The sequence below is a fragment of the Mustela putorius genome, unplaced genomic scaffold, assembly GCF_011764305.1.
Source record: "Mustela putorius furo isolate JIRA1106 unplaced genomic scaffold, ASM1176430v1.1 tig00000698_pilon_pilon_pilon, whole genome shotgun sequence".
Lineage (NCBI taxonomy): Eukaryota > Metazoa > Chordata > Mammalia > Carnivora > Mustelidae > Mustela > Mustela putorius.
In genome coordinates this window covers 7369218-7441306 of record NW_025421449.1, presented here as the reverse complement: position 1 = coordinate 7441306, position 72089 = coordinate 7369218, and the positions used below count along the sequence as shown (strand labels likewise).

Here is a 72089-nt window from a genome sequence, read left to right as displayed (position 1 = left end):
AGATACATGTCCAAAATCCAGCCCATGTGATCAGGCCCATGCAGGAAACTTGGTGGGAGCCCTCCCTTAAAGGCCTCCCCAAGGCGACCTTTTTAAGCTCCTTGGCACTCTTGGCACCATCACCATTTAATGTCATTTTATTTGGATATTTTGTGGTGTTTGTTTGTATGCTTGGGGCTGTTTATCCTTGGTTCAAAAGCTTTTTGGAAGTAGGCTTTAGATTCTTTTTAGAGGGTAGGAAGTTCTGTCCTTCAAGTGGAGGTGTTGAAAGGTCTTGTTTATCTAAGGAGTACCTTCTACAAGAGAAGGAAAGCATACCAAAACTTGAGTTTTTCTTTAGGCATGGGGTGGTTGGGGAAAAATGCTTATTCTGGGTCTAACTTTGGAGTCAGTCTTTCAACATTTGCTCATTTGACTTGAATCTATTAAACACATACCCTGATGTTTGGCATTGTACTAGGTACCGACCTATTGGCTAGAAAGGAAAATTAGGTTCCTATTCCTGGGGAGATTCCAGAAAAGTTACAGAAGCAAAATTTTCTCCCTAGAAACAGCAGGAAGAAAAGAGAAATGACGGCTGCTCTATGCATGGGTTCTTTATGTATAATCCAGGAATTCCAAGGTCCATGAACAGGATTCCGTGTGTGATAGTTCGTGCATGTGTGTGTGTGTGTGTGGGGGGGGTTATGAGAGAGAAAGGGAGAGAGAGAGAGATACTTTCGTGTATGGATGTATAGACATATATATATACCTTCCCCCCCTCCCCGGGGAGAAGGATCTGTAATTTACTGAAATCCTAGTTTTATGACAAACACTAACAAATAAAAATAATTAACATCGATTGAGAACTTAATACATACTGGCTACTGTTTAAAGTGCTTCACACGAATTAAATGATTTCATTTCATATCAACCCTCTGGGGGTACATATAGTTGTTATTCCCAGTTTACAGATGTGGAAACTGAGTTTCTGAGAGGAGGAGGAACTTGCCCAAAGTCATCCCAATGACAGACCTCCAACCGTCTTATTCCACAGGCCACGCGATACCTCTCAGAATGTTTGTATTAGCTTGGGAAGGGAGGAAGGGTAGTCCTGAGGACTGTTTTCCAACAGATAAGGCCAGTACCTCTGCAGCACAGTCCCTTCTGAGACCTTCCCTTTCTCTCTGAGGTCCTCAGAACCCTGCCTGGGTTCATGACAGACACTCCCCAGCTCAGCAATGCTGGGCCCTGACTCTTGGTGTTTCACACACAGAACCCTCATGAAGCCCACCTCTGCCTCCAAAACCAAGGTCTTTCCTCTGCTTCTGATGGCACAGTGTACCTTAGCTGAAAGGATGTCTCTATTCTCCTCCTCCATTCTCCCTGAAAATTCTCCATTAAGGAAGAAAAAATGCAAATATACTTCTCCTCTAGCAATCCCATTACACAAAGTGGGGAATGCTTATCAGACATTAAGCTCCCCAAAATATGTATTCCTTCAAACAGCAGATATTTTTAAAAAATAAACCATACTCATTTTTTGGTAAATGCCAGAAGTCTTCCTTATAAACTATTAGTTAATATTTACTAGTCCAGTCATTCTTTATAGGAAAATGCTTTTTGAGTCTTTTATTTTATATATGAGCAGAATTTTCTCCCCAAAGAGAACAAACTATGCAAACTTAACAGCTCCTTTATTCGTAATTTAAAGATGAGTCTTTTTTCTGAACATGTATAATTTATGTTTGTGCATTAATTCTGTAATTAATGGTTATAAAATACATCAAATATGTAAAGTGCTGCATAAGTGCTTAATTAAAATAAAAACAAAAAAATGATGATAATTAATTGTTCATCCCAAAGGCAAGACAGTATTATGGTTCACAGTGACTATCAATTAATATTCTTATTGTTAATAATAAGCTCAACTTTTTGTGTAAAATAGAACACGTTAAATTTTCCTGATTAAACCCTGAGTCAAAAGAAAAAAAGTTCTTAAAAAATATTTTCATCATATAAAGCTTCTGTGGGAAAACAGCTTTCAAGTTTTGCATTTCAAATCCTTCTTTGAATTTAGCTTCACTATAAATTTTTTGACTCGGAATTATACTATTACAATCCCACAGTTTTCAAGTTCCTTATCTTCTCTGAGGAATTCTGAAAATACAGCAAAGCCCAAGCAGAGTGATCTTAGTTATAAATACAGGTTCATTAGTGTTGAAATAGCTAATATGCAGTAAGATGCCTCCTGCATGGAAGGAACTGTTCCAAGAGCTTTAGAGAGTATTTTTTTTTGTTCATTTGACCAACGTGAGTACCCACTGTGCGCTAGACACTGTGGTACGTTCTAGAAATACAACAAGGAGCAAAAGCAGGTGCAGCAGGTTCCACCTTCCGAGACGCTCACGATCCAGGGGCAGACGCTGACATAAAAGAATGGCAAGCATGATGACTGCCAGAAGGAGGAAGCATTCCCACCTTGAGTTCTGGCTTTGTAGATCAGGCAGTTTCCCGTGTAAGATGGAGCGGGCGTTGGTGGTATAGTGGCGAGCATAGCTGCCTCCCATGTAAGATGGTAAACAACAGAATGTTGTCACTTAGGCTTTCCTACTTTGTTTTTCTAAATCAGTTTGTTGAGGTTTCCTGCTTTTAAAAATGACATCTTCATAAATAATCCATCTGTTTTGACTTAATTAACCAAGAAAAGATGAATAAATCAAATGGATGTTATTTTACTTACTGCACTCGGAAGGTCAATTCACTGAAAATAGACAAACGAATGTGCGTTTATGGGAAGCTATTCATTCGCCAGGGATCCTTACAAGTGCATTGGAATAACGCAAGCTTCCTTTGGCAGCCACGCTGGGCAGCGTCACTGGCAGATGGGCAAGGCCCATGTTTTCCTTGCTCGGTGGGGGGGTTAAGGTGGAGGCAATGTTTCTTAAAAACCAGCTCTGCAGGCTCAACTGCCTCTCCCTGCTTATGTCCTCTCCAGAAGCAGTAGGCCATTAAAAAGAGACAAATAATCTTATTTTGAAAAGTGAAATATAACTTCCTGTCACTATGCTAATGAAGCAATAAAGTTGGAATTCATAAAGTACCGTATTTAATGAAAATATTGCCGAGAGGATTTCAGTGTGGTGCATTCTAGACCAGCCACCCCCACAGAGCTCTTTCTTCTAAACATGCTTGGGCACTGGATCTTCTACTTGTTGATCTCAAGCCTTTTAATCCTGTGATAGAAAAATTTCTGCTCTTAATGGATTAACACATCTCATACTCAGAGGACACTCCCGGATTCGCATGTGGGCAGGTGTCCTTCTCTCCACAATAGAAATACAGTGTTAACCCGTTCAGCCATCTTGACCCTCTTAGCCAGGAATTTGCAATTTGAAGTCATGGATAAACCTCAAAGGAGTAATAAACCCAGAGACTTAAATACCATGGATTTGTCTTAGGAGAGGGTGCATTCTTTTTTTATTTGAGTCTCAAAATGATCTATTGATTTATTACAAAAAAGAAAAAAAAAAGTTTGGAAAGTATTGCTTTTTCTAGGTTCCTGTGGTAGATTCCATTAATGATTCAAATGTTTCACCTTTCCCCCATCCGTATTTTGACCACAGAATTTTGCAGTTGTTGCTGCTAAAGAAATGATATCTATGTCCTTATTCCTTAAATCTGGGCTCAGCCCCTGAACTTGCTTTTGCTGATATAATGAGGAAGAGATTTCATGTGTAAGTTCCAAGTTTAGGCTTTTAGAGACCTTGTGTGTTCAGCATGTTCTCTTTTAGCTTCTGTCATCATCATTGGCAAGACAGGCCTGGGCTAGCCTGCTAATTCCAAGAAGATAAAGAATCCTGAACTGACCCAACCAAGATATCTTACTGAGCCCAGCTCAGAGCAAAGCTCCCCGCTCCACAACAACCTTTACAAATATGAGTAAGCCCAAATGAAATGAAGCAAACCTAGTCCTCATCAGGAGTAACCAGCTGACTCATGAATATTCAACCTATACTAATAAATGATAGTTATTTTAAGCCACTGAATCTGGGATAGTTAGTTACATAGCAATAGCTAACTGACCCAAATCCCAGTACTTAAGAAGAAGTTCCTGTCCTGCTCTAAATTCTCTGGAAAGATCCTTGGGATCTGATACTCATCAATGCTTCAAGTCCAATCTTGATAACTTCTCTCTTTGTCTGTGCCTTGCACATAAATCTACGAAAAAACTCCATAAATCTTTCCTCCAGAATTGTTCCGTAAGTGTCCTGTGGTGAGCTCAACTGACCCACTCTGTCCCATGTGCAAAGATTACTGTTCATAAATTATTGTAGACAAGATACATGAGGGGAAGGAAAGACTTCTTTTAACTCAGGTTAATATCAGAAGAGGACATTAGCAGAATCAAAGTGAGACGATAACAGAATATAAATGCTATTGAACTGCTAAGGCCAAAAAGAGGGGCAGGAACACTGGTTATGGTGTAATGGGACAGTAAATGCTTTGATATCTATCTGTTTTCTGTTTCAGTTCTCTTTAGGATCTTCGCTGTAGGAAAAGCAAACTGTCTGGCCACATTGTCCTTTGGACACAATTAATCATGCAATTCCTCTACCTATGGGCTCAATTTTCTCCTCCTTTCTATAGAAGAGATACCTGAGGGAGGAAGGTCAGCTCAACACCCCCATTGTTCACTGGCCTTCTAGACTATAGTTCAATTTAAACAATGAATTCCGTGCATCCAAAACACCCCCAGTAAGGACATCGCCTCCCCTCCCCTCCCACCTCCAGTATTCTCTCCTATTGTAGCTATGTGATCTTGAACAAGTCCCATCATGTTTCTGAGCCTTGGTTTCCACGTGTGCAAGCCTTGGGGACTGGATCATTTGATGATCTTTATAGCTTGTAATCAAGTAGTTTTGTGATTATCTAACCTACTCAACCAGATTCACAGAATCATCAGTTTTTAACTTCAGAAAGAACTTTCACAATTATCCAGCCCCAACACTTTAATTTATAAAAGAGAAAATGAGCCCCAGACAAAGTGAATTCCTTGAGTCCCCCCAGCAAGTTAACAGCAGAGCTAAGAACTGGTTCCTCTTTCTTTTTCAACATTGTCTCTCATTTAATGTCCTTGAGGATGGGGCTGATTTCAAATTCATCTTTTTCGTTTTCAGCCACACAGTCCAAGAATTGTAACCAACACTCAATAAATCTCAATAAATATTTGTTGACTTGAACTGGGAATGAGTAAGCATTGGTTGTTCATCCAAAAACCAAATTTCTGAGACTGTGCAGCCAAGAAAACATGACTGCTACATTCCCTGGAGGTCTTCCTATCTCATGTGGGGTGAAAGTATGATTGTGCGTAACTCGTTTAAGTTACATTTTGATCAAAGAGCCAAAACAGCCCCTTATCCAGCACTCGGTTGACATCACTAGGTCTTCAAACACCAGCACTGCTCACCATGAAGGTGTGGTGGCAATTTACACATAATTTCTCACTCACAGTTTAGGTTTTGAGATGAGATAGGTTTTGGGCAAGGACGTGATGGATTGGATTTAGGCAGACAGCCACTAAAAGTGATTATTGTTTTAGAGTGAACTAATGTTTCTCTGAATAGAGAATAATTTATACACACAAGGAAGGTAAAGCAAAGGAATGAAAAGTATTGAGGACAATCAGGCTTGGATTATTTATCATAGTCCCAAATAGTCGCTTCTCCCATTTTGAAAAGGGACATTTTGAATATGTCCCTTCCTGGGTGGCTTGCTATTGAAGTGAGGAGGCATAAAAACCACACATTATCCCAGCCTACTGTCTTGGGAAACTACGTTAATAAAGTTCAGCTTATTCTCAAATCCAGCGCTTAAAGCATTCCAAGGGCACTAGTTTGGCATGTTAATGAAGGTCCCCCAGAAAGAATGTCCTGTCCTCAAACATGTTTGGGAATTTCTTGGTTAAATGATTTTTTAAAAGTTTAGTTACTTTGTCTTTAAAAATTAAGTGAAAAATGTCATATTTAATACACAAAAAGAATATATGGCATATGTAAGTTATGAAACTTAATGGTAAAATAAATATCCATGTATTCCCCCAATCAACTTAAAAACATAAACAGTGCCAATATCTCTGAATCTACTTGTGAATTCTTCCCTGCTTCCTTCAACTGACCCCCTACATATTATCTGTATATATACCTATATATATATATATATATATGTACACATGTGTGTATTAGACATTTAATTTTGATTTTTGGTAACTTTGTAAAAATTGAATCATACTATACATAATCTTGAATGACTATGTTTTTTTCATTCATCATTATATGTCTGAGATTCATCCATGCTGTTGTATATAAGTGTAGATCATGGAAATGTTAGTGGTGGAATAAATAGCCTTATAAATGACTCTTACAACAAATATGCAAGAAATTGTCTAGTATACACATGTAGAACTAAGTCACAAGTAATGTACATGTTTAACTTGACAAGATAAAAGCCAATTGTTTTTCAAAGTGATTATATTGATGCATTCTTTTCAGCATCTCATATACACATCTTACATACACATTATTTACAGCAGTATATAAGATAGTATTGCCTTGGGACGCCTGGGTGGCTCAGTCAGTTAAGTGTTTGCCTTCAGCTGAGGTTATGATCCCAGGGTCCCAAGATTGAGTCCCATGTTGGGCTCCTTGCTCAGCCAGGAGTCTGCTTTTCCCTCCAGCCTGCTGCTCCCCCTGTTTGTGCTCTCTCTCTCTCTGACCAAAAAAAAAAAAAAAAAAAAAGGTATTGTCTTTATTCCTAGGCAAGAAGTCTTGCCCTGGCCTTTATTACTGGGGATTGTGCACTTTGGACTGCCTTTCTGAAAATTTTCTAACTTCTATAGTGCTTAAGACTGGCTTGAACCAAGAATGCTGTCTGGGTAAGAGGGCATTCCAAGTTTTAATTCACTTCTTTAAGGTGTTCTCTGCCTCTTTAACCCCCATTCCAACATACCTGCCCATCTGCACAGAAGGAGTTCCCAGACTGCTATCTCTGCGACTATCCTGGGGCCCCAAGGTGGGCTCTCCATTTCAAGGGTTGGCCTGATCAGCACATTGCTTCTGCCGACTGAAACAGTGTTTCATTTTCAGGATTGAATGAGGCCGAGTTGCCCGATTAGTGGTGACTAATTGATAATGGATTGATCTAATTGTTTACATAGACAGAGTCCCTGACATATGGATTTGCTTAGAAGCCCACACACTTAAGGAGTGGTCAATGTATAACAGTTCCCAGTATCCCACAATCCCATCACCACTTAGTACCTTCAAACTTCCCAATTTTTGCAACCTAGCAAATCCCTGATTACTAGTTAATTTGATCTTTAAACATATTTTTATTTGCCATTATAATTTATAAATTATATAATTATTTGCCATTTTAATAACTTTTCTGTGAAGGGCTTTTTGAAGTCCTTCAATCATTTCTAAAAATTGTGGCAAAATACATGTAGCGTAATATTTACTATCTTAAATATTTTAAAATATTTATTTATTTATTCATTTTAGAGAGAGAGCATGAGTTGGGGGAGCAAAAAGAGAAGGTGGGGAGACAGAGAGGGAGCCAAGCAGACTCCCTGCTGAGCACAGTGCCCCACAGGCGCTCAGTCTCTTAACCCTGCGATCATGACCTGAGGCAAAATTAAGAATCAGATGCTTAAATGTCTGGGCCACCCAGACCCCCCTATGTTAAATATTTTAAAATATTTAATTCAGTGCTGTCAATTATATACATATACTTGCTGTGCAACCAATCTCCAGAAATTTTTCATCTTGCAAAACAAAATTATATCCATTTAACAATGTGTCTTCATTTTTCCCTTTGTCTAGCTCCTAGTAGACACCATTCTACTATCTGTTAATATGAATTTGACTATGCTACCTATCTTATATAATACAGTATTTGTCTTCTTGTGTTAGCTTATTTTATTTAGCATAATGACCTCCAGGTTCACCCATACTATAACATGCATCAGAATTTCCTTCCTTTGAAAGGCTGAATAATATTCCATTGTATGGATGTACCACATTTGGTTATCCTTTCATCTGTAGAGATGTTTTGTAGCTTCCCATTTTGACTGCTATAAATAATGCTGTTAGAACATGGGTGTACAAATATCTTTTCAAGACTTTTCTTTTGATGCATGTGTGTGTGTGTGTGTATCCAGAAGTGGAATTGCTGGGATATATAGTAATTCCACTTTTAATTTTGCAGGAATGACCATATTATTTTCCATAGGGGCTGCAGCATTTTATATTTCTGCCAGTGGAGCGTGTGAGTTCCAATTTATACCAACTTATTTCATTGTTTAATAATAGTCATCTTAATAGCTATAAAATGTTATCTCTTTATGGTTTGATTTGAATTACCTTGATTGTTAGTGATAGTGAGTATCTTTTTACATGCTTACTGGCTATTTGTATATCTTCTTTGAAGAAATACATATCAAATCCTTTGCATTTCTAAATCCAGTTATTTTGTTGTTAAACTTCACATGTTTTGAATATTAACCCCTTCCCAGATACATAATAATATTTTCTCCCATCCTGTAGGTTGTTTTTTTCACTCTCTTGATTGTGTTCTTTGATACACAGAAGGCTTTTCATGGTATAACCAAGAAATCACTGCTAAATCAAATGTCATGAAGCTCTTCTCTGTATTCTTCTAGGAGTTTTATAGTTTTGGATCTTTCTTTGATCCATTTTAGCTGATTGTTGTTGATGGTGTGCAGTAAGGGTTTAACTTCATTCTTTTGCATGTTTATATCCAGTTTTCTTAACTGGATTTATTTAAAAGACCAACAATTGTATTGAAAACCAATGTGTTGAAAAAAGACTGCTTTTTCTGCACTGAATGGTCTTGGCACCCTTGCTGAAAAGCATTTGACCATATAGATGCAAAGTTTATCTGTGGGCTTTTTACTATACTCAGTTGGTCTATATGTCCATCTTTATGCAAGAACCACATTTTGCTGGTTACTGTAGCTTTTTAATCAGTATTGAAATGAGGAAGCATGGTGCCCAACTTTGTTCTTTTTCAAGATTGCTATTTGGAGTCTTTTGAGATACCATCTGAATGTTAAGCTGGGTTTTTCTATTTCTTTTTTTAAAAATAATTTTTTTTAAGATTTTATTTATTTATTTGACAGACAGAGATCAAAAGTAGACAGAGAGGCAGGCAGAGGGAGAGAGGGAAGCAGGCTTTCTGCTGAGCAGAGAACCCAATGTGGGGCTCGATCCCAGGACCCTGGCATCATGACCTGAGCCAAAGGCAGAGGCTTTAACCCACTCAGCCACCCAGGTGCCCCCCCCTTTTTAAATAATTTTATTTTTTAAAAGATTTTATTTATTTATTTGACAGACAGGATTTTTCTATTTCTGAAAAAATGCCAGTGGGGTTTTGATAATGATTACGTTAAATCTGTAGATCCACTTTGAGTAACATTGACATAAAATATTAAGCCTTCCAACCCATGAATGTGATGTCTTTATATTTATTTCTATTGTCTTAATTTCTTTCAGTGATATATTGTAGCTGTCAGTGTACAAGTCTTTTGCCTCCATTGTTAAGTTCATTCCTAAGTATTTTATTCTATTTGATGCTATTGTAAATGTAATGTCTTCTTCATTTCCTATTCAATTGTTTACATTAGTGTATAGAAACACAACCAATTTTCTGCATATTGATTTTGTATCCTGCAACTTTGATGAATTTGCTTGTTAGTTCTAATAATCTTTTCATGGAAACTTTAGGGTTTCCTCTAACTATTTAAAAATGTGTTTTCTTTTTTCTTTTCTTTTTTTTTCTTAATTTGGAGAAGTTCATTATATTTTTCAGATACTAATCCTTTCGTGGTGACACTTTTCCCGGTATTATGGTTTGTCTTTTATTTATTGTTTTTCTTGTGTCCTTGGAGGAACAAAAATACTCATTTTAACTCTTGTGGTTAGCACTTTTTTTTAAGTTTTAAGAAACAGTTTTCCATCTCAATTTCATCATGAAACTATTCCCTTATATATGATTCCAAATTTTAATAGTTTAGTATTTATAATTAATTATATAATTTATCTAGAATCAATTATGTGGTATGAGGTATGAATATATAATTTTATTTAATTTTTTTCATAATTTTTTCAAGTACAGACATCTCTCCCTTTACCAAGTATTTACTAGTTCCTCAGTGATGTGACATGTTTCCTCTGGCATTTATCATTTATTCATTCATGTGCAGAATTCTGTCTGGACTCTACTTTGTTCCAAAGGAACTTTCTTTACACAATACTGACAGTACCTTAATTATTTAGCTTTAAAATAAGTCCTGATACCTTGTAGGGAATGTCCCCTCATCCTATTCATATTTAGGAGTGTCTTGGTTATTTGTAACTTTCATAAATATTTTAGAAACAGTTCATCACGTCTTTTTAAAACTTCATTTGGGATTTTTATTGGAATTGCATGAAATCTATAAGTCAATTTAGAAGAACTGACATCGTTGGGATTTTAAGCTTTTCAATTCATAAACAAGGAATATTCTTTCTTTATTTAAGCTATCTTAATGTCTTTCAGTGTATATTTTTAACATTTCTACATCAAGAAGTTGCAAGTCTTTTGTGAAAGTTATTTCTATGTATTTATTTTTATGATAAATGTACTTTTATTTAAGTTACATCTTTTAAATGTTTGTTTTTCTTATAATGAGATGCAATTGCCTTTTTTTATATTGATATTATATCCAGCCACCTTGGAAGGCTCTCTTAATTTTTGTAATTTATCTTCAGTTTCTTTCTTCTTTTTAATGTAGTCAATTATATCGTCTTGTCAATATTATTTTCTCATTTCCATCCTTCTACTTACTACTTCTTACCCTTTTCCTACTGTGCCAGCTTGGATCTCCATTACAATATTTAGTAGAAATAGTAATACCAGGATTCTTTTTCCCTAACCCCTCACTTTTTAGGGAATAACTCTAACATCCCTATTTAGAATTCTATTTATATGTTTTTTTTTTTGGTTAAACATCTTTTATAAAGTGAAGGAAGGACATGTTTATTCGTAAGACTTTTTGTTTGTTCATTGTGTTCTGTTTCCTTTTTGTTAATAGTTGCTTAATTTTATCAAATGATTTTCCTGCAACTGTTTTAATAATCAAGTATTTTTATTTAATAATATAATTATATATTTGATAGTTACATATTTTATAATTGTATATTTAGTTCAATGATTTTATATTCAATCTCCTTTAATGTAATTCACAGATATCAGAACATAGTATATGCTACTAAGTAGCAGAAAATTTGCACCTGAACACATAACAATAACAGTAATAATTAACAATATAATAAGAGTGTATTACACTAAAAACAGAAAGACTTAAAAACAGCAACAGAGAAAAATCAGACACTTAAAAAAGATATGAGACAAAAGCAGTAGTGATAATCAAAGCCAAAGTATGATAGATAATAGATATAAATGCTGAGCTATGTACCAGAAAAACCATCCTACCAGAAAAACCATCTTTCTAGAATGAAAATGAAGCAGAGATTTCTAGATAATTTCCATCAATGCAAACTACTTCAAAGGACTCTCAAAGAGTCAAAAACAGAGTTACCAAAAACAGAGTTACCAAATGGGAATTCTATTCCCAGTTGTGTATCTATCCCAAAAAATTGAAAATAGGTACTTGAACAAATACTTGTATTGAATGTTCTTAGTAGCACTATTCATAATAACTAAAAGGTGGAAACCACCCAAATGTCCATCAATGGACTAATGATTAAACAGAAACAAAATGCATAGAGGAAAAACGTGAATGAATGATTCTACATGCTACAGGGTAGATGAAACTAAAAAACATTACGCATAGAGGAAAAACGTGAATGAATGAATCTACATGCTACAGCGTAGATGGAACTAAAAAACATTATGCAAAGTGAAAGAAGCCAGACAGAAAAGGTCTTACAATTCAATTCATATGAAAAATCCAAAATAGTTAAATCCACAGGGACAGAAAGAAAATTGGTGATTGCCAGGGGTTGTGGGAGGGAAGAATAAGGAATGAATACTTAATGAGAACAGGATTTTCTTTGGAGCTGATGAAAATTTGGAACCAGATAAAGGTAGCGGACGCACAACATTGGGAATGGGCTAAAGGTCACTGAATTGTACTATAAACTGTTTACTTTTATGTAATGTGAATTTCAACTCAATAAAAAATTATTTACAGTAATTTTCCAGGTTCTAGGTGTGTTTTATCAGGGGAATTTGTCAGAGTACCTGTTCCATGTTGCACTGGAATTAAAAGTAGCATTTTGTTTTTTTAACTGCAGAATTCCTCAGCTATTTTAATATGCTAATGTACACTGGCACCTTCCAAGTAAGAGAGAGAATAAACAGCACTTTGAAGGGTGGGGAGTGATATTGGGAAGTCCAACTTTAAAGAGAGCCACAGCTGGTGGTTGTAGTAGTAACAGCAGTAGAAGTCATATCGTAGAAGCTGTTGTAGTAATGGCTAACATTAGTGTTTCATAATCTGGGCCCTTTAGATCTGTTAACACCCATAATCCTCAGACCATCTCTGTGAGGTAGAGTGGATTATTTATTATCCCCATAGACAGATAAGGAAACTGAGTCCCAGTTCTTTAATAGTAGATACAGGTTCAGTCTAGCACTTGGATCTGCCCATCGACAGATACTGACACTTCCAAGTGCTCTTAAGGTGAACATTTCCTGCCCTGGACAGAGGTAAGCAGACAGAAAAGTAGTCCAAGAGAAAAACCAGCTGAGACACCATGGGAGAATTCCCATCCAAAATCTGGAGGACAGTTATGAATCTAGGTAGTAGGTTTCTGGTCTCTGTGTTTTTCTATAAGCACTCACTTTTCCTCCGGCCCTTGTCTAGAGCCCGCCTTCTATTTTGCTCCTCACAGCCCCGGTTTCATCCAGTGGACTTCTCCTACCTCTTAATTATAGCTACACGTAAATAACCTACGGTCTGTGCATGAGCTCCGAGTTCACACTCCCTTGGGGAAAATGCATACTTCTGTGTTTCTTTAAGGTTGTAGGACTCGTGTCACAGTACTAATTCAGTATGGGCATTGGTACCAGGAAGGGAGATAGACTTGGGATTGACTGATTTTCCTCCTGTTCATACCCGGAGCCTGCTCCTCAGCTTCCCTCTCCATGGGCTCCCATCACCCTCGGTGCCATCCATCACCGCTGCAGCTCAGCCCGGTGATGTATTACACTAACATATCATTAGTGCAACGGCAGAGCAAGGAGCTTTGATGATGTATTGGGGCCATACATCATCAGAATGAGTCACTCTGATGATGTATAACTCAAAAGATGGTACTATCCAGGGAAATGTGGACATACCATAAATCAGGGACAATGTTAAAGCAGAAAACCCGGGATGGCCTCGAAGGAAAATAAAAGTTCAGGGGTCTCACGCAGTAGGGGTTGAGAGACAAAACTAGTAAATTCTTAACGGCTCACATTGAAGCTTTCTGTTAGCTGTGGCATTCTTAATGACTAAACCAGATCATCGGCATCCCAGGGTGACACTTGGGTTTCCTTTCCATCTGGAATTCAGTTTGGCTTCTGCTTTCCTGCGAAGCCCCCTTGTCCTGAGGGAGATCCAGAGTCCATCAGATCAAACGCAAAACACCCCAGGTCTGTGCTCTATCCGGGTCCTCTTGGATTCGTCAAGCATAGGATGGATTGTGGGGGCTTTTCAGTCTATGATGGTTCAAGCTTACATTCTTTCAGAAGTTCTCTGCCTGAAGCCTTATTGCTGAAATTCCTCAGACTCGTGAGGGGGTGCGAATTTGAAATTAGATTGTAAAAATAGAGCCAAGGGAGCTTGGCTGTAGGAGTTAGAAACTTCTAGCACGTAGTTGAGGATTTCTATTTGTCAACAGGCTAGATCTTGCTGAAAGTTTCTTTGCTTTTCTTTCTACAAAATAGTAACAGAAAAGGGAGGAGCCTCTGTAACATTGAGTTCAAGACAGAAAACTCCTGAATTAGAATTTTATGCTGTCAATTCCTCAGTTGGAGTAGAAATGTCGACACTTGGGTATGGGACCTCCAGTAAAGTCCCTTACCTTCTGTCCTCTTTTCTTTTCCAGCTTTGCCTCCTCCACAGGAAGATAAATTACGGAAAGCATCAGCCTTCCTTCGGTATCCTTGGATTGGAGGAGGCTAATGACATTCTCATAGTTAAGAGCATAAACCTCTTTGTAATTTTTAAAATTAGTAGATAAAGAAAGTCTTAAGGAAAGGGAGTTGAGAGCCATAAAGCAGAAGGAGGAGGTAAGACCACACGCAAGCACACTGGAAAAAAAAACCTTAATGTTTGCGTTTAATGCTTTATTTAATGCCAAACTGTCAACTAGAGATCTGAGGCCCAAGCATACTGATTCTATCCCTCCACCCATCCAAAATAAAATAAAAATCAAAGCCTAGGTGCTTCAGGACTGGAGAATATCAGAACTCAGCCCTTGGCATATGGGATCCATTAGAGGCAAGAAGTCTTCCTCTGGGAGTTCCTTCCACCATCCCCACCCACACTCTCACAGGGGGAGAGCCACGAGCAAAGGCACTTCCAGTCAACCCTGTTCTTGTTGCTGTGACTCACCGCCTTTGTTTACTGCAAACTCTGCTGCGGGCTCTGTCCTGGAGGGCAGCACACTTGAAGACCCTCCAGGAGAGTGTAGGAGAAGGGCCTGAGCCAACCATAAAACACAACCACCCTTCCCCCTCCTCACCCTGTGGAAAGAACTAGTGGGGGGCTTTACCACCTGAGCAGCAGTTAAGAAACAAAATGCCTTTTTTTTTTTTTTTGTTCTCAAATAGCTGTGCCTTCAAAGGCCTTTAAAAGTTGAAATAAAACAGATCTTGCTTCTGCTTTTTATTTATTTTTTTGGCGGGGGTGGGGTAAGGGGAAGAGAACGAGGAAGCTGATAAAGCCAGTACATTCCTTGGGAGTTGTTTATAAAGCAGCAGGAACCGAAAGCATCCCATGATGCTGTAGAGACCCTCTTGCTGTTGAATGGGATGGCGTGGCAGTCACCTGTGCCTGTGTGCATGGCCTCTCTCTGCCTGTGCAGAGAACTGGAGGCACAGGGCATGGGGCCCCAGGGCATGCGTGTCCAGATGGGAAATCCAAGGGAATGGCTAGAAACAACGCCAAGAGGTGTGTTGAGGGAGGTTGGGATCCACAAGACACTATGACTCAGTGGTCAACGTGGGGACATGGGAGAACACAGAGCATTTGCCAGAAGAAATAGTTTTGGCTGTTAGTGCCATTTGCCTTTACTCAAGAGTGACTTGAGTCAAGCTGTTTGTGGTATGGCCATCGACTGCACCCTAGATTTGGCCCCCTGGGACTGCAGCATGGGTCAGTGCTGCGCATTGGCTCATCAGACCTGCTAGATCCTGAGAATGTCAACAGTAACAGCAGCAGCAGCAACAGGTACCCTGCCATCACGCACTTATTGTGTATCAGTACTGTGTTAAGCACTTAACTTACAGTATATCTCACTTAATCGCCACAATAGCTTGAAGGGGTAGTTTTACACACGCCTTTTTCACGTGGTCACATGACTAGGAAGTGGCAAAGTAAGATTTCAACTCTCAATTTCCTTCGGCTCCGAAGCTTTTACTTGTCAGTACCTTGTAATGTCTCCGCAGGGGCAGGCCTGCAATGTCCCCCAACTAGCTCTCAGTTTCTCCATCACTTCAGCTTCTTCTCAAGCTTCTGGCCTTCGGGGACATCTCGGGCTTCCATTCTAGAAGCCTAGACTTCTCTAAACTTGAAACAGAGTTATCGTGTCTTAAAGCTCCTGTTATGCTGTGCATGAATTCAAGAGCAGAGAAATGGTCCTAAAACATCAAAGGCCACTTACCCAGAAGCACAGAGTAAAGGAAGGAAAGTCCTGGGCTGGAGGGGTCTGCCTGGGGAGCTGCTCTTGGCTTGCCAGAAAGCTTGTGGCCTATTTCATACTTGCGTTTCCATCATTGCCTCTGGAACATGTCTCAAAACTGTGGCCTGACCATTTGATAACATGTCTACCCCTCCTCTGCTTTTGGAGCGATAGCATGCCCAGAGTCTGTAGGGCAACAGAACCACCCAGAGATAAAACAATTAAACTTTCCCTTAATTATCTAAATCTCCAGAATAAATAATAATAATGATGATGATGATGATGATAATAAATACGACCCTTGCTATGTTATTTTATGCCCCCCCAACTTTAACATAATAATGCATGGTTTTACAAGATGGAGGTGCAAGAACTAATAAAATATATGGTTTAATTAACTAAACTTATGCTGTAGTCCACATTAGAAGGCCATGATTTAGCATGCACTCTCATCCTCAGGACAGAATAATGCAAACAGCATAATTAAAAGTTGATGAGAAGTATATTTATTGGGCACACAGAAAGAAGGGACACCCAGATTTATGATACATAAAGTAAACCTTTAGTTTACAATATAATTAATATTTTAAAAACCGCTCCGTGCATATAATGCAGTCGAAGAGTCCGCCCCCGCGGAAGGATAATTTCTTTGGTGCTGATCTTGGCCCCGTTTAATAGTAAATTATGTTCCTGAGCATATACAAATGTAACATGATCTATTATGATCTGGAGATGATGCTCATTGAGATGTCTGCGGCTGTGATAGATCGTGGTTGCGCGTCTCCAAAGACACGGAAGATGGCTGAAGGGCCAATTATTTATCTGTGGCATGAATTCCGTGGCTATTAGTCACACACATGGTGACGCAAAATGAGGGTATGCCACTACATTTTAATCAATTCCCGCTGAAGAAAACCCCTCGTTAGCACAAAGCTGAGGACATGTGGAGTTTGCAGAGGAAGAGAGGGACAGGCTCAGAGCGAGAGGGAGCACCCAAACAGTGCTCCACAGTGGCTCTGACGACCCACCAGCATTTATGGTCTTGGGTCACAGGTTTACGCTCATGCAACGCTCATCACTACCCTGTGTGATAGGTACCGTTTTCATCGTGCCTCTGTGCAGACAAGGAAACTGAGGCCCGGAGAAATTAGCATGCGGGTAAAGGCTGAGCGCCCGGATTTCCAGCTCGGGTGGGCGGCTCATCTGCTCCACTCAGGACTTCCATGAAAGACCCTGAGAGACCCGAGTCCAGTCCACACTTCTGCTTAGAGGCCGGAAGCGCAGGGTCCTCCTCCCACACAGATTCCTGTCTCCATTCAGACCTGCTCCCAAATTGCCTTGCTTGGAGGCAAATATCGGGCACCTCCGTTCCCTGTCCTTTCATGTTCATTCCAGAGATGCTGGTAATCCTGCAGTCTGAACAGTCTCCAGGAACCTTGCCCTGATCCCAGCCTCAAGGCTATTCCAAATAGGGTCATGGTTGATGTCATTCAGCTGATGTGTTTTCCTTTATAAAAAGTTCTAAAATATAACAAAATCTGTGTATTACCTTCTTTGCCTTCCTTTTAATCTCCCTTTCTTCCTTCTTCCCTTCCTTAATCTATTTTCCACCTAAAGATTGGGATAAACAAATATACTTTGTTTTCTTTTTACAGAAATCCAATATGCTTTGAGTGCGGATTACAGTCAGAATAGGAAGTGTGAGTGTGGCCCAGGCTGGACTGGACTTCTCTTTGTCTGAGGTTTTGATACTTGGACGAGAGAGCCAAACTATGACGAGACTGAAGCAATGGGGTCCAGAGCCCTAAGTCCAGGTACTTGGAGATCCTATGAGTTTTGCTGTGTGGCTAAGCGTCATTTGCCTCTTCTCTATAAGATGAGCAAGATTATTCCAGAGCCTGTGAAGCATATGGATTGGGTAGGGGAAATTAGCCATGTATTCCTCCTCACAGTCTTCTGGGACTTCCTGTAGTAACAGTCCGGGTGATGGGACATGCAGAGTGAACAGATAAATGGAAGAGTATGGTTCTAAAGACACCGTCTCCATTCCTTACAGTGAAGTAGACTAATTGGCCTAGGGAACTTCGACAGGATAGCTACTGGAGACTGTGTGCTCAAAATGGAAATCAGCATGGCTTCCTTAGCCCCAGGAGGGACCCATTTGATTTGAGACGTGAGAGGAAATTCACTAGAGCCCGAGAGACACCAGATCCCAAAAGGGGGTGCCAGGCCCTGGGCATGAGCTTTAAAACCTTGTCCCGGGTGGTTTAGACAGGAGTCCATCCACCTTTCAAATAAGAATTTTTACCAGGTTTCAGTGGAACAAAATGAAACATTTACCTACAATCCTAATGTTGTTGGAAACACTCTCAGGGAAGATGCATGCAAAGGAAACACACAAAATAAATTAAGTACAAAGTAGATAAAGAAAATAATATGAGTTCTTCTTCATTATCTGGTTCATTACACTTTTTAGTGCTTATTAAATTTGTTGTTAAATGATTTAATTTTGTTTTGGAAAAAAAAAAGTGGATGAGGAAGGGAATAAGAGATTAAGGAGATAAACTGCTGAGGTTTCCATTTTGGAACTGGTTACAGAACAAGGATACGAGGAGAAAATTAATTTGTAGGTCTCTCTAGGGGAGTAGTCAACACCAGGCACCACAACATACACTATTTGCCTTATTTTTTGCTTAATTGGCATGGCCTTCTCTGGGGAGAGCTCAGCCTAAGCCAAGTAAGAGGATAAATCACCTTTAGTATGGCCCCTTCTGGGTCATGGATAATTTTTCTGACAGCCATGTCAGATCAAGATGCTAATGTATCAGCTAGCTCCTCTGTATCCCAGCACTGAGAGTGTAATTTCCTTCCTATTAGCACACATACACACCAACACGCTCCCGAGGGTGGTTTAGAGAAGGTGCCTAGTACTGACTTAGGGAAGAAGAACATTTGAAAGGTGGTAAGATGCTCGAGGCCAGGACAAGAGCAACTCTGCTTCCAGAGCCACCACTCTACCCCCTTCGAGAGGGCTTCCTTCATTTGAACATGGACTTAGTATTTTCTAGATGCTGCCGATGCCCTGAGATGCCTGACTGTGTCTCCTTTAGGTTTGTGGTGGTGGCAGTTGTCCTGGAAAGGTCTGAGGGTTTCTTGACAGATAGCATCAGCATATATTACCTTTACCTGCTAAACTATTTGGACTATAATATATGCCTTTAGTTTAACACTGTGCCTGAATCCACATGGGTACAACCAATGAGTTTTAAGATAAGCTCTTAGAAAAGTATTTCAAAGTTAAACTCATAGCATTTCAGGAAAGAAGAAACTTTGTGTGCTCTTCAAAATGCAGTATGTAGAGCACAGAGAACCCCCTCAAAATCTATTAATGATAGCATGGATGCCCTCAGGGTTGGCTCTATTTGCCTTCTAAGGCCCAAGTTCGGTCTCATGAAGAAGGAGTAGATCCTCTTGACCCTTTAGAACTGGATCACAGGGTATTAATGTGCAACTCTAGGCAAGGACCTAAATATGCCCTTGACTTCCTGGCCTTGGCCTATTTTCCAGTCTCACCTCAGCTGGAACCACCCTTTTGTCTGAATAGTAAACTCTTCAACATTCCCTTTATGCAGTTTGATTCTTCTGCCCTTCCACTCCCTGAGTCAGAGAAAATTCCTTCTTCCCTACTTGTCCTCTTATTTATCACAGCGTTCATACCAATGAATGAGCACTACTTATTCATGGGATAGCCTCCCTCACCAGGCTGTGAGCTCTTTGAGGGAAGGAACCACTGTTTTATGTGCTGATAAGCAGGTGTTGTGGATATCATAGGGTCTGGCACACAGTAGGTCCTCCACAAATGCCAAGAGGCTTGAATGTGGCATGATGAAATCTTAACCTCAAAGGAAAATAAAGAAGATAGGAGATTATGCCAATAGTTCTAAGGCAAAATAGAATATATCCAGGCATTTGACAGAGGTGGCTGTCTTAAAGGCCATAGCAGTTAATTTTTATTTATTTATTTTTAAAGATTTTATTTATTTATTTGACAGAAAGAGTGACAACAAGAGAGAGAACACAAGCAGGGGGAGTGGGAGAGAGAGAAGCAGGCTTCCCACTGAGCAGGGAGCTGATCCCGGGACCCTGGGATCATGTCCTGAGCCAAAGGCAGACACTTAATGACCAAGCCACCCAGGTGCCAAAGATCATAGCAGTTTACTGAGGAGAGAACTGAGAAGAGCTCTCTGTTAACAAGGGCTTCCCTTGGCTCCAAGCGTGTGCGATTCTGACATGTAGGGATGCTGATACCATAGAGGCATGGCATGGGCCAGAATGGTGCTGAAGGCAGCTTGGTGGGCCCTACATAAGGGCTCACAAATGAAGTTCTGGGGTATAAAGCATCTTCTTTTTGAATTTAAAAGTTGTTTTTGGTTTTGGGGTTTTTTTTTTTTGCCTTTCCTGTCCCAAACCTGCCTTTCCAACAAGATTAGTCTTCTAAATCAAGCCCTTTCTTCCCCAGTCCATGCTGATGGGAAGACATTTAAGACCTCAGCCATTGGACAGAGGGTCTCCCATCAGACAACCATGAGTGCTGAGGCTGTGATGATGTCTCCTAAGGGAGAAAAGAGTGGTCCTTCTGCTGCCTCTGACGGTGGAGAGCACCTGGGCAGACAGGCTGGAGGCCTGGAAGTTCCTTGGCAGTGGGGTCTCAACATTATGCCCATACAGCATCCATCCCACTCTCACTGACCGTCCATACTCGGTGTGGGAAATTCACCACACCCCCTGCTAGAGATGAACTGTACTGTTCTTCTCATCTTTTTTGTTGCCCAGAGACTTCCACCCTCTGCTCCGTGTGAGCAACATCATTAATTGGAGAGACAAGAGGGAGAGAGCTGGCACTGACCAGCCGCAGAGCTGGAGGAAGGGCTGGCCTGGGCAGGTGCCAGGGATGAGCCAAGCAAAATCTTTCTTTTATCCTGGTGCTTCCCTTCCCAGGAGCCCTCGGTCTCCATTACTAAATCCTCCGCAAACTGCAGTGAGGGCAAAAAGCAAGCCTGTGCCTTTCATAATGGATTTGGGCATAAATGAGGATTGTTCCTAGGTAACTCACCCTGCCCTACTTTCTCCCACCAGCTTTCTAACAAAGTCAACCAGAGAGCAAACAGAGTTGGGTTTTCAAAGCCTGAGATTTAAAACAGAAAAATCCTCTTTTTCACAGCGCCTGTACTTACAAATATGTATTCTGTATTTATACAGCATATTAAAACCCAAAACCTACAGTAATGCAACATTAAAGTCAAGAAATGCAAAAGTGAAGTGTTTATGGCATTGTTAGCTTGCCCACATTGTGCATTCTGCATAATGAACCTCACCTTGAAATTCAAGCCATATACCATGCGGCAGAGTTCATCCCACCAGGCAAACCTTAAACCTTTTCATTTTGTGAATTTCATTACCTCAAATTGCAATATTAATAACTGAAATGTGCAGCCAAGAAAATGCTAATTTTCTGCTTTTCCTTTCATTTATTTTTCTTTCATCTATTTTACCCTCTAATTAAAAAAGTGGGGAAGGTAAAGAAATAAGGAGAAAGGTGGAGGGGGGGAACCAACGAGCAGAAAACTTACCACACAAATTCACGGTATTAGACAATTTTATGGGAGGAGAAACTGAGGCCCAGAGGGGGATGCCCATGATTACTCAGTTTAGTGGGGCTCTCACAGTAAGTTTCCCACTGTAAACTCTCTTTGGCGGTGTTTCCCAGCCCATTGTTTGATGAAGCCCCAAACCAAATGGGAAATGGATCCCCTAGCAAATAAAGGAAAGGCAAAAGCCAAAATTTCTGTAAGCAGTCGGAGCTACTTTTCTTCTATTTACACTATCTGGTTTACACCATCTCAAGGGGTACAGAATGACTTTAAATTACTGGCATTTAAAGAAGACTCCCATTTCAAATAAGAGAAAGAATATATTCTCTCTTTGATTATTTAATTCCCAAGGAGAACACACTTAAGTAGGCAGCATGGACAGCATCCCAGGGGCCACACACATTATAATCGGCACCATTCCTTTCAACCCAATGAGCTGGCATCCTTGCAGGAACGGTTGCTCCCCATTTCACGGAGTCTGAGATGGAAAGCCTGTTGACAGCCCTGGCTTCCTCTCCATCAGCCTGTTGTCTGGGCAGGTTGGCATCATCTGGAAATGAGAAAGGGTCAGTGTGACCTCAAGTCCAACTTCTCAATGAATCTGCAACTAAAGTTGCTTTGGCACCTGGGGTGCTTACAGAATCAGCAAAAAATGGTATGGATAGGTTTTTATTCCCAGAAACTTGAACATAGACCATGCCTTTGTCTGTTTCTTGGCTAGAATATATCCAAAGACGATGCCAACTGGGCAAATGTTCGCTCTGTTATAAGAAAGAGGAGAGAGAGGAAAGCAAATGCACACTTACAACCCCAGGAAGAGATGCACCTAGATGTCAAACATCAACATCTAGGACTTTCTTGAAAACACTGAGGGTTTCCCTTCAAGGGGAATGTCGCAATGGAGACCTCACTGTTTCACACACCTTGTGGATATGGGGGTCAGATTTCTGTTTTGTGAAATTAGAATTGCAGTGATATATTCTGTGCTGGAAGGCTGGAGATTCTTCTGCCTGGGACCTCCCTCTGCAGAGACGTTTATGAGGAGCGTAGCAACTTCAAGGCAGTGTTCCAGCTCCTATCTCTGCCTGCAAGGCAATAAGAACCAAATGCTATAACTGAGGGGAGAGGGGCAGGAGAGGAGTGTTCACAAGAGGGTTTTGCTGAGTTAGAGGACTCCTTTACAAATGGCCCAGAAATGCAATGAGTACAGTGGAAACATTTAATAAGGGAAGAGGTGGGGAAAGAAGAAACACCTAAGAGTGGCAGATCAAAGTTAGAAACTGATGCCCAGAAGACGGGAGATAGGAGGAAAAGGAGTTTTTCTTTCTCCATCAATCCTGCCCAGAAGTGGCCTACCTTTTGTCAGTCAGTTTATTGAATCCAAAAGATGCTTACCCTGGCCAGCAACAGCCAGCTCTCCCTTCTCCCACCTCTCTCCTCAAGTCCCTGCTGCTCTCCTCCTAACAGATGGTAGCACACACGAGCATTTTTTTTCCTTGCTTCTGATGCTAAGCATGATTTACAGGCTTGAGTTATTATTTATCATTATTCATTTTCTGTCAGCAGTGCATTGAAGGTTAATAGAAATGCCAGCATGCTCACTGATTTACTTAGTAAAATATTTGTTCCAAGGTTTAGGTCATATGATTGGTGTCTGAGTGAGTTTCAGGTTTATGCATTATGAAAAGCAAGATGACTTGACCTTCAGCCACCAACACTAGCACCATATATTACTTTAGTGAGTGACCTTCAGAGACCTAAGAGGCAGTAGATGTATTCAACACATGTTAGCCTCCTCCATATTGCTGGCATTGTATACATACCAGCTGAGTCTATGCAATGTAAGCTGAGCCCCTGAGCCCATCTCATGAATGGGAGGCAGAGGAGATGTAAACTCAGGCTAAACCAGATCCTTTCTTAAGATAATAAACCGGCATTGCAGTCCAGCTGTGCTGAGGCTGTGTGTACACATGGGGACTAATCGCTTCACACGACCTCCTGGGCTCCATGCAGCTTGTCAGAGAGGAGGCAGACAAAAGGACAATTCTGAAGGAAGCTGGTCTTGGATAAGCAATTAGTCAGGGTCCCAAGGGGGACAGTGGGCTTGCTGGCGTCATGGTGTTATGGTTGCCGGCTGGAGGTTAGCGAGGAGGGAGGTAGCAAAGAACGGTCAGGAGCCTTCGTTTCTCCATCTTGGGGCCAGGTTGGCAGAGGAGATCTAAATAGCATTAAGGTGATACAGAAGTAAATAGTGTATCAAAAGCGAGCATCATTTCTTCTTCTTCTTTTTTTTTAAATTAAATTTATTTATTTTCAGCATAACAGTATTCATTATTTTTGCACCACACCCAGTGCTCCATGCAATCTGTGCCCTCTATAATACCCACCACCTGGTACCCCAACCTCCCACCTCCCCCCACCACTTCATTGCCCTCAGGTTGTTTTTCAGAGTCCATAGTCTCTCATGGTTCACCTCCCCTTCCAATTTCCCCCAACTCCCTTCTCCTCTCTAACACCCCTTGTCCTCCATGATATTTGTTATGCTCCACAAGTAAGTGAAACCATATGATAATTGACTCTCTCTGCTTGACTTATTTCACTCAGCATAATCTTTTCCAGTCCCATCCATGTTGCTACAAAAGTTGGGTATTCATCCTTTCTGATGGAGGCATAATACTCCATAGTGTATATGGATCACATTTTCCTTATCCATTCATCTGTTGAAGGGCAGAAAGATTCCCTTCTTTTTTTTTAATAAACATATATTTTTATCCCCGGGGGTACAGGTCTGTGAATCACCAGGTTTACACACTTCACAGCATCATTTCTAAAGGGCCATTATGTTAACTGTAATGTAGTATAGGATAGTGGGTTCAAGGCATAGCCTCGGATTCAACATTCAGGGGTCTCCGTCCTAGCCCTGATGGGCAAGTTGGCTTAACCTCTTTAAGATTCAACTTTCTTATTTTTAATAGGTGTAGCTCCCTCTTGAGACTGTTGAGAGGGTCAACTGAGATAATTTAAGGAATGTACCTAGCATAGGGACTGGTGGTCTCTCTGAATGCTTGCCATCATTTCAAGTTCTGTGACTAGATGGAAAAGGTATTGCTGAGAACAGCCGGCAAACCTTCATGTTTGAGAAGAGACTTGCGGTGAAAGTTAAAAGAGGAAAACAAATAATGTAGGTTGGTGGAGAAAATGGGGATCCTGAAGGAACAGAAAGCCTGCTGGCTGCCGGAGACACGTCACAAGCCTAGAGCTAGACATGAAAGTCAGGATGGCTGAGAGCCTAACTTGCTTTCTAATTCCAACCTGTGCTTCTCCCCTAAACTTCTTCAAAGAGAAGTCCCTTTGGACTATCAATGTCTCTTTATTGATAGTACACTAAATATCATTTACTTTGAAATCTATAGATGTCTCTTTAGATTTGCCTCAGACATGGTTTTAAGAGTCAATGATCAGCTGATGTTCTCCAAGGAGCCTCGCCATTTACTTCTCTAATTTGTCCTTTGCTACCCATCTTACAAGTAACACATGATATGTGGAAGATCATTCACTTGGATTTAAGTGAACAGGCTTATTCCAACTTTTCATGCCAGCAGGTGGGGGCAGGTCTTTTGTCCCTTAGAATAGTGCCTTTGGCATTCTGCACAGGTAGTTTTAATAACCCTAAGCCCCATTCACTTCTGAAAGTGGCATGAACCCTCTTTTGCACATGTAATATTAAGGAAATAACCCTTACTAGGGAAGGATCAGGGAGGATAGCTTAACATCCAGTGGGAATCCCGTAACAAGGAACTAAACACAAGGCAGCTTTCTTTAGAGAAAGCAAATATTGGAAATAGATCCAGAGGTTTCCCACGCATCGGCCTCAAGTATAGACAATATTGAGTTTGAAGTAGGAAAAATTATCTGTCACTAAGAACACTGCAGTGAATTAGATCAAATCCATAAAGAATGGAACATTGTCCTTATATAAAGTTTTCTGGGGAAGGGGAACAAAAACAGAGATCCTATATCCAGGGCACTCACTCTGTCCAGTAGCTAAACTCCTCAGAGTCAAGGCCATGATACTGGGACTCCACTCTTCATATCAATGGTTTATAATAGAATAACAGAGTCTTAGCACTAGGCAAGATCTGAGAGGTCATTGAATCTGACATTTTCCCTTTGCCACTGAGAATTCTGAAGCCTGGAATTGTTGACCTGGGATTGATAGGATCAGGGGTAGGCCTGGAACAGAGATCATCCTGGCTCCTGGTGGTGCTCTTAGCCCTTCTCCACATTTGCTTCTGTTCCAAAGAACTCTTTTCTGAAATTGGCCATGGTGAGAAGCTGATGATTGGATTCCAGCTGACCAGACGCAGGCCCATTCTCAGGAGAGCCACCTTTCCTTGTCTTGAACAAAGGTGGGAATGCCAAGAAAGCCATGGTGTGTCAGAAATGTTGATGGCTAAATATTGCAATGTAATAACAAAGGCAACCTTCAGAGGACTAGGGAAACAAAGCAATTTAAATCTCATTTAAATAATTTTCCCTTCTTCCCCCTATCTTCACCCTCGACTATTCAATGAGCCCATCTGAATTCTGAGGGCATGTTCATCCTCCCACAATGGGGCTGAGTGCTGGAAATGTCCTTTCATTTAATTTCCAGTACTAGCTAAATTATCTATTGCCACGATCTGTGATTGATTTAGCTTTTATTGCTCTTGGCTGCGACAATCTATAAGGACCCAGCTGATTTCCCCTTTTTGGGTTTTAGGCTTTATTGCTGTCATTTTAATGACAGATATTAAACATAGGGAATTCTCATCTGTATTTCCTCCAATAGGCTGAGCTGTATGTTGTATCTGAATGCGAAATGATATCAAGAACCAGTTCTTCCAAAGTCTCTTTCTCCTACTTGCTCCAAGCAATCACTCCAGAAATCTGTGACTATTCTGAAAAAGATCATGTATGTCTTCAGGCTAAATTCATTACCATGATACCAAGTATATAGTAAATATCTATTAAATATCTGAAATATAAATTAACGAGTGAAAACTGCATTAACCCTTGACATGTGGACTTTTCCATGAATCTACCATTAATCCTCATTTCCAAATGCTAAGTGAACATCTATTATATGCAAGGAAATTATGTTACGTGTAATTCAAAGAAGTATATAATCTTATTTTCCATGAACTTGCAACTTATGGATAGAAACCAAGTGTACACATTTAAAAAATCAGTAGTATAAAGGATGGTGATAAATGAGGTTGCAGATTTCCTAAGGGTATAAAAGAATGAGACATTGTCTTGAGTTGAGCAAAGAAAGAGAAATGAAGTAGGAAAGATGATCGAAGTTACAGAGAAAAGGGAGCTATTTGATATTATATTAGGTTGTTTTCAGCTACAAGAGACACTCAGTTCAAGTCCATTTATTGGCTCACATAATTGGCTTCCAACACTGCTGGGTTAAGGGCCCTTCTGATTCATGAGAAATCTAGAACGTCTGTCCCCTACGAGATCAGAAGAAAGAGTATTCTGTTCTACCCTATGTGTACCCTCCTTTTCATATCATTTCCAGTTAAAAGCTTCTTTGCTCTTCAAACCTGGACACAATTTGTTCTATATATGAAATAGAAAATTTCTAAATTTAAATTTTCAAATGTTCTCTTAATTCTTGAAAATAAGTCATCAAGTCAGGCTGAAATTCATAAGCAGCAGCATAGTCAAGTCAAGTAATAAATTGGCAGGTAAACTGTTTGAAAGCCCAGATTTCAACTCTGTATTCCGTTTATCACTGATAGGCTCAAAATGGGGTTGTCTCTCCTCTTCACCATGACAGGTTCATGAGATGCATTATACAATGATATCCTACCTCCTGTTCCTGGGTGCTGCTTCTAATATCTTAATTTGCTAAAAAATTCAAGTATCAACTCTAGGTTGTCCATTCAGAGAGATGGCATTGTAGAAGCTGACTCTATTAGAAGAGAAATTATTTATGCTTGATTATTATGAGATTATTTATGGATAGTGATGGTAAAGAGGGAAAATTACTATTTAAAACAATAACAGTTGGGGTAAATGGGTGGCTCAGCGTGTTAAAGCTTCTGCTTTTGGCTCAGGTCATGATCCCAGGGTCCTAGGATCGAATCCCACATCAGGCTCTCTGCTCAGCAGGGAGCCTGCTTCCCTTCCTCTCTGCCTGCCTCTCTGCCTACTTGTGATCTCTGTCTGTCAAATAAATAAATAAAATCTTAAAAAAAAATAAAAAATAAAAGAACAACAATAGCCCCATAGATTTGGATTTTTGCTTTCTTGGGAAACACAGAAAATATGTGTAGGTAGGAGTCAATGTTTATATTTAACATAATTATATGTATAAGTAATATATTATAGGTGATACAAAAAAACTTTCCAAAATGCTTTTGTTGATATTCTTCTTTTTGAAGACTTGAATGATCGCAATGAAGACATACTTATTAAATCTACAGATGGCACAAAGTTTTGACGAAAAAATCTATATTCAAAGAGAGCTCTACAATGCTTTTTCCATTCGTCCTTAAAATCCAAAATACATACTACATACAGTGTGAAAACAGGTTTCAAAACAACAAAAAGGAAATGGAACATTAAGCTCTCCCTTTTTCTCCCCTTTCTATCCCTCCAAAAAAAGGAGTTTTAATCAGCTACCTGAAACCAGAGCTTATAGCAAGGCCAACAGGGAGAAACACTTGAATTGCTTCTGGTAAGAATAGAGGTTAGTGACTTAAATTAGATGTTAGAGAATTAAATATAACTTAAAATTTTAGAGGGTGTGTTTATTTTCATATGGAAAAGTTGGGTTTCCTCATCCCAAGAGAAGATCTTCAAACACGGGAAATTGCAAAGTGTTCTAGCTAACTCAAAATCTTTCATTCACTCAAAAAATATTTGCTGAATGGTTTCTATGCTCTGTTCACTTGGGAACATACCAAAATGCACCCACCCTTACTGGCTGGGGGATTAAGGAGAAACAGACCTGCAAAATGAGTAAAATGAGAGATACTGGCTGGGATTGAGGTGAGAGTCGTCTCTGGAGACTTCCTGAATTACACAGAAAATAGAACAAATTGAAAAGTTTAGTAAATGTCCAATACTTGACAGTGTATCTGATCCCAGGCCTGGAGTTTCATACTTACCTCTTTGCATCTTCAGCAGCACCACAATCAACATCTCCAACAAACCCATTTCCCAATCTTCTAAGCAGAGAGAACCTGAAGTTGGCAGTGGTGTTGAAACTCTGTCTAACTCCCTGGAAGGGCCCTGGGAGGAAGAAGAGCCAACAGAGGATCCAGATGTCTCAAATGAATCCAAAATTCAGTCATAGGACCTAGTACTGGTATCCAAATCAAATAATAAGTAAACCAATAGTCTTAGATTATTGGGCTCCAGATGCTTTGTGCTTGTTCTATAATGTTTTCAAAAGAGGATTTAAAGTCAGAAAATGGGTTGGCATTCTAGCTCACATCATTTTTTAGCTGTGACTTTAATAAGAGTGTAAAACATAGTATCTTCTACAACCATTACTATTATTACTACTATTCTACAATTCTAACTTCTGTAACTGCTATCATGATTACCCTGTTGGATGTTATATAATTCACCATAAAACCTTACAAAGTGTGTATTATTAAATGCAGCATACCAAGAAAAACAAACAAGGAAGAAAAAAGAAAAGAAAAAGCAGAACTAAGATCTATCAGCTTGTCCCAAGTTTTATAGCAAAGAGGTAATGGGACTAGAATTTGAATCCAAGTTTGTTTGACTCCAAAACCTTTGTGCTTATCCAATAACCCTTCATACCTATAGGGTGGACAAGAATTTAGCTCCCTGAGAGCCAAGGAAAAGAAAGAATGTGGAATGGTTGCTTAAGATCCTAAACTATATATAGAAAAAAAAATCTTAGCAAAGCAAGAGGGACCACAGGGAGCATGACTCTGGAACCATTTCAGACACCATCTAAAAAGACTAACCCTGTCCCAAAGGCCGCTCATATGTCATATGCCATTGTTGGCTTAATCACAAATCTTGCCTTGACCTTCCCTGTGCAAGTCAACTTTTGCTCAGTACAGATGACCATTGGACCATCCTCCCCATTCTGCTGTGGAGATGCATATTTCCAGTGAAGCCAAATTGTCTAAGATGGCTATCATTTAAAATATGGGGTCCTCCTCTTTTATAAGTCACTGAAATATTCTGGAAATTCTGATTTTTATGTGTCCAAACAGTCCCGGGCTGACTCTTACAAGTAGTTGAAATAAATTGATTAGGGTTATTATTATTTTTTTTAATTTTATTTATTTATCAGAGGGGGGGGAGAGAGCGAGCACAGGCAGACAGAATGGCAGGCAGAGGCAGAGGGAGAAGCAGGCTCCCCGCTGAGCAAGGAGCCCGATGTGGGACTCCATCCCAGGATGCTGGGATCATGACCTGAGCCGAAGGCAGCTGCTTAACCAACTTAGCCACCCAGGCGTCCCAATTAGGATTATTTTTAATTTGGAAGAAACAGGTGACAGAGCAGAACCCATCTCCAGTTCAGCTCATTAGCACTTGTTGCTGTTGACCTTGCAGAAGGGACATGTTGCTGCTAGAGCCAAAACAAGGAACTCAGAGCCCAACATTTTGAAGACGGAAATAGCCACATCCAGAATGATTCTCGGAGTACCACAAATATTACCAATAAGGAAGTACATTATATTTATATTTCACTTGACATCAGATTCTCACAAACTCCTTGTGAGAAAGGCCGGGTGTCTTATAGATGACAAAGGGGATACACAAAGGAAGAGGCAGCGATTTAATATCTAGCGGGTCATTTACCTGAGCGAGCTCGTTTACTCCTCCCATAGCATTAGTAGGTGAAGGTAAGTTATTTTCTCTCATTTATAAGTGAAGGTATTCAGGCTCAAATAGTTGAAGTAGTCTGCCCAGGGTCAGCACATAGTCACCTGGAACAAGGCTTCCAGGTCTTTCCACAGGTCCACACTGCATTACTCTCCCAGCCCCCAAGGTGCTATGACCCCATTCCCAACAGCCCACCTTAAGAGAGGTAAAATTTGTATAGCCCATGAGGGCCTCCATATTTAGGAGAATGTTTTAAATCTGGACTATATTGTGAAGTTCCCATCCAAAAGGCTAGTGTGAAGTCTCAGCCTGAATTAAGCCCATGCTTCTATCTGCAGAGTCAGTGAGGGAGCAAATGTGAGAACTAATTCACACCACTTTACCCAATACAAACATCTCTTCAAGTCTTGGATCAGGAGAGTACCCAGGCTTCCTTACTTAATCACAGCTGTCTCTCCCATGCGGAGACAATTTGGGCTTGAGCGTCCTCTCCTGTGGAGAAATCAACTCAAACACCGTTGCCAGTTTCGGGCAAATGAACTTTTGTAATCATAAGGAGTTTTACCATTTTATCAAATGCTTCCTACGTTTTTATCTGTCATTTTCTCAAACTTTTCCTGTATGCTCAATGCTTTAAATATATGCATTTATTTTATTCTTATAACACCCCTATTGGCTAGTCTTTTTTCATTTTAGAGTTACCTGAAATCAGGCTTTAAACCCAGGTGTTTCTGATTCTTCAGCCTCGCTCTTGAAGCAGAGACTCCCTTACTGAGGTTTCGGCAGCAGCTCAGGTATTACTGACCCTGTCTTTAGGCACTCGCCACCTTTCTATTTGGGATAGAAGGTGAGGGACATCAACAACCTCATCCCTTGAAGGGGTGGTTTGGGTTTATCGGACTGGAATTTGAGGTCACCTACCTTCCTACTGCCAATCACTTGCCCCAAAAAGCAGGAAATATACCTGGTGTTAGTGCCAGGTACCAGATGAAGAGGATAATAGAGAGAGTTTACCAGTGTCGGCCCAGAGCGGAAGGAGAGAGGTGCTTCCGGCATGGTGTTATTGATCATGCTCCGCAGCCCTCTCCACCATTCAAAACAGCGATATGGCGTTCTGCACGTCCAAGGGGCAGGAGCAGGAGTGCAGAACAGGAGCCTCATAACCTCAGCCGGATCCTTTTCCAAGTGGTTTGCAGAACCCATTCAGGACCAACTGCAAAGCACCAGGTACCCAGTCAAACTCCCCCAAATGCAAAGACCCTTTGTTCTCTTGAAAACCTGTCTTTGTTGGTGAGGTTGCTATTGTTGTGGTCTTGGGAGGGAGGAAAATGCCGACATCTCCAGTTTTTAATATGGTAAATGTCAGTGTTTATGCCTGCGCGGGCTGGCCTAATTATCCTGTGTCCTCTAAAATCTTCCACTGTAATTACCACTCACCGCAGTGACACCTACTGCTAAAGGGAGAGCCATAAGCTGCAGGAAGCTCAAAGCCAGAGCACACTCAGCAAACTGCAAGCAACACCGGCAGCTGTTTCTGGTTTCGAAGCGGTGGGAGCTTCCTGAGCCATTTTCCCTGGTCCCTCCGGAGTAAATGTCACCATGGTTGAGAAGTTGGAAATGTTTGTCAGGCCCGGTACAAAGCTGTGAATGAATACTACAGTAATTTGCTTCCCTACAATCTTTTCCTTTCTCTAACCCAGCCATGGAAGCAACTGATGGGGCTAGAGCAAAAGAGGGGAAAAGAAAAGACTATTAGCACCAGTGGTATCTGGTATGTCGTTGCTATTATGTGTATAATAGCCTTTGTGTTATCTACATATGTACTGCAATGCATAGAGAAAGAGCTACAGAGTTGAGACAGCTCAAGAGAATAGCTTTTAAGCAAAACGCTATGCTAAAGAGACTGATTGTCCTTCTAAAAAAAAAATGCCCATTAGCACACATGGGCAGTATTGAATTGCGTTTCCAGTGTAGAGGGAATAGTTTGGCCTGGCTTCTACGCTTGCACCCGTACAGAAAGGGCGGGTGGGGGGGGGGAGAAGAAGGAGAAGAAAAAGAAGAAGGAAAGGGGGGGGGAATCAATAAATTCAGTGTAAGCAAAGTCACAGCAACCTTTAAAATAATAAGACAAATCCATTTATTTCACAAATGTCTTCATTTCCAAATGCCATTGTTTGGGGCACTCCGCTGTCATTGTCCGTGACATTTTCGAACACTTGGCTCTTAATCATTTAGGTGTAGCCGGAGTTCTCCAGCCACAGCCAAGTTAAAGGATTATACATTCACCCCACTGCTTTCACAGCCTTGTGCTGTGGGGTTAAGGAGGGAGGCCGGCAGTGGGGGAAGAGACGAGGCTTAAATATGGACAGAAAAGCTCAGCTGTATTGCTATATACAATGAAAAGTAATTACAGAGAAAAATGAAAGCTGTTTCTTGCTGTTAGCAGGAAGAATAAGAGAATTCTGTACCTTTTTAAAGCTCTGAGTCCATTTTGATGTAATTGGTTCTGGAATTATTTATGACATTAATTGCTGCGCTATCGACTGCCTGTCAGTGGCTCTGGCAGTTAGTCCATCTTTCTTAGCAGAGACAGCCTGCTCAGCCCAAACTAGACTGACAAGCTAATTATACCCATCTTCCCCTTCAATGACAAATGCTGCTCATCGGAAACCTTTCTAGAAATAAGCTCTCATTCTTTTCCCTTTTTCCTGAGCCAGACATAACGGATATCTCAAGGTGCAGATCGCAGCTAAAACTCAGCTCACAGGGCTATTAGCTCTGAACATCTCACTTGAGCCAAAAAACCTAAGCATCTTATGTTATCAAACTGTATGTCATTCCCTGATGCTAGTTTTCAGGGATGAGCAGGGGCCCGGCCTGTCAGTCAGAGCCAGGCAGCAAGAGCCAGGCTGACTGAATTAGCCCAGCTCTTCTTAACCGTCAACTGCATCCAACTCAGGTGATGATATGGCTGCTGGGGAAATGCCTTCTGTGCTTTGTACAGCTGCTGTGGGGGTCGTTTTGGGATGCTCAGGGCAAGGGCGCATTTTAGGAAGACAAGGTCCACAGTTTCCCTGGCTACCTCTTATCCAAGATCACTTTGTGATTTAATTGTGTAAATTATTCTTGCCTTCAAGGTTTATTTTGCATGCAGGTTTAGTAGGACACGTTGGAGGCAGGACACCCACTCTGTGGAGCTTTGCTTTGAAGAGTGGGTACCCCTGTATGTGGCCTACTTAGAGAAGGCCCAAGAAGAGAAATAAAGGGGCCCTCTTGCTTTAGGAACATGCAGGCTAGTTGGGAAGACAAGGCACGCACATAGACCAGCATAAAGAGCTTTTTCTCAAAGCATTCAGTAAACACAGGAAGTCCTATATTTATGAGAAGGCTGGACAGCGTTGACAAAAAGAAGCAACTCTCCTTTGGAAATACCACCTGGTTTATTTTCTGCCACAGGTATTTTTGCTCTATTTTGTGCTGGCCAAAATAAATCTGCAAAATTAATTCTCTTTTTAAAAGCTAAAGTATTGCAGAAAAGAAAGGCCCCTGTGTGTACTGTTATTCAGTTGTGAGGAAAGTCAAGGTGGCTAGAATTGGGCCTTAGGCAAGACACACGCTCTCTGCAACATGAACTGAATAACCCCAGTCTGTCTCCCAGTCAAGCCTTGAAAGGGATAAATCTAGAAAAATTATAAAAACACTGAATGAACAAGAATGCTGTTTGATTGTTGCAAAAGGACTGTGATAAGAACAGGATGAACCATGGGTTTTGGAACAGGAAAGTCACTGGAGACAGCTTGCTTTGAGAAAGATCTTAGAAGGCCTTGAGACTTTGGGATCCCTAGGACAGTATTAGGTGCACTGCGATCTTTCACTGAATTTTGATATTGTCTTTCTTCACAGCCGAAAAGACCATTTATGGAAGCCAAGTCTAGAAGCCATGAGCTGCAGGGGAATTGTATTATATTAGCTGAGCTAAACTGCACATTTCCTAGAATTCCCTTCCGTGCATGGTTCCAAGTTAATGCCACATGAGATATTTTGTATGAGATTTAGAAGGGGGCAGTAGAGGTGTGACCATATTCTTTTATTCTCCAGAGGTCAGTAGAGGCAGTCATACATTGCCACTTATCTGCCAGCTTACCTGATTGGCCTGGAACAGGGTCACAGCTCCTCCAGCTGCTGGATCATCCGCTTCAGCTTTTCCAACACCTGGAAGAGGTGCTGGCAGGCACCAGCCTAGGTGAAAGGTCTAATGGTGAACCAAGTAGATATTGATTCTTACCTTTGTGGGGCTTTCAGTCTATGGGAGAGTCAGACATTACACAAAACACAACTCCCCAAAATGAGTAATTTTTTTTTAAATTAACATATAATGTATTATTTGTTTCGGGAGTACAGGTCTGTGATTCATCAGTCTTAGACAGTTCACAACACTCACCATAGTATGTGCCCTTCCCAATGCCCATGCCCCAGCCTCCCTATCCCTCCCACCGCCCGAATCTCAAAAAATGAGTACTATGAGAGAAAATAATTGAGTGCCCTCAGAGAAAATTTGGGAAGAGATCTAATTTAGATTGGGTAATCAGAGAGAGGTTCTCTGAAGTGCCACTGAGAATGAATCCTGAAGGATAAGAAGTAGCCAGCGGGACAAAAAGGTGGACAGAGTACAGCCCACACACAGGGGAAGAACAGGGCTCAGGGAATGGATCTTGGAAGAGGAAGGACTTAAATTGGGTCTTGAAGAATAGGTGAGTTTTCTTTTTTCTTCTTTTCAGACTTTTTTTTTTTTTTTCAGAGAGAGAGAAAGTGCAAGCATGAGCAGGGGGTGGGAAAGAGGGAAAAATAGATACCCCACTGAGCAGGGAGCCTCACACGTGGGACTCCATCCCAGACCCTGGGATCATGACCTGAGCTGAAGGCTGATCTCTAACCAACTGAGCCACCAAGTTGCCCCCAGAATAGGTGAGTTTTTAATAGACACAGAGAAATAATTCCTATTGTGGGCCTTTCTGCATCTTTATTGACCTTGGGAAAATCATTTTCATTTCTAGGCCTTAATTTCCTCTTCCATGAAATATTGGGTTCAATTGGGTGATCCCTATGGAAGAATTATGTTAATATAATTGAATATGCCCAAAAAGATGAACACTGAAGAATCAAAAGCCACTTGCCATTAACCATGGCCAAACACAAATATCCCACAGAAGCTGGAGAAAAAGCGCAGGTTCCTCATGTTGCTATAGTCACTGCCCATTAATTGAACGGACTAAGAGCTTCCCTTAGTGAAGATTTACTCAGATGTGAATAGATGATGGGGTGCAAATTAGGCCTGCCGAGGAGAAGTCTCATGGATGTCTTGGCTTCTTAAGAAGGAATTTGTGCTTCTTATTTTCAGTGAATTATTTCAGTGGGTCAGAGAAAAGGAGTTTCCCATTTAGGAAGTCCTTCTCCACTAGAAGGAAAGGGACAATTGCAGGTCTAATCTGTGGACACATCATACATATTTTTTTCTCTTGGTAAATTCCTTGGAAATATCCACATAAATTTAACATGATGGTCTAAAAATTGGAACCTTTAAAAATTTCACTCTGTGCTTATAAATTGTGGGACTCTGAGGGTAGGTTTCTTAAGGTCATTCCTTCCCCCCACCCACTAATTGTATAGATCCGCTGAAATAGGTGGCTCAGGAGAAAGGTTTCATGTAAGTCCTCTCCCATCGACCTTACCATCCCCCAGGCAGCTATGGGTTCATTTCTCTGTGTGTCCTTCAATATTGCCAGAAAAGGAGGAAATTAGGACTTCTCTGAAGACCTTCATCTAAACCAGTGAATCCCATGAAGACAGAAGAATCTCCTGGGTCCCCAACTCAGGGCCCAGAGTGGGACCTCAGGAACTGTCAGTTAGTTGAATGGACAAATTAACTTCAAGCCAAGATCTGCTTTGATCTTATCTAGCTCGTGTGGAAACTGAAGAACAGCAAGGAGATTGGAGAATCATTTAGAGAAAGAGCAGCATCCTGACACTTGGCAAGAAAAATAGACTCTTGGTCAAGCTGTAGAGGGGAGTTCCCTCCTGGGGCCCTTACCAAGGTGACCTTGACCCAGGTGACTGTTCTCTAATCTGAGCTCTGCAGGTAAAAATTTCTTTCCTAGCTTGAAAAATGTCCTTAAAAAAATAGTGAACTTGGCAGTCTTTCAAATTCTGTAGCTTAGACTTTCAAATAAACATTTTACAATGACATAGGATGGTTTAAACTTAGTCCTGATAAAGAGAGAAATCATCTCGCAATTACAATGCTAATAGCAATAGTATCTTAAAGTTAGTAAAGAGATCATGAACTCCAAAGGCCTTTTACATACACTACCCCATTCAGAATGGCACAACTACAACTTCATCTCCCATATGGGCAGGGACTGGGTATTTCTTGTTTGTCACTGTATTCTCCTCACTTGGGTAAATAGTTGTTAAGAGATCTTTGTTGAATAGATAATCGGATGCTGGCTTAGAAATGCCATATCATTTTCCCAATGTCAAATAGTTAAAAAATAGCAGAGTAGTTTCATTTCAGTACCGGTAGTTAAAAATGGTTTCCAAATGGGCTCATAACTCAGCCTCTTGCCACACCCACAATGGCGGGTAGAATCCCCCTTGAGTTTCACTGATACAGGTAGTGTTCAAGCTGAAGAAAGGAAAAATGTTTAGATCATAAAGGAAAATGTGGAAAAACAACAACAGCCATCCAATGTAGATTGTTTTATAGAAATTAGCTCACAAATCCCAACCTTTATTATAACTTTTTGTTATATTATGGCTTATCATGTCATATGGATTTGTATTTTAAGGTCAGTGTATTATTTTTTAAAGCTCATGAAAATGCCCAAGTAATATTTCTCTTTCTAAAATTCCTTTGATTTTTCTGTAAAAATATACTTTGACCAAAATTTAACAATCATGCAACTGATATGCATATGCCTTTCATCTTTAAGAGCAATATTGTTTAGTACTCTATTCATGGCTTCTAGAAATTATCCTTTGGGTGCTTCTAAAATGCTTCTTGCAGAGGAAATCCTGTATCCAACAATTTACCAGTCTTTGGGATGGCAGGGTAAATGAAACATTTACATTCAGCCAAACGCAGAAAGTCTGTAGTATGTAACTCCAGGAAAAGTGCTATATTCAGTAGTACTTTCTCTTTTTAATTTCTGGATTTAAGGCTGCATTTGGAAAGAAGAGAAAGATGGGCAGCCCCCTTTTCTTTCTGGTCGATAAGCTCACATCAGCTTGCCCAGAACTCACAGACATTATCTTCACTCAGGACAGGTGGCGGAAAGGGTGGTTTGCTCCCTCCTCACCCTGTCCTTTTAGGTTTCCGACATTTTTAAGACACGTGTAGAATTTTTTTCAGGTGAATGCCACAAGAGATTTAATAGAAGATGCATTTGTTTTTGACTTCTAATTAATCAAGATAACATCTCTCTCAACCATTAGACAGTAAAATCAATACCTCAGGCAGCTGTACCACCAGTTAGACTTACACACCAATACCTATTATTGGCAAATCAGTGATGTATTTAACCATGTTGTACTTTATCATTTTATAATATGAGACCAACGTGACTATGTTGAGGGTGTAGAGAGCAAGATACTTTTGCCTCTGGACCTAGTAATGGGATTTCTTCTGCAGGCCCCAGCCCTGGCCCAATCCCTCCCTCACCCCAAACGGGGGTCATGATTCATTTCCCAGACTCTGATTTGCACGAAACCATATATTCACCATGAAGGATATCAGAATTCCAGAATATGAGAAACAGAGGTAGAGCAAAGATCCCGGATGAAAAGGCAGGACAACAGCCATGAGAGATATGGGTATGTCGTGAGCTCCTTCCATCAACAGGCAGTGGTGGTCTGGGGTGGGAAGGATCCTGGCTATTTTGAGGCCCTGTTTTCTGGAAATAGCATGTGGAGGATGTCTTAGGTCTGTCTGAGGGAGTAATGAATCTCTGGGGAATCTCTGGGGATCCACTGTAGAATTTGCATTAGTGGCACTCACCCTATTCACTATAAATATTCTTTGAGGCAAAACCCACCAAGTCAAGAGCTCCATGGTAGGGGGAGGACTTTGACTTTGAGGCAACTTATGGCCTCTTGCTGACCCAGAGCTAGAGCACTGAGTCCATGTTATGTTATTGGCTTGGTATCAAGGCACTGTGTGACCGAGAAAGGCTGCATGGCAGGTGGCTCTCTCCTGGACCCTAAACACAGTCTTGACCACTCACTCAAGTCCTGCATTACTACTGCTCTTTACTAGAGTGCTCTAAGTTTCAGTTATCCCAACTTTTCATCTAGTTTGTAAGTATTCTGTGAGCAAGACTCTTGAAGGCATGACAGATTCTAGGTGACCTAAGACTTAAAGAAGATAGTCTGACTCAGGGAAGAAAGAGCCCGGGAGGGGCTGAGTAAAGGTACCCGATGGGATACAGAGGTGCAGTAGAGCTAGTGCTAACCTTTAAGACAGGCACGCTCTTCTGACTGATCATTTTCCAGAAAACATTCTCTGTCCCCCTCAGGCTTCCCCTTCCATACCCTGGCTATCCTTGGAACCCCCTCTCTACCACATGTCACAGTAAGAGATCTGTTTCCTTCCCCCTCCCTGAGTGCCTGTGAGCCCCAGGAGTCTTGTTCATCTCCATTCCTCCAGGGCTAAGCACAGACTTGGTCCAAAGGGGACATTCTGTCAAGGGTAACTATTTTCCTGTGGAAATTCAGATGTAAGCACCACTGAACCGTGAAGGTAGGACACCACAAGTCAGTCTGAGTGTGAAAAGGTTAAGAAATACTGACTCAATCCCATTAGCCAGGATACCTGATGAGGGGAGGAACACACTTCTAGAACACCTATATTATAGGCAAGATGGTAGGGAGAGTAATAACGACAACCATAACCATATCTGTTGTAATTATGAAGATAAGTGCATGGCATTGTGTGTGTTTCTCTGAGGCTAGTTTTAATACCCTGTCATATTGAAGAGAAAGCTGACTCTGAGAGGTCAAATCTTACACCCAAGGTTATACAGCATTTGAACTTGAGCAGGTCTGAATGTAAAACCTGGGCTCCTTCCACAATGCTAAATTACCTCCCACTGAAAACTCTAAAGCGATTTTCTTCAGTTTTTCACTGAGACATTTCCCCTTTTTCCTCAACATTCAATTTCTTCCCCAGAGCTCGTGATGTTCTCAGCCTCGTGTTCCTCTCATTGGAAAGCTTGGAATGTCCACATATACAGAAAAGTAAATTTTTAGGAACATGGTTATGCTTCCAGAATCTATTCTTTTGGCACCAAGATAATGATTCAGTGGATCATAGGCAATGCCCTGGAGGCTTACACACACAAGCACCCTACAAGGGGTGAACTTTCATGCTTTGTGTGCTGGATATAAAGGATGGATTTCTGCTGACATGGTTTCTAATTGAAAGGCTTCAATTAGGTGCCCAGTAATGTGAGCCATGAACTCAATAAGAGATTCCTTCTTCATTCTTTGCTTTGTATTCAAACTTAGAGTAGCTAGGAGTTTATATCGTCCATGAGCTCAGTTAAATTTTTCATTAAAATATTTTTCTTTAACATATCCTTGGGTGGGAGGCTGAAGCTGTAATTTGTAGCACAAGTATGGGTGAAATGATACATAGTGTCTCTGGACTTAGACTTCAAGTCACTTCCCTCTTAATGAGATTTTTACACTCGCACCTCATATTGTCTTGCACTATATGGTCTGCCGCATTTGAATAGAAAGTCCTGGATCAGCCACAATATGCAGTCCAATGCACTGCTCACAGGTTGGTACAAAGGAATCAGAGTTGTGATTAATTACCTGGTCTTAGCCTTGATGTTAAATCTTACCCTTAATGCATTGCCATGTGAACATGCATTATGGATTATGAAACCCTTCACCCACAAAGGAAGTTGTTCGGCTGACATTTAATTTTACCACTTGTCAGCACCATGATAGGAGAGAGGAGCCATTTTTTGACAGAAAGTGTTCTGAATTCTACTAGAGTGTGTTGGGCATGCACTAACCTCTGTAGGGCATCTCATGATTGTTCTTCCAGTCTCCATTCATGTTTCAAACTCTATTGCTTTAAGTCCCTCAGTATTAGTCAGCAAAATCAAAGGTGGTTGGTCTCATAAAACATAGGCTTGTCCAGTATGTCTTTGACTCACACTGTCTTGTGGTAGCCCATTCACTATCCTCTCTTCCTCTATAGTTCTGGGGGCTTCAAGTGAGCTATAAACACAGGCTCCTCCTTCCTTGGTCTGGGGCACACTCAGACTCACTGCTCTACTCCCATGTCAGACATGTCTACTTTCTTGCATCGATTCATTATTTTTGTATTCATTCAGGTATTCATTCATTTAATAAATATTGGTTGAATACCTACCATGTGCCAGGCACTCTGCTAGATGCTAGGGATAAAATGATGATTTTGATTGGCATAGTTCTTTTACTCGAGTTTATTGGAGGAGATGGTAATACAGTATGCAATTATGCATCATCATAAACACTAGGAAGGAAAATAATAGCATACAATAAAAAAATAAAAGATAACACAGGACCTACTTGAGATGGGCTGGTGGGAGTTAGCCTGTAATTTCCTTACTTCCTGACAACCCTCCTCCTCTACACTTGTGTAATTGCCCTTAACTGAAAAGACTTTCCCCATCCAAAGAAACACACCCTTCCTGGAGCACTTGTATCCAATGACTGGTCCATAAGAGGACACTAAGTTCTGGCTACCTCACCTCGGGCAGGACAGTTCTGAAGCTCCACAGCCCATTGTGGAATCTGCTGGGGCCACTGGGAAAGCTGCATGATGTTCAACTTCTCTCTCAGAACAATCCTGCTCCCCTCACTCTTTCAGGACTTGTTCCAGAGGGCTGTTTCCAATAAACCTGCGTGAAAATCTCAGTTTCCCAAGAACCTGATCTGTGGTGCAGCCCATCCCACAGGTGGCATTTATATCTGAGACTAGCAGCAGGAAGAATGGGGAGACATCCCTCCAGGCAGAGGGAACAGCATGTACAAAGGCCAGGAAGGAGAAGCACTGGGAAGTAATTATAGGTCGGTAGTTGTAGGGGCTGCTGTACTCTGGAAGTCCTCACACAGATATGTTCCAATGTCTGTGATCTATTTCTCCACCCAAACTGTACTACAAGTTAGACCAGCTTCCTTCCTGCTTCTGAGGCTTTGACTATGGACTTCCTCTAGCCTGCACTGCCTTTCTCCTCTCTTATCAACAGCTATCTTCATTAACTTTATTTTTGAAAACTTGATTTCAAGCTTACTATTTTTTTCCTCTCAATTTAGTGCTTAGTTATTAATGATTCTCCTTTTATTTGGGTTTTAAAAAAAATGTTCTACTTGTGGAACCTTTATAGCCCTGATGAGACCAAAAGATGTTTCATAGAAAGAATGGTTCAGGAACTTCTATGGAATTCTCTGTGGCCCAGAGAGAGTGCTGAGGGAGAGATGAAACAGAGAACCATTGAAAGTTCTTAGAGAATTTATTTTATTTTATTTTATTTTATTTTATTTTATTTTACACAGAGAGACAGAGTAGGAACATGAGCAGGGGGAGTGGGAGAGGGAAAGCAGGCTTTCTGTTGAGCAAAGAGCCCAATGTGGGGCTCCATCCCAGGACCCTGGGATCATAATCTGAGCCAAAGGCAGATGCTTAACGGAGCCACCCAGGCACCCCCGGGTTCTTAGTTATGGACAGCAGGACCTAGTCTGGCTAGTTCAAGAAGGAAGCTTCTTAGAGAATATTATATGACTCACAGAGTATCTGGGAGAGCTAGAGAACCAGGTTTGGAGGTTCTTCAGAGAAACATAGCCTCCTTTATCAGGGGCTATGTCAGTGGGGACATCACTGCCCCTTGGCCCAGGCTGTAGCTCATACCCAGCCCCGATGCTGAGTCAGGATATGCCACTAGTGTCTCAGTGACTGCTATCTCTGGGACATCTCTCCTTCCATCTCTTCAGAGTGGGGTCTGGCTGGCATCTGATTAAGTGAGTCCCTAGGTTCTGAATCAGAGTCTCACACAGAAACACCTGACCAGGGGAGCCAAGTCACATGCCTGCACTGCCAGAAAACTGGCAAACCAAGTTTCGGGCATCTTCTGTAGGGTAGTGATTCATAGGTGGAAACATTGGAAGCTTTGGAAAGGTGTTCAAATGTGATGGACAGCCAAAAACACTGACTAGCGAGTACTACATTTGGATGGGAGGGGGAGTGGAGATAGAGCCTGAAAGGCTTCTATTACCAGTCTATGAAGTCAGCCTATATCCAGGGGCCCTCATCCCCCCACCGCCTTCACATTTCATCCCTGAGAAAGACTTTGTGATTTACTTCTTAAGCATCTCTTAAAACCATATGTCTCCCTTACCATCATCCTTATTCAGGGTTAGCAAACGTTGGTCTGCGGGCCAAATCAAACCTACCTCCTGTTTTTATAAATCGAGTTTTATTGGACCACAGACAGACCCATTTGTTAATAGGTTGTCTGTGGCTCTTTAGAGTGGAGTAGTTTTGCTAGAGACCATATGGTTGACAAAGCCTCAAAGATTTACCACCCCGTCCTTTACAGAAAAGTTTTGCTGACCCTTGTCCTTGTCTATGTCAGCACCACCTGTTACTGGAGTTCTGGAAGAACTTCCTAAAGAACCCTACATTTCTTATCAGTGAGTATGTCTGATAGCCAGGGTGCTCATGGCAAAACATAAATACAGTCATGTCAGTGTAAGATAAACTTATTCAATAAACTCTCATTATACTTAATATAAAGAGCAACATCCTCAAAACAACAGTAAGATCCTGCAAAATTTGACCTGAGTCTGCATGCCTGCTTGGCCAGAGGGACGATAATACTGAGTGAAAGACATCAGCAGACATGGTTAGAGTATGTGATGTTTCTTTGATGATCAAGGTAATATTCTGACAAAGCGTGAGAGAACTTGCCCCCAGGTACGGGATACAGGGAGAGGCTTCCACTCTTCCCAAGCCCCTCACAAAACAAACAAACAAACACCAGCTGCTGTGGATAATACTCCATGGAATGAGGATTCAACCAGCAGCAAGAATCTTGATTTTGTCATTCTCTTATTTCTAAAAATACCATCTTGGCTCCCTCTCCTCTTACCCATCTGTCTGATGTGAAGGCTCGGACTGCTTGCTTTTCGGCTGCAAGTGATAAATGCTTTAAATACCAGTACATTGCTCTTTATTGCAGGACTACATAAATTAATGATTAATTTTCCAGGTATGGTGAACTCAACTAGGACCATGTCTCAAACATGTATAAGGTCTATTCCTGAAATGAGCCTTCTGGTCTAAGATTAAATATCCCCACACTATCATTTCAGCAGGTTTAGCTTTTTTTGTTTGGTTCATTCAGGTTTTTTGTTTTTATCTTGTTTTATCTTTCTGAACTTCTATTTTATTATGCATAGTATACAATTATCACTTGACTATCTAATAAAGGGGAAATATAGGAGCCATCAAATGAATCAAATCATCATTTGAATAATTTTGTCCATTTTGTGAGTATACTTTATGTTTGTCCCTTTTTTTTTTTTTTAAAGATTTATCTATTTGACAGAGAGAAATCACAAGTAGCCAGAGAGGCAGCCAGAGAGAGAGAGAGAAGCAGGCTCCCTGCTGAGCAGAGAGCCCGATGCGGGACTCGATCCCAGGACCCTGAGATCATGACCCGAGCCGAAGGCAGCAGCTTAACCCACTGAGCCACCCAGGCGCCCCATGTTTGTCCCTTTTGAGGTTAACAAGTTTTAATAATTACAATAACATTTTTAAAAGTTTATTTTTAACTTTTTTTAAAGTTTTAATTTTAGTTACAGTAACTTAGCATGCAATGTTGTATTAGTTTCAAGTGTATAATATAGTAATTCAACACTTCCACACTAATAATAGCATTTTAAATTTTATAAAGCCTCCACTATTACTATAACTAGTCATCCTTCTCTTCAGACTGCTAACTCTATTGTTTTTAACCCTATTCCAGGAACTGCTGAAGATATTCTTACTAGATGCCAATATCAAGGTATTCTCTTCTGCCCAAACATGTAAAAGTACTCTCCGGGGGCCCATGGGGCTATTTATTCTATGCCTACCCACCTGTCTACCTACCTATATACCCATCATTTGTTTAGTTGTTTGGAATAGAATATTAGAAGCTAAAATTGGTTCTAGGACTATAAAACTTGGGCATAATGACTATAGGCATATTATTTATTTTTAGAAATTTGAAATAGAATTTTTATTGGAATATGATGTACATGCAGAAACACAAAATATAACATAGTAGAGCTCAATGGATTTTTCCACAAAATGCACACACCCATATAACCACCAGCCAGATCAAGTAATACAATATTACTGGTATTACCCAAGATCCTTCATGGCCCATTCCAGTCAGTGCCCCTCCTAAGGTAACAAGTATTAAGACAACTGTCACATTGTGTCTCTAATCCTTTTTTTTTTTCCCCCATTAACATATAATGTATTATTTGTTTCAGGGGTACAGGCCTGTGAATCATCAGTCTTACACAATTCACAGCACTCCCCAATGTCTATCATCCAGCCACCCTTTTCCTCCCCTCTGACCCCCCCAGCAACCCTCAGTTTGTTTCCTGAGATTAAGAGTTCTTTATGGTTTGTCTCCCTCTCTGGTCCCCATCTTGTTTCATTTTTTCCCTCCCTACTTCCAACAACCCTCCACGCTGCCTCTCAAATTCCTCGTCTCAGTCTTCTCCTCTTCTTAAGAGAACACCATTTATATTGGATTAGAGCTTATTGAGCACATGTTTGGAAGGATACAATTCAACTCATAGTAGTTTTAAAGCTGTAGTTAGTTGAATACCTAGTTAGGATCATTATGTCTTTTTTCTTTTTTAAGATTTTATTTATTTATTTGACAGATGGAGATCACAAGTAAGCAGAGAGGTAGGCAGAGAGAGGGGGGAAGCAGGCTCTCTGCTGAGCAGGGAGCCCCATGTGGGGCTCGATCCCAGGATCCTGAGATCATGACCTGAGCCAAAGTCAGAGGCTTAACCCACTGAGCCACCCAGGTGCCCCCCATTATGTCTTTTTTGGTAAATTAATATTTTATCAATTTACCACCTTTATCTTTGGTAATTTTTTTCCCCTCTAAATTCCAGCCTTTTTTTTTTTTAAATTAGTGTTTACAAGGTAGACTTTGGTGCTTTTTGCTCTTAATCTATATATATTCTATAATTCCAGAGAATTTTTACAGTTTATTTTAGTTATATATTTATCAATTCTGATGGTCTTTTTCTTGTAATTGGTATGTTTACACCATTAGTACTTAGTGATGTTGATATGGTTAGATTTAAATTGTCATTTTATTGTTTTCTGGTTTTTATTTCTCTGTTTCTTCTTTATTGCTTTTTTTTGGGGGGTTTTCAGACATTTTCAGCAGTCTATTTTAAATTGTGGACTATGTTTTTAAATCTATTTATGTAATTTTTATTTGTTGCCTTAGGGATTACAAAATATAAACTTAACTTCAACATTCTACTTAGAATCAACATTTTTCCACTTTGTGTGTAAGGTAGGAAGTATACCACCATATAGGTTCCTGCACCACTCAGGACAATGTTTTAATTTTTTATTTCAATGGACTAATGCATCTGCAGAGAGCTCAGTAGGAAAAGGATAGCCCCCTTTATATACCTAGATATTTAGTATTTCTGTTGTTTTTCCTTTATTTCATAGTTCTAAGTTTTCTTCTGTTATCATGTCTGTCTGATGAACTTCCTTAAACAATTCTTCTAGATTGGGCTTGTTGCTGGTAACAAAATCTCTTAGCATTCCTCTATATGAGAATGTTTTTATTTCACGTTCATTCTTAAAGGATACTTTTGCTGGGAATTCAATTTTTTTATCAGATAAATGCATAATCAGACTCTCTATTTCTTCCTGTGTCAATTTTAGTGAGTTTTCTTTTTTTAAATTGAGTTTTTCATCTATTTTTTCAAATTTATTGGCATAAATTGTTCATGAAACCCTCTTTAAAATGCCTATAGGATCTGTATTTTCATTCCCTTATTTATTCCTGATATTTGTAACTTGTGCCATCTCTCTCTCTCTCTCTTTTTCATCTATCTTCCTAGGGGTTTGTCAAGAAAAGAGAAAAGACATAAATTACAAATATCAGGAATGAATGACTAATGCAGCTCTGAATATTAATGTATATATCTTTGTGTGGACATATGTTTTCATTTCTCTTAGATTATTAGGAGTAGAAATAAAGCATCCTATACTAAATTTATCTTCAAATTTTTAAGAGACTGACAAATTGTTTTCTTAAGTTTCTGTACTATTTTACATTCTCATCAGCAATGCATAAGGCTTCTAGTTTCTCCACATTCTCACCAATACTTGGTATTGTCTTTCTTTTTGACTATAGTCATACTAGTGGATGTATAGTGATATCTTAGTGTGATTTTAATTTGCAGTTCTCTGGAAATTAATGGTATTAAGTGCTTTTTTGTGCATATTATCCATTTGATTAAATGATTGTTCAAATATTTTGTCTATATTTTAATGGAATTTTTCCTCTTCTGGAGTTATAGGAGTTCTTTATGTATTCTAAATATGAGGCATTAGAAAATCCAGGATGTTTTCAGTCTGCCTTGTGTTCTGTTGTCCTCTAGTTCCTTTTGACTCTTGTACTTAAGGCGTGCAGCTTCAGGGTAAGCCAGGAGTGTGAGAATAGCTTGGAGGCTCTCTGTCTCCACTGACCATGTATATAGTCTCAGCCAAAAGTATGTTTGCCCCCATCAGGACTACCACCTCAGGCTGCTAGAATGAAGCCATTGGCCTTGCCACTTGTTTGTCTTAGGAAAGTCATTTCCATTGAAGATGGGCAATACCTACTGCCCCGAATGGAGTGAGCCCTCCTCAACAGTGTCAGAAAAACTGCTGGTCCTCATGGCCTACTTTGTCCTGGCAGAATCTCCCTATCACCTGCTGAAGGAGGGGGAATGGGATTAGCTCCAGCCCCAGCTCTGAATGCCACAGAATCCCACTGTTTTCATCTTGAATTCAATGACTTATCACGGATCATTATATGACTTTGGTAGAATTCCAGAGTAATGACATATTACTGGTTAATTTATCCAGCTTTATAGTTACTTTTTGGGGAGAACATTTGCCAATCTCACTTGGCCATGAATCCTGACCTTCCTATCTTGAATTTATACATTCTTCTTTTCAATAGATGCACTTAATTCTATTTATTTTCTTCTGAGAACAGTTTGAGCCTCATTGCACAAGCTTTGATAAGCTTTATTTCATAATAATTCAATTTAAAATTTATTTTAATTTCCATTTCAATTATTTCATTGCCTCATGGGTTATTTGTAAGTCTATTGTCCAAGTGCATACTTTGGGGAGTTTTAATAATCTTTTGTTATTGACCACTGGCTTCATTAAACTATTTTAGAAGAGCATACTTTAAATCAGTCATGATTTGCCCCTCCAGAGGACATCTGGCAATATCTGGAGATGAGTGCTGTTGTTATAACTGGGGGAGGGGAGCTAATACAGGCATCTAGTGGATAGAGGCCAGGAATACTGCTAAGTGTCCTGTAATGCACAGACCAGTCTCTCATGACAAAGAATTTATTAAGCCCAAATGTCAATAGTGGCAAGGCTGAGACACTGAAGTTGGTTGAGACTAACATTGAAGTCTAGCGTATCACAAATTTTGGTAAACGTTCCATACGACTGGAAAATAATGCGATTCTCTCAATGTTCAGTGTCCTCTATTATATTCATATTTGTTAATGGATTCTAGATTCTTCCTAATTTTTGTCTGCTTTTTCTACCAGTTACCAAGAGAGACATGTTAAATCTCCCATTTTGGTTATAGATTTATCTCTCTTTTTTTTTTCAATTATTACTTACATATTTTGAGGTCATTTTTAGGTTCATATAAATTTTTCTGTCTTCTTGGCTAATAGACCTTTCATCAGGAAATCATATCTAGTAATGCTTCATGCCTTATCTGATATTACATCATGTTTCTTATGGCTACTGTTTCCATATCTTTTCTCTTTTCTCCATCCTTTAATATTCAAGCTACTCTACAATTTCTCTTGTTATTCTTGTAAATATAATATAATTTGAGTTTGAGGTTTTATCCAGTCTAAGAATATTTGTCCTTTATTGGCATATTCAGGCAATTTACATTTAATATTACTACCAATGTATTTGGATATATATTTACCATTTTACTGTTTTTCATTTATTACCTACTTTTGGTTCCTTTGTCTCTCCTTTCTTCAAAATTTTTTGATGAGTCAAATATTTTTATTATTCTTTCCCCCTTATTTTGTTCATTACAAAGCTTTTTTTTCTTCTATTCCTTTAGTCATTTTCCTAGATATTACAAAATACATCGTTGAGTTATTAGGACCTAATATGTTAGTACTTTCACCTCTTCTCACACAATCCTTAGAGTATTTAATCTCTGTTTATTTTAGCATCTTTGATATTTTTCATTTAGTTGTTATCAAACATTTTAATTGCGGGTGTACATTTTAAATCACACAAGACATTGCTTTTTGGTACAGTCAATATGCGTTTCTGGTAGTCCACAAATTTCCCTTTCTTACTGCGTTCTTTACTCCTTACTGCATACCCTTGATTTTGTCAGATAATTTTCTTTTTACTAAACCCCCTTTAGTCTTTATTTAGCTCACACTTGCAAGCAGCAAATTCTCTGTCTTTGTCTAGAAACTTTATTTTTGTCTTCACTGTTAAAGGTATGGAATTATAAAGTGGCAGTCGTTTAATCTCAGTACTTCAAATATACCACTCTGTTTTCCACAGTCTGCTCTAGTTTCTCTTGGGACATCGGCTGTCTATCCTACTACTGTTCCTTTTAAAGGTATTGCATCTTTATATTGGCTGCTTTCAAGCCATAGAATTGATTTTAGTGTGGTTTGTGTCGTCAGCTCTAGGGTTTATAATGAAAACATGTTGTGAATGGGAGTATATGGGCTCGGGGTGGGTATCTCCTATAGGATCTTGCAGATTTCTTACTCCATGAGGAGGGGCACTGTGCTGTTAGCCCAAGATGCTGTAACAAAATACTATATACTGAGTGGCTTAAGCACCACACATTTATTTCTCACAGTTCTGGATGCTGGGAAGTCCAAGATGAAGAAGCTGGCAGATTCAGTTCTTGGTGGTAATTCTCTTTCTGTCTTGTAGATGGCTGCCTTCTTGCTGTGTTCTCATGTGATAAAGAGAACTCTGGTTCTCTCCCTCTTCATATAAAGGCAAAAATCCCACAATGGTGGCCCCACCCTGATGAGCCCATATAAACCTAATTACCTCCCAAAGATCCAACCTCCAAATTCCATCTCGCTGTGGGGTTAGGGCTTCTGCCTATGAATTTTGGGGAGACTCAAGCATTCAGTCCATGGCAGGCTCATTCAGAGGGAAAGGGCCAGAGCAGGGGCTGCTAAAAGATCTTTTGTCTGAGTCTAATATTAAGTACTGAGTCTATAACAAAGATTAAACTGTAAATGTGGAACTAAATGTAAATGTATAAAATTGACAATTAGGACAACAGTACAGAATAAAATAGTACCTGCTTTAATAATACAGAAACTATACAAATAGAAATGGAGCAACAAAGGAGAAAAAGATGACAGGTAGAAAAGTAGACTGACTTCCTCATGTTTAACAGGTAGAAATCAAAGCATACCATTTAAGGTTCACAAATCAAGTACTGTGTATCCTCTACAATGCATACTTCTGTTACATGAATTTAGGCCATATGTAATTTAAATAGGTAGAGATGGTGCTGGAATACCAAGGAAATCACTGATTCATGTATGATATTAATCGTTGTGTTAATATTTCAAACCACAAGGAAATAACAGCTAAATGTAGCAAGCCACAGAGGAGTACAGGACTGTACATACGATGCAACTACATAATATTTTGGACCATTTTGTCCATGTGCACTGTCTTTGAGGGGTTATTGCACATAACTCTCCAATTATTGTATATTTGGTCCTTGTTTCCAGACATCAGCAGAGGCAACACTTGCAACACCTACACATGCACACTCATGGACACACACACACACACTAAACTTTAATAAGACTAGGAAGGGTAGAAACAATAAAATAATATAGTAGGAAAGGAGGGAAAAAATAAATAAGCTAATGTATTTATTGCCCCCTTTAGGACACTGCATCAGTCAGCGTTTCAACAGAGAAGCACAACCAGTGGGGGCAGGGGGGAGGAATGTGTGTGTGTGTGTGTGTGTGTGTGTGTGTGTATTAGCAGAGAATTGGCTTTTGTGATAGTAAGGTAGGTTTAGCAGAGAATTGGCTTATGTGATAGTAAGGTAGGTTAGGCAAGTTCAGAATCTGTAGTATGGCCCCTCAGGAAAAGAAAGCTGGAGTCTCTTAGGCAGGAGCCAATACTGCAGTGCACAGGTGGAATTTCTTTGTCCTTAAGAAAACCTCAGGTTTCTTGCTATTAAGAACCTTAAACTGATTGGATCAGGACCAGCCGGATAATTAAGAATAATCTTTTTCTTAAAGTCAGTTGAAGGTAGATGATATTCATATCTGCCAAATACCTTCACAGAAACCTAGCCTAGTATATGATGAAATAACTAGGTACTAAAAGCTAGACAAATTGATACAAAGCTGATCATCACAGAAATGAACATGAAGAATTTCAGGTTGGATTAAAAGACAAAACCCATGAATGTTTCTCTAGGAGTCTTTCAACTTTGTTAGAAAATTTTCATAATGAAATGTACATAAATATTGATAAAAATAAAAACAAAACTCTATGTTCTGTATAGAAGGTCTGCCTAGTACATCGTGACCTAGAAGATGTGGGGGGTATAAAAGGCAACTATAAACAAGCAAGAAGAAATAAAAAAGAAAATGATCTAGCAAACTTAATAACACATTTTATTGAATGTAACCCCAAATCCTAAAATAATCGTAACTCTACTATATTTTATTTGTATATTTATATATAATTTATATGTTAATAATATCAGGTTAAGAGTGTAATGTTGAATGAATACAGAACTGTTGTGATTAGATGCATTCAATAATAAAGCATTCATTTAATAATAAAGCATTTATGAATCAACATGATTTATGAATGTGAATGCTATAGTTATATAGATAAGCAAAAATAATGTTGGCCTAAGATTTTAGCTCATCTGTCTTTATAAGGAAACAAACAGAAGTCTTAAATAATGTAATTGAAAGTGCCAGGGTAGCTCAGTTGGCTAAGCATCTGACTCTTGATTTTGGCTTAGGTCATGATCTCAGGGTAATGAGATGGAGCTCTTTGTCAGGCTCCACACCGAGTGTGGAACCTGCTTAATATTCTCTCTCTCTCTCTCTCTCTCTCTCTCTCAATGCCTCTGTGCCTACTCCCCAGCTCACTCTCTTGGGGGGGGAGGGAAGGTAAAAAAAAATAAGTGTATTAATTGATATATTTTGAGCTTCAAATGCTGAAAATAAGGACTATACCTTCTTGGAGTACCTGGGTGGCTCAGTCAATTGAGTGACTCACCCTTGATTTCAGCTCAGGTCATGATTTGAGAGCCTAGGACTGAGCCCCATGTTGGACTCTCCACAGAGCAGGTGGTCTGCTTTAGGATTCTCCCTCTGCCCCCTCCCCCCACTCTCTCTCTCTCAAATAAATAAATAAATCTTTAAATAAAATAAGAATATACCTTCTTTTTAAGGGATAGATTATTTGCAAAGCTTGCCCATATATTAGATCACTTGGAAATTCCCAATAAATTTCAGATTTGAAGTACTAAAAAATGTATTATGCTTAAAATGAAATAATATTAGTAACAATACAAATAATATTTAAAAAGTCCCATAAGCATCTCTTTTTCCAAATGTAAAATAGAAACTGAAATTAAAGCATATTGAGAAAAAAAAAGAGAGGAAAATTCTAAAGAACATTCTAGTAGAGGAGCAAAGTGAAGACATTTTCAAGTGTGACGGAACTTGATCGTATAGCAAACACCTTTTAAGTGCTTTAGTCCTTTTTCTTTTCTCTCTTTCTTTCTTTCGCTCCTATCCTCCCTTCCTTCCTCCCCTCCCTCCTTCCCTCCCCTTTTGGTGGTGGTGGGGGGATGAGAATACAACCACACAATGATGCAATCCAGCCTAATAAAAGAGAATGGTGACTTGTAAAAGGAGCATGGTGTGTTCAATGTCAGAAATCAGTACTGCAATGGCTAAATCTTGCTGATAAAATAAGAGTGTGATCTGGCATGCAAAGAACTCAGAGAATGCAGCACAAAACTTCTTTTTGAGAAAAGTACTCTACAACCACATCTAGCCAAGCAGGCGGTATCAAAACCAAAACACTCAGGAATGGAGAAGCTCCAGAGAAAAGACTGGTGGTGAGCAAAAAATTAATTCAAAGAACTAAGGCGATTATACTCTGTGTATTGTGATTACAGAACATAAATGTTTAACTCTTGATAAGTAAATTTGGGAGGTGAGGCTAGGAATCTTGACAGGAAGTATAAAAGGGCCACCCACTTACCTTTCATTGTGTGAGTTTGATCACTATTGATTAAAACTGAAGTGAAATTTTAAGATGTATAATATTTCCACAGTCTCTTAAAGTTGGAAGTTCATAGTTTTTGCCTTAGATAATACAGACATTCATATCTCTTGTGGTAAAGAAACAAGGTAAGCAATTCTCTTATTTTTAAATTATTTTTCTAACATGGGTAGCATAATGTTTTAGATTTTCTCCATCCATCCATGTATGTACTTTAGAACAGTTTTGAAGAATGTTATCTAATTTTTTGAGATACTTATGGGCAATATGATTTTGGATATTACTTTTAATTTTTTTTCTTTGGTTACATTATTCTTCCTTTATGTTTCACCATGTTGTTTGAAAAGTTCATGATGAAATACATAATTTAAAAAGCAAGCAATAAAAACATTTCAAGAATCAGAATGGGGAGCTGATGGAGGAAATTTTATGTAAGAAAATGGACCCGACTGAATGACTGCTTGACTACAGAAAGAAAACAAAGAGGAGAATGTAAAGTCCTACTAAAATGTAGAAGCTGGGCCAATGGCAGAACCCCCAGCACAGGAGGGAACCAACAGAGAACATAACTGGTAGAAGCAAGCAGATTCCTTCAGCCTAGGGTGCATGCATATCAAGAGCTATTGTCAGTACAGAGTGGCAAGGCGAGAGGTAGGAAGACAGACTTAGTTAGAAAGACACAACTCAAAAAGAAAAAAAAAAAAGGAAAGAAAGAAAGACACACCTAGGAGTAAGCATTGTAGAGATGTGAGCTCGAATCAGAGAAAAGGATGAGATACCAGGAGTGGTGTGTGCATAGGGAGGGCCTGGGGGTCCTGGCACAAGCCGGCCATCACTGTTCTTGGGCAGAAGGAGATACTCTGCTGTATGGGTCATCTCCACTCACCAAGGACAAAACCAGAACAGAAAGTAGCTGAAGCTGAGTTATAGCAGCTCATATGGCCCAAACTTACCTTGGCCCTGCAAGGGTGGTTGCGATTAAAGGATCTACTCTGGGGCCCTGCTAGTCTCAAATTTCAGGCTCTGTTTGGGTCACGGTGACACCAGAATTCTCATTCCACTTCAGCATTGACTGTTGGCATTTGTAGAGGCAGACAGTCACACCAGAGTTGATTTATCACCGTGCCTGAGGCTCCAAGGGATTTTCAGTAGAAACCAGATTCAGAGCCTCTAGGTACCACTGACTTTTTATCAAATAATTATTTGTTGGATTTTTATAAAATGAAAGTACTTATAAAGTCCTTATGTTATTTAAAAATGCTTAATGACAAGCCAATGTATTGAGTTAAGAACCATTAAATAAATACATTCTCTTTTAGGAGGCTGGAAGGCTAGGCTAAGGATTATACACACATCTGCTGCCATCCATCATGCCTTAATGCCAGTTAGCCATCACTTCTGGGCTGGAGTTAATCAAGCCGGGCTCTCCCACCAGGTGAGCTTGGTTACCACCTGTTACTTTGGCTGGGTGAGAGGACTGGCCATGGATTTTTATTTAGCTGAAATATTTGACTTTGGCAGACTGTTAAAAGAAGTAATATTTCAAAATAATGCAACAGAGGAATATTTATGAAACTATTTGCACAGTGTTACTGAGAAGCTAGTTCTCCTTTCCCATTATAAATCACTCTACAACTGGGTCAGAAGAGCAGGTTTGCCAAATATTTAGATTCTGCAGGATCTGCTGCAAAGATCATTACATTAAAGGAATTAGAGTCATCAGAAGTTATTGGTGGGGGAGAATGCTGGCAGCACAAACATCGCATGTGGAAATGTGAGAAAGAATGAGAATAATTGAAACCTTTTTCTTGGAGGGAAGTGCAGAGAACAAAGCAAGAAAGCAAGCAAAAGCACATTGAATCAGTGTGTTCAGCTCTGCCTCCCCCTCCTGATCCTCCCTAGCAGGAGGGCATCTACTTTGGGTGGGTGATCCCAGGTTATTGCACCTTGGCAATATCACTTGGTCAGGAAAGAATGTTTTCAAGTTTTCTGAACACTTCCCACTGGCTTTGTCCATTTGTAGTTACCATTCTGGAATCGGAGCATGACAAGAATTGGAAATGACATACACCAAACTCTGCATATCCTGAAGCCAGCCGCGATCGCTCTGCCACTGTCACGTCAAGCTCCATCACTCCTGGCCACTCAGTGCTGAGCGCATGACACCTGTCAGAAACTTTCAAGTGTCTGCTCGTTTCTTCATCAGGATTGCCTACGTAGCCTGGACAAGGAAGGGATGACATTTGGGATGAGAGAGGAATGGGCAGTGCCTTCTTTCTGCCTCCTCCGCCTGTCAGTTTGAGTTCTCTCTCAACTTATCAGAGTTTAGATCCAATCGCCTTGTCATTTAGAAATGCATGCAGTGGTGACCAGGTTTGAAAACAATGTGGGAGAGAGAACTTGGGCACATCTCCTTCGAGAATGATGCCTTGTGAGGAAATTAAACAAAGAAAAGAGGCATTGCATTAGGCTATCTTTGCCCTTTGGAAATGTGCTGCTTTGGGATATGGGTGGATGCACTCAAGTCATCTATACACATGGATTCCTTTGCATTTTTTTCTCTTTTCATTAAAGTGGAATAATTGGGCATATGAGTTAATCAAAATTGTAGAGGTTTTCTAGGTGGGAGGTTTTAGTCAACTATTGTTTTTCTTTTCCTTCTTTTTAGTAATACTTTCATTTTTTTTCATTTATTTATTTTCAGCGTAACAGTATCATTATTTTTTCACCACACCCAGTGCTCCATACAATCCGTGCCTTCTATAATACCCACAACCTGGTACCCCGACCTCCCACCCACCCCGCCACTTCAAACCCCTCAGATTGTTTTTCAGAGTCCATAGTCTTTCATAATTCACCTCCCCTTCCAATTTACCCCAACACCCTTCTAACTCTCCATGTCCTCCATGCTTTTTGTTATGCTCCACAAATAAGTGAAACCATATGATAATTGACTCTCTCTGCTTGACTTATTTCACTCAGCATAATCTCTTCCAGTCCCGTCCATGTTGCTACAAAAGTTGGGTATTCATCCTTTCTGATGGAGGCATAATACTCCATAGTGTATATGGACCACATCTTCCTTATCCATTCGTCCGTTGAAGGGCATGTTGGTTCTTTCCATAGTTTGGCGACCGTGGCCATTGCTGCTATAAACATTAGGGTACAGATGGCCCTTCTTTTCACGACATCTGTATCTTTGCGGTAAATACCCAGGAGTGCAATTGCAGGGTCATAGGGAAGTTCTATTTTTAATTTCTTGAGGAATCTCCACACTGTTCTCCAAAGAGGCTGCACAAACTTGCATTCCCACCAACAGTGGAAGAGGGTTCCCCTTTCTCCACATCCTCTCCAACACATGTTGTTTCCTGTCTTGCTAATTTTGGCCATTCTAACTGGTGTAAGGTGATATCTCAATGTAGTTTTAATTTGAATCTCCCTGATGGCTAGTGATGATGAACATTTTTTCATGTGTCTGATAGCCATTTGTATGTCTTTATTGGAGAAGTGTCTGTCCATATCTTCTGCCCATTTTTTGATATGATTGTCTGTTTTGTGTGTGTTGAGTTTGAGTTCATTATAGATCCTGGATATCAACCTTTTGTCTGTACTGTCATTTGCAAGTATCTTCTCCCATTCCGTGGGTTGCCTCTTTGTTTTCTTGACTGTTTCCTTTGCTGTGCAGAAGCTTTTGATTTTGATGAAGTCCCAAAAGTTCATCTTCACATTTGTTTCCTTTGCTTTGGAGACCTATCTTGAAAGAAGTTGCTGTGGCTGATATCGAAGAGATTACTGCCTATGTTCTCCTCTAGGATTCTGATGGATTTCTGTCTCACATTGAGGTCTTTTATCCATTTTGAGTTTATCTTTGTGTATGGTGTAAGAGAATGGTCGAGTTTCATTCTTCTACATATAGCTGCCCAGTTTTCCCAGCACCATTTATTGAAGAGACTGTCTTTTTTCCACTGTATATTTTTTCCTGTTTTGTTGAAGATTATTTGACCATAGAGTTGAGGGTCCATATCTGGGCTCTCTACTCTGTTCCACTGGTCTATGTGTCTGTTTTTATGCCAGTACCATGTTGTCTTGGTGATCACAGCTTTGGATCGGAAGAATAAACATTGTTAAAATGTTTATACTGCCTAGAGCAATCTATACTTTTAATGCTATTCCGATCAAAATTCCACCGGTATTCTTCAAAGAGCTGGAGCAAATAATCCTAAAATTTGTGTGGAATCAGAAGAGACCCCGAATCGCTAAGGAAATGTTGAAAAACAAAAATAAAACTGAGTGCATCACGTTACCTGATTTCAAGCTTTAATACTTTCATTTTAATATAAGATACAGGAGCAAAAATATGGGTCTTAATTAAAGACAAAACTTCACAGTGTTGCAAGCTCTGTATGGATGCATGTCTATAATTCATCTTCTCATTAACATAATATGGACAAATATGTAGGCACAGAAGTACTCTCCTTGCCCATCTAAATTTTCCCCCCACTGGCCTTAAGAGATAGCATAAGAGTTTTTTCCCTGGCCTTCTACAAGGACAAAATGACTGTTTTCTTTTTCCTTTAGGTCATCTGATCTGTTATGACACTCCAAACAGGTTGCAGAGGTAAGCTGTATCATTGAACTGCTTCATCTCCCACTAGTTTCCACTGCACTTAAACTCTGGCTTTTGCACCAAAATGTCACCCAAATCTTTGATTTTTTTTTTTCTCAGTTGTTGTTGAAGGAGAGTTGACCCACAGTGTTAGATTAGTTTCAAGTGTGCAACATAGTAATTTGACAATTCTATATATTATGTAACACTCACCACCATAAATGTAGTTACCAGGTTCCTTATACAATGGTGACACTTTTAATTTTATTTTCACCCACAATAAATGAGCTTTCTCAAGAATATATGCCAATGCAGGGCATTCAACTAGAGCTGAGGAAGTTGACATCTTGTGAGGCAGCATCTTATCAGCCATACAAGAGTCCTAATCTTATAAAGCTTGTGCACACAGATGCAGTAGAATGTTTGTTGCCTTGGGGGTCATGTGTGGTGTCATTCTACTTCTGCTCCCAACACTCTTCTAAGCCTTGAGCTAATGACTACCATTTTGTATCTCTATTTCTGGATATAGAATGGGAAGACAAAATGATGATTTGCTTCACTCATGAGATCCTTTAAAAGCTAAAAGAGATAATGGTTATGGAATTACTTGAAAAAAGTAAGGGTAGTATTAGAATAAAAAATGGGGAAGGTTTAGATAATTAGTACAGATATATCTTCTAAATACTGTAGATAGTTTCCTATAATCTGGCTTATCCTCAACAACCACACATACAAGTAAATGGACCCAGGAACCATGTTTGTGTGGGGTGATGCCAACTGACTTCTAGAAGGTGAAGAATCAGGGACACACAGCTTGGATAGGGAGATTATAAAGGATGTCCTATTGTTCTGGGTTAGAATCGGAGACTGCAAAATCTTCAAGATAACTTGTACAAGATCAGAGAACTATTTGTACCCAGAAAAATGAAGATAAGATGATCTTAAGAGTAAAAAAGAAATCAGGAGAAAAAAGAATATAAACATATAACTCTAACCCCATCCCCTCCCCAGGAATTGAATTAAGGGGCATGTCAACAGCAATGCTCATCTCTGAGCAGCAGTTTGCTCCTCTCAGCTAACACCCAGGACAGCACAACTTGGAGCCAGGGACTTCAGGGAGAGAAATGCAAACCCATAAGGCTGATTTTCTCTCCATATCCAGGTGTCTGACATCAAGTAACACCAGCCCTTATAGAGTGTGAGATTCCAAGGGAAGGCAGTGTTGTGCTGGGAAGGATGTTAGCAGTTTCCAAGCTGATAGTTGGATGATTAGCCCCTCAGATGAGAACTCCCAAGGCCAAGGAGAAACAGGCATGGCTATAGGGCCTTCCGTGGACAGGTAGGTCACCATAGAAGAGGTACTGTACCCAACAGGGATAATGGAACTCATCACCTATTTGTGAATGCAAGAACTTGTTCAGAAAAGTATTCTCTCCTTGTTTAGTATGCCCTCTAGGCTCAGAAAATGAACTAGATCACCCTTTAGATCTAGTTCACCTCTACTCACCCCAGAGGAGGAATGAATCTGAAGTGGGAAATTGGACTCTGGCCATCTTGTGTCAAGATCTTCCCCTCTGGGTTCTCTTTGTGTGCTGGCCATTTACTTGGCTGATTTTATATTTTGTTCCACTTGCCATGATGCAGGTAAGCTCATGACAGCAGAGCACCTGTACTGTGCAACTGGCAAACAGGCGGTACAGTCTTGGCTGGCACCATACCACACACTTGAATTTAATTTATCAACAATTACAATGTTCTTGCCCCTATCTGACTCCTAATTCTACATTTTATTGTTTTTTGACTCCTGGAGAGAAGAGTTACTCAAAATATTAATAAGATTGTGAGTAAAACAAATGTTTAGAACATTGACATCATAAACAAACTGTGGAAAGTGATTAAAAGTGAATCATAGGTAAACTCTCAGAGTCAATACATGCCTTATATACTACGCAATAACCCTTGAATAATTCTTCCCTTGATCCTAGTATGGACTGTACTATATTAGGAATGACCTATATTAGAGGTAGGTGTTCATGACAACATCAACAAATAAAATGTAGTAAATATAATATGAAGTTGTGAACTTGGTTCCAAAAAGCAAACTTCTCAAATATACAATAAGAGCATGTAGCTGCATGAGAGAGAGATATGTAACATTTGTAAACAAAATGAGGGTTTGCTAATAATCTCTAGGACTGTAAATTCCAGTGAGAACCTTAAACATAGAGCTTAGAGTCCCATTCTATTATGCCTGGTGGAAACCACTCTGGAATTCTGAGGCCAGGTTGGATCAGACACATTGAGTAGGGCATAGGAAACTGGGGCAGACCCACAAGTGACAAAGAATGGTGAAAGAAAGGGACAGTGGGATCTGAAGAATGGTACTCTATCTCCTGGATGAAAGAGGCTTGAGAAGAGGCACAAAGACCATCTTTAAATATCCAAGTGGCTATCATGTGGAAGCTAGTGGTGTGGCTGCAAGAGACCCAAGTGGTAAATATAAAGAAGAGTTTTCTAACAACCAGATCTAATTGGGTGCACCGCCCCCCAGCCCCGAGTGAGTTCTTAGTTATCAGAGTATAGACAGGATTCATGTGTTAGGTAAGAGTAAAATGGGATGAGGCATCCTGTACATATCCAGGTGTGATATGCTGTTATTCTAGAAATTGCTCATGTAACACTTATCCACCAGCATAGTTTTGAATTATTATAACTATCTAATTCTGAATGTGGATTCTCTTCTCCTTTTTCCTTACTAGTTCACTCATAGGGGCTAACCTAGTGTCTTGCACTTGAGCATTTGACAAAGGTCCACCAAATGAATGATAGGCACTCATATTTTTTTTTTAAAGATTTTATTTATTTATTTGACAGAGATTACAGGTAGGCAGAGAGAGAGAGGAGAAAGCAGGCTCCCTGCTGAGCAGAGAGCCTGATGCGGGACTCGATCCCAGGACCCTGAGATCATGACCTGAGCCAAAGGCAGCGGCTTAACCCACTGAGTCACCCAGGCGCCCGACACTCATATTTTTGATGATGGTGATGATATGCTCAATAAAATTTGACTAGTAGATTAATAAACAAAGAAGAATGTTAAGTATTAGCAAATTTTTTTTCTCATACTGTTTATTAACACAAGCAATTCTTGATTTGGTAATATTTCTCTTTAACATTCTTTACATATGAGTTGAATACAATATGCTGAACAGCCTTGAGGCATCTCCCAGTTTAAAAAAGAGCAATATAGTTTACATTTTACAAAGGATGCTCACATCCATTATTTCTTTATAATGCTCAATATAACTCATAGAGTTCAATGAAGTTGACATTTTCCAAATGAGGAAACAGGGCCCAGGATAGAAAGAGACTTGCTCAAGGACACAAAGCCAGTAAGTGCAAAAACTGAACCAAGGACAAGGTTCATTAATTCTAAGATGCATGCTCTTTCCACTATATGTCAAATGCCTCTGACAAAGACCCTATGTAAAAAGAGGAGAGAGAGAGAGAGAGAGAGAAAGAAAGGAAAAAGAAAAAAAAAAGGCTACATGCTTCTATTTGGTTAAATTGGTCAGACTACCTACTCCTCATTTTCCCCCATGTGTCTCCCTTCCTAGCATCCTGCATTAAGTAAAGCCAGTTGTTCACAGAAGATATGGTTTTGGTTTGCCTGGATGCTGAGTTGATGATGATGTTATGTGAATATGACCGCGACATAACTTGTCTTTATAAATATCCATTCCTTGCAGGCTTGTGAAACTATTCACTTGAAGTCTGAGTCCATTTGGCAGGGAGAGAGGACAGGGCAGCTGTAAGTTGGCACAGTTACCCTAGGCTAGTCCATCGCAAGCCACCTCACTTAAAGGAGGACTGGAAGCTGGTGCTGTGGTTTAATACCAGGACTGCTGGCAGCTCCCACCTTGTGACCTGGAATTGCAAGGTGATCGTGAAGAGAAGCTTTGAAATATCATCAGACATGCTCTGAGGGTATGCTTGCTGCTGCTTAAGTGCTTTGGAGAAGGGGCATCTATTAAATGTGTTCAGTATTCTCCTTTCCCCTTCAATCACATCTTCTCTCACTGCTTTCTTTTTCTCTCTCCTTGAGGAAATAGTCCAAAAGTAACATGTTTCTATAATAATGAACTGAAGTTTACTCATGTTAATTTACTTAATAACCTTGAACACTTCTAATGTGCCTGATGCTAGGCTAAGTTCTGAAAACATAGAGCTCAAAAATACTGTTTATATGATCAATGAATCAGTTTAGTAGGAACAACAGCCATTAGACAAAAAATTATTACTATTGTTATTGAGATATTTGCAAGATGCTATAATTGGTATTCCTGAAGAAGTTTATTAGAATCAGTGGAATATAAATAATAATCATATGTATAAGAAAACTTTCCCAAGCTGAATAGGAGTGTGCCTATAGAGGACTCACCACATATCACGTAAATTCAAGAAAAGAGGGCAACATTTAAATATCCTGAAGAAATTTTATTTTTAGCATTTGTCACAGTCTGAATAAAGATTCCTAGCAGAAGCAATATTGATAATTTCTGGAAGGAAGCTTTCCCTCACAAAGGTACTTATTACCGTTTTAATGATTTTTGCCTGTATAACTATAATTCATATAGAACAAAGTAATGCCAGTCTTAAAATGCTTTATATTTTCTCTGGAGTTTTTAGTTGCCTTTATTTTATTATCAAAGATTTTATTTTCACCTTCTATAGGCCTTTTGTACAGATAACCTCCTGGTGTTTTCCTTGATAACTCTCTTGAGTTTAATCCAAACAATTCTTTGTAGCTCCTGTCACAATACTTACACTGCAGATCACTTGCCAAAATATGGTCACATGGCCAACTAAATGCCAAAATAAGATTCAATTCTTTATTAATTCACATATATCCCCAAATTGCTCTCTGTATCAGCTTAGATTAGATGTAGCTCATATAAGATAATAGTCAAAACTAAATAAAAATCAAGATAAAGTTTTCTCTATTGCAAAAAGGATTTTGGAGGCAAGCAATAAAGAGCCATTAGGGTGAACTCATATTGTCATCTGGGACATAGTGTCTCATCTTTCTTTTCCATTATCCTCCACCTGTGGCTTTCATCCTCAAGAAAGCCATAAAGCAAAAATGAATGTTAGAGCTCCAGCTACTGTATTTACAAATTCGAAGAACAAGATGCGGTCATTCTCTCTCTTTTACAAGTATCCCTATGAAGCCCCCTTCACAACACATCCACTACAAAGCATTGGCAGAATGTGGCCAGACAGCCATTCACAGCTACAAAGGAGGAAGAGAAAAAAGAAGGTATTTCTGTTTTTTTTAAATTAACATATAATGTATTATTTGTTTCAGGGATACAGATCTATGATTCATCAGTCTTACACAATTCATAGCACTCACTATAGCACATACCTTCCCCAATGTCCATCACCCAGCCACCCCATCTCTCCCACCCTCCTCAACACCAGCAACCCTCAGTTTAATTCCTGAGATTAAGAACCTCTTATGTTTTTTCTCCCTCTATGGTTTCATCTTGTTTGATTTTTCCTTCTATTCCTCTATGATCCTTGATCTTGTTTCTCAAATTCCTCATATCAGTGAGAACATCTGATAATTATCTGTCTCTGATTGACTTATTTCACTTTGCATAATACCCTCTAGTTTTACCCATGTTGTTGCAAATGGCAAGATTTTGGGGTTTTGATGGCTGCATACTATTCCATTATATGCATATACCACATCTTCTTTATCCATTCATCTGTTGATGGATATCTGGGTTGTTTCCATAGTTTGGCTGTTGTGGACATTGCTGCTATAAACATTTGGGTGTAGGTGCCCCCTTCAATCACTACATTTGTGTCTCTAGGGTAAATACCCAGTTGTGTGATTGTTGGGTCATAGGGTAGCTCTATTTTCAACTTTTTGAGGGACCTCCATACTGTTTTCCAGAGTGGCTGCATCAGCTTGTCTTTCAACCAACAATGTAGGAGGGTTACCCTTTCTCTGCATCCTTGCCAACACCTGTCATTTCTTGACGGGTTAATTTTAGCCATTCTTACTGGTGTGAGGTGATATCTCACTGTGGTTTTGATCTCTATATCCCTGATGCTGAGTGATGTGGAGCATTTTTTCATGTGTCTCTTGGCCAATTGGATGTCTTCTTTGCAGAAATATCTGTTCATGTCTTCTGCCCATTTCTTAATTGGATTATTTGTTCTTTGGTCGTGAGTTTGATAAGTTTTTTATAGATTTTGGATACTGCCCCTTTATCTGATAGGTCATTTGCAAATACCTTCTCCCATTCTGTTGGTTGTCTTTTGGTTTTGGTGACTGCTTCTTTTGCTGTTCAAAACCTTTTGATCTTGATGAAGTCCCAATAGTTCATTTTTGTCCTTGCTTTCCTGACCTTTGATGATGTTTCTAAGAATAAGCTGCTGTAGCTAAAGTCAAAGAGGTTGCTGCCTGTGTTTTCTTCAAGGATTCCTATCCTTGAAGATGGATTCCTATCTCACATTGTGGTCTTTCATCCATTTTGTGTCTATTTTTATGTGTGGTGTAAGGAAATGGCCCACTTTCATTCTTTACATGTGGCTGTCCAATTTTCCCAACACTATTTATTGAAGAGATTGTCTTTTTCCATTGGACATTCTTCCCTGCTTTGTCAAAGATTAGTTGACCATAGAGTTGAGGGTCCATTTCTGGGATCTCTATTCTGTCCTGTTGATTTATTGGTCTGTTTTTGTGCCAGTACCATACTGTCTTGATGATGACAGCTTTGTTAATAGAGCTTGAAGTCTGGAATTGTGATGCTGACAACTTTGGTTTTCTTTTTCAACATTCCTCTGGCTATTCAGGGTCTTTTCTGGTTCCATATAAATTTTAGGATTATTTGTCCAATTTCTTTGAAAAAAGTTGACGGTATTTTCATAGGGATTGCTTTAAATGTATATAGCTTGCTCCTGGTAGCATAGACATTTTCACAATATTTATTCTTCCAATCTATGAGCATGGAAAGTTTTTCAATTTCTTTGTGTCTTTCTCAGTTTCTTTCATGAGTACTTTATAGTCTTCTGAGTACAGGTTCTTTGCCTCTTTGGTTAGTTTTATTCCTAGTTATATTATGACTTTGGCGCAATTGTAAATGGGATCGACTCCTTAATTTCTCTTTGTTCTGTCTTGCTGTTGGTGTATAGATTTCGCAACTGATTTCTGTACTTTGATTTTATGCCCTGACACTTTTCTAAATTCCTGCATGAGTTCTAGCAGTTTGGGCATGGAGTCTTATGGGTTTTCCACATAAAGTATCATATCATCTGTAAAGACTGAGAGTTTGACTTCTTCTTTGCTGTTTCAGATGCCTTTTATTTCTTTTTGTTGTCTGATTGCTGAGGCTAGGACTTCTAGTACTATGATGAATAGCAGTGGTGATAGTGGACAGCCCTGCCATTTCCCTGATTTTAGGGGAAAAGCTTTGTTTTTCCCCATTGGGAATGATATTTACTGTGGGTTTTTCATAGATGGCTCTTATGATACTAAGGTATATACACTCTATCCCTATAATGTGAAGAGTTTTGATCAAGAAAGGATGCTGTACTTTGTCAAATGCTTTTTCAGCATCTATTGAGAGTATCATATGTTCACTGTTCTTTCTTTTATTAATGTATTATATCATTGATTGATTTGCAGATGTTGAACCAACCTTGCAGCCCAGGAATAAATCCCACTTGTCATGGTGAATAATCCTTTCAATGTACTGTTGGATCCTACTGGCTAGAATTTTGGTGAGAAATTTCACATCTGTGCTCATCAGGGATATTAATCTGTAATTCTCCTTTTTGATGGGGTCTTTGGTTTTGGGATCAAGGTGATGCTGGCCTCATAAAGCGAGTTTGGAAGTTTTCCTTCCATTTCTATTTTTTGGACCAGTTTCAGGAGAATAAGTATTCTTCTTTAAATGTTTGGTAGAATTTGCCTGGGAAGCCGTCTGGCCCTTGGCTCTTATTTGTTGGGAGATTTTTGATGACTGCTTCAATCTCCTTACAAGTTATATGGGTCTGTTCAGGTTTTCTGTTTCTTCCTGGTTTAGTTTTGGTAGTTTATATGTCTCTAAGAATGCATCCATTTCTTCCCAATTGTCAGATTTAGTTGCATATATTTGCTTATAATTTGTTTTTATAGTTGTTTGTATTCCTTTGATATTGGTTGTGATTTCTCTCTTTCATTCATAATTTTATTAATTTGGGTCCTTTCTCTTTTCTTTTTGATAAGTCTGGCCATTGGTTTATCAATCTTATTAATTCTTTGAAAGAACAAGCTCCTAGTTTTGTTGATTTGTTCTCCTGTTCTTTTGGTTTCTATTTCACTGATTTCTATTCTGATATTTATTGTCTTCTCCTACTGGGTTTAGGCTTTCTTTGCTGCTCTTTCTCTAGCTCAGGTAGGTGTAGGGTTAGGTTGTGTACTTGCTACCTTTCTTGTTTTTTGAGAAAGGCTTGTGTTGGTATACACTTTCCTCTCAGGACTGCCTTTGCTATGTCCCAAAGATTTTGAACAATTGTATTTTCATTTGTTCCCATGAATTTTTAAAATTCTTCTTTAATATCCTGGTTGACCCATTCATTCATTTATTCATTCATTCTGTAGGATGCTCTTTAGCCTCCATGTATTTGAGGTCTTTCCAACTTTCCTCTTATGGTTGAGTTCTAGTTTCAAAGCACTGTGGTCTGAAAATACACAGGGAAGGATCCCAGTCTTTTGGTACTAGTTGAGACCTGATTCGTGACCTAGGATGTGACCTATTCTGGAAAATGTTCTATGTGAACTAGAGAAGAATGTGAATTCTGTCTCTTTGGGATAAAATACTCTGAATAGATCTGTGACATCCATCTGGTCCACTGTTTTATTTAAAGCCTTTATTTCCTTGTTGATCTTTTGCTTAGATGATCTGTCCATGTCAGTGAGGGGTGTGTTAAAGTCCCCTACTATTATTGTACTATTGTTGATGTGTTTCTTTGATTTTGTTATTAATTGGTTTATATAGTTGGCAGCTCCCATGTTAGGGACATAGATATATAAGATTGTTAGATCTTGTTGGACAGACCCTTTAAGTATGCTATAGTGTCTTTTGTCTCTTATTATAGTCTTTGGCTTAAAATCTAATTTATCTAATATAAGGATTGCCCACCCCAGTTTTATTCAGATGTCCATTAGCATGGTAAATTGTTTTCTACCCCTTCACTTTAAATCTGGAGGTGTCTTGCTGTCTAAAATGTGTTTCTTGCAGACAGTATATCGATGGTCTTGGCTATTTGTTTTGTTTTATTTTGTTTTGCTTTGTTTTAAATCCATTCTGATACCCTGTGTCTTTTGATTGGGGCATTTAACCCATTTACATTCAGGGTAACTATTAAGTGATATGAGTTTAGTGCCATTGTATTGTCTGTAAAGTGACTATTACTGTATATTGTCTTTGTTCCTTTCTGGTCTGTTACTTTTAAGCTCTCTCAGCTTAAAGGACCCCTTTCAGTATTTTCTGTGGGGCTGGTTTGGTCTTTGCAAATTCTTTTAGTTTTTGTTTGTCCTGGAAGCTTTTATCTGTCCTTCTAATTTCAGAGACATCCTAGCTAGACATAGTATTCTTGGCTGTTTTTCTCATTTAGTGCTCTGAATATATCATGCTAGTCCTTTCTAACCTCCATGTCTCTGTGGATAGATCTGGTGTCAATCTAATATTTCTACCATTGTAGTTACAGACTGCTTGTCCTGAGATGCTTTCAGAATTTTCTCTTTGTCTCTGAGACATGTAAGTTTTACTATTAAATATGGGGTGTTGACCTATTTTTACTGATTTTTGAGGGGAGTTCTCTGTGCCTCCTGAATTTTGATATGTATTTTCTTCTCCAGATTAGGGAAGTTCTCTGCTATTATTTGCTTTAATATACTTTCTGCTCCTCTCTCTCTTTTTCCTTCTTCTGGGATACCAATTGTTTTAATATTGTTTCATCCTACGGTATCACTTATCTCTTGAATTATCCCCAGTAAGGGTCCAGTAGTTGTTTATCTCTGTTTTCCCCAGCTTTTATATTACTAATTCTCTCTTCTGCCTCATTTGTCCTAGCAGTAAGAGCCTCCATTTTTTTTTTTGCACCTCATTAATAGCTTTTTTGATTTCTACTTGGTTAGATTTTAGTTATTTTATTTCTCCAGAAAGGGATTCTCTAGTATCTTCTTCTTCTTTTTTTTTTTTTTTTTTTTTTTTGCCACCTAGCACTTTGATAATTATCATTCTGAACTCTAGTTCTGACATCTTACTAATGTTTATATTGATTAGCAGTAGATACTCCTCTTTTTTTTTTTTTTTGAGCTGAGTTTTTCTGCTTTGTTATTTTGTCCAGAGAAGAACAGATGAATGAGAGAATAAAATGCTAAAAGGTAACAATGACCCCAGAAAAATATACATTAACCAGATCCGAAGAGACCTTCCAGAAAGTGGTCATTTTGCTAGAATTGCTGCTCTCCTTCTCTTCAATCTCCTGTTGTGTTTGTAGGTGTTCAGAATGGTTTGATATCTAGCTGAACTCCTGGGACCAGATGAAATTGGGTCTCCTACCTCTCCACCATCTTGCTCCTCCCCTCAAGAATTTTTTTTTTTAAAGCTTCACTGAAATGAGTTTAATTAAAAACTATTTTCTATGGCTGAGCTAGAAAAAAAATGGATCATGGGGGAAACAGATTTTTTTCTTTCATATCTGAAAATATTTTTACTTCGATCTTACATTTGTTACATATTTTGGTAGAGTATAAAATTCCAACTTGAAAACCATTGTCATCAGACCTTTGAAAATATTTTTCTACAATCATTTAGTGCTCAGTATTGGGATAGCAGATTAGTCCTTCAGAAGTATCATGTTCACCTGATTTACTTTTTCAGTTTCAGCAAGCTTTTAATTATTTATCCTTAAAGTTTTGAAATTTCACCATGGTTTTTCCATTTATCATATCTTTTAGCTATTATAAATTGTATTCCATTATTTCTTATAATATTTTCTTTCATTAATTTCCACACATATTTTTCTACAACTTCTGTTACTTGACTGTTAGACCTTGTAGATTTGGCCTCTGTCACTTATCTCTTCTGCTCTATTTTGGTTTCAACCTCCTTTCTATTTTACTTCATGGATAAAGGTAGTTTGGAATTTCTTCCTTCAGTCCTTTAACTAGTTCTTCTACTGAATATTTGTTTTGGCAATAAAATTTTAATCATTAAGATATCATTTTTATCCCCTAAATTGATCTTTTTCTTCAAATCCTATTATGTTATGGATCACAGGTCAGCTCATGTGCCTCTGAGCATATTAATACTTTTTTGTCTGTTTGTCCCCCTCTATTTTCTTTGAAACCTTTTATTTGTTTACCTTATAATAAATATCATGTCACATTTTATTGTTCAAATATTTTGTGATTGGAGGAGGAGTCAAGATGGCGGAGAAGTAGCAAGCTGAGACTGCTTCAGCTAGCCGGAGATCAGCTAGATAGCTTATCTAAAGATTGCAAACACCTGAAAATCCATCGGCAGATCGAAGAGAAGAAGAACAGCAATTCTGGAAACAGAAAATCAACCACTTTCTGAAAGGTAGGACCGGCGGAGAAGTGAATCCAAAGCGACGGGAAGATAGACCCCGGGGGGAGGGGCCGGCTCCCGGCAAGCGGCGGAGCAACCGCGCACAAAATCAGGACTTTTAAAAGTCTGTTCCGCTGAGGGACATTGCTCCAGAGGCTAAACCGGGGCGAAGCCCACGCGGGGTCAGCGTGGCCTCAGGTCCCGCAGGGTCACAGAAGGATCGGGGGTGTCTGAGTGTCACAGAGCTTGCGGGTATTGGAGCGGGAAAGCCGGCTACAGAGACAGAGCTGACAGTAAGCTCGCAGCTCCGTGTTACCTTGAACCGGTCGCAGGCTCGGTGAGCTCGGAGCGCGGCCGGAGGTCAGGCAGATGGGAGTAACTGGGCGCTGTTCTCTGAGGGCGCACTGAGGAGTGGGGCCCTGGGCTCTCGGCTCCTCCGGGCCGGAGACCAGGAGGCCGCCATTTGTATTCCCGTCCTCTGGAACTCTGCGGAGAGCGCTCAGGGAACAAAAGCTCCTGAAAGCAAACCCGAGCGGATTACTCACCCCGGCCCCGGGTAAGGGCGGTGTAATTCCGCCTGGGGCAAAGACACTTGAGAATCACTACAACAGGCCCCTCCCCCAGAAGATCAACAAGAAATCCAGCCGAGACCAAGTTCACCTACCAAGGAGTGTGGTTTCAATACCAAGGAGAGCAGCAGAATTCCAGAGGAGTAGAAAGCCAAGCACGGAACTCATGGCTTTTTTCCTGTGATTTTTTTTTAGTCTTGCAGTTAATTTAATTTTTTCTTTTTCATTTTTTTTTTTTTCTCGCCTTCGGGTAAAATTTTTTTTTTTTTAACTGTTACCTTTTTCGTTTTTAACGATTTTTTACTAGTTTATCTAATATATATATATATATATTTTTTTACATTTTTCTTAGGTGTTTTCTTTTTTTAAAATTCTTTTCTTTTCTTTTCTTTCTTTTTTTTTTTTTTTTCTTTTTTCTCTCTTCCTTTTTGAACCTCTTTTTATCCCCTTTCTCCCCACTCACGATTTTGGATCTCTTCTAATTTGGTTAAAGCATATTTTCCTGGGGTTGTTGCCACCCTTTTAGTATTTTACTTGCCCCTTCATTTACTCTTATCTGGACAAAATGACAAGACGTAAAAATCCAACACAAAAAAAAGAACAAGAGGCAGTACCGAAGGCTAGGGACCTAATCAATACAGACATCGGTAATATGTCAGATCTAGAGTTCAGAATGACAATTCTCAAGGTTCTAGCCGGGCTCGAAAAAGGCATGGAAGATATTAGAGAAACCCTCTCGAGAGATATAAAAGCCCTTTCTGGAGAAATAAAAGAACTAAAATCTAACCAAGTTGAAATCAAAAAAGCTATTAATGAGGTGCAATCAAAAATGGAGGCTCTCACTGCTAGGATAAATGAGGCAGAAGAAAGAATTAGTGATATAGAAGACCAAATGACAGAGAATAAAGAAGCTGATCAAAAGAGGGACAAACAGCTACTGGACCACGAGGGGAGAATTCGAGAGATAAGTGACACCATAAGATGAAACAACATTAGAATAATTGGGATTCCAGAAGAAGAAGAAAGTGAGAGGGGGAGCAGAAGGTATACTGGAGAGAATTATTGGGGAGAATTTCCCCAATATGGCAAAGGGAACGAGCATCAAAATTCAGGAGGTTCAGAGAATGCCCCTCAAAATCAATAAGAATAGGCCCACACCCCGTCACCTAATAGTAAAATTTACAAGTCTCAATGACAAAGAGAAAATCCTGAAAGCAGCCCGGGAAAAGAAGTCTGTAACATACAATGGTAAAAATATTAGATTGGCAGCTGACTTATCCACAGAGACCTGGCAGGCCAGAAAGAGCTGGCATGATATTTTCAGAGCACTAAACGAGAAAAAACATGCAGCCAAGAATACTATATCCAGCTAGGCTATCATTGAAAATAGAAGGAGAGATTAAAAGCTTCCAGGACAAACAACAACTGAAAGAATTTGCAAATACCAAACCAGCTCTACAGGAAATCTTGAAAGGGGTCCTCTAAGCAAAGAGAGAGCCTACAAGTGGTAGATCAGAAAGGAACAGAGACCATATACAGTAACAGTCACCTTACAGGCAATACAATGGCACTAAATTCATATCTCTCAATAGTTACCCTGAATGTGAATGGGCTAAATGCCCCTGTCAAAAGACACAGGGTATCAGAATGGATAAAAAAACAAAACCCATCTATATGTTGCCTCCAAGAAACACATTTTTAAGCCCGAAGACACCTCCAGATTTAAAGTGAGGGGGGGTGGAAAAGAATTTACCATGCTAATGGACATCAGAAGAAAGCAGGAGTGGCAATCCTTATATCAGATCAATTAGATTTTAAGCCAAAGACTATAATAAGAGATGAGGAAGGACACTATATCATACTCAAAGGGTCTGTCCAACAAGAAGATTTAACAATTTTTAAATATCTATGCCCCCAATGTGGGAGCAGCCAACTATATAAACCAATTAATAACAAAATCAAAGAAACACATCAACAATAATACAATGATAGTAGGGGACTTTAACACTCCCCTCACTGAAATGGACAGGTCATCCAAGCAAAAGATAGCAAGGATATAAAGGCCTTAAATGACACACTGGACCAGATGGACATCACAGATATATTCAGAATATTTCAT

At 39.6% G+C, this 72089-nt stretch overlaps 1 long non-coding RNA gene across 1 annotated transcript; it reads left to right on the top strand.

Moving 5' to 3' along the window:
- Positions 1-52806: 52806 nt before the first annotated feature.
- Positions 52807-55778, top strand: LOC106007108. The gene is made up of 3 exons (XR_001181658.2): positions 52807-52995; positions 54482-54597; positions 55186-55778. It is a non-coding gene; the product is annotated as an uncharacterized LOC106007108 (long non-coding RNA).
- Positions 55779-72089: the final 16311 nt, after the last annotated feature.